General features: G+C 42.1%; 3 protein-coding genes across 3 annotated transcripts in view; all 3 read left to right on the top strand.

Moving 5' to 3' along the window:
• LOC308292837 (semaphorin-6C-like) overlaps positions 1–7,569 on the top strand; it is a 45,043-nt gene extending 37,474 nt beyond the window's left edge. The window contains exons 19-22 of the mRNA XM_080735258.1: positions 982–1,110; positions 3,006–3,404; positions 4,543–4,818; positions 4,981–7,569. Coding sequence (XP_080591384.1) covers positions 982–1,110; positions 3,006–3,404; positions 4,543–4,818; positions 4,981–6,165 — 1,989 coding nt within the window. The 3' untranslated portion in view covers positions 6,166–7,569. The remainder of the gene's footprint in view (positions 1–981; positions 1,111–3,005; positions 3,405–4,542; positions 4,819–4,980) is intronic.
• Positions 7,570–19,705: 12,136 nt separating this feature from the next.
• On the top strand, positions 19,706–33,366 carry pdia8 (protein disulfide isomerase family A, member 8; the record flags this gene model as incomplete). The annotated part of the gene is made up of 13 exons (XM_080735259.1): positions 19,706–19,914; positions 20,377–20,455; positions 20,984–21,101; positions 21,930–22,037; positions 22,378–22,507; positions 26,615–26,710; positions 27,837–27,962; positions 28,543–28,722; positions 29,866–29,974; positions 30,670–30,798; positions 31,021–31,100; positions 31,838–31,895; positions 33,283–33,366. 13 exons carry the CDS (start codon positions 19,706–19,708, stop codon positions 33,364–33,366), a joined length of 1,506 nt encoding a protein of 501 aa, XP_080591385.1.
• Positions 33,367–42,090: 8,724 nt separating this feature from the next.
• On the top strand, positions 42,091–57,573 carry glmp (glycosylated lysosomal membrane protein; the record flags this gene model as incomplete). The annotated part of the gene is made up of 7 exons (XM_080735260.1): positions 42,091–42,180; positions 44,665–44,841; positions 46,668–46,766; positions 47,322–47,522; positions 50,453–50,671; positions 54,247–54,509; positions 56,118–57,573. The coding sequence occupies 7 exons, from the start codon at positions 42,091–42,093 to the stop codon at positions 56,284–56,286; spliced, it is 1,218 nt and encodes a 405-aa protein (XP_080591386.1). The 3' UTR covers positions 56,287–57,573.
• Between the last annotated feature and the right edge of the window lie 14,516 nt (positions 57,574–72,089).

Here is a 72,089-nt window from a genome sequence, read left to right on the forward strand (position 1 = left end):
TTGTGCATGAGGTCGTAGAGAATCGTTGTTTTCTTCTTTTTTCTGTGCGAAAAAACGTGTCTGTGTGCAAAGCCCTTTAGTCTCTCAGACCCAGGACTTTAAATATTTTGTTATCATTGGATAAGATTTCATCTACAATTCCACGCTGTATTGATGTTGTTGCCGTAGGAGATATAGCAGGTCAATCAAAATAACACTTCTTCTACATTCTCTTATTGTGTAGACTTATAGTAAATTGAGTACTACAGATGTTTGACAACCATTTATCTCTTCCATTTGGTTTCATTTTACGCTCTCAAGAGATAAATGAGTGATCAGGTGTAGTGGTCTGGTGATCCGAGATAAATGAGTCATCGGGTGTAGTGGTCTGGTAATCAGAGATAAATGAGTCATCAGGTGTAGTGGTCTGGTGATCAGAGATAAATGAGTGATCAGGTGTAGTGGTCTGGTGATCAGAGTCATCAGACTTCCAGATGTGGAACTATAGCAACCACACTAACTAAAGCTGTCAAATAATTGTAAGAACATATCGTCACTGTCTGGCCAAAACCTTAAGGTTTTTGTTTTTTGGCATAAATCAGGGCTATTGAACACCCTTTACGTCTGTGTGTTGGTTAGAATAATATTAAACCAATGAAAAGTAGTAAAAAGCCCTTCGGTCAAAACCTCCTAACTCCACTTGAGCTCATTTCCCCGAAAATGAACATTTTGGAGTTAGGAGGTTTCGGCCCGACAGCAGAGATATGGGACAATATTTGCCTCTGAGATAAGGTCGTATTGAAACAAAAAAGTAGACGTAACTCGAATAAAGTAAAAGTAGCCTCCCTGCCTAAAAGAAAAAAAAGAAAGTTTGAGTATGGAGGCCAAGGTGAGCCGATCGATCACACGGCTCAGTGATTCCATCCATCCACAGTGTGAATTATTCAGGGCAGAATGTCAGCAGGACAGTAACTCTGAGTTCTCCTTCCTCTGCTCCGTCAGGAGGAGAAGCTGGACGCTTCCTCCTCCCAGATGTACTCCTCCTTCATCCCCAACCTGCACAACCCCACCCCCAGCACCCCCACCCCCCACCACAGCCTGCCGCTGCACGGAGACCCCGACCTCAGCCAGGTACCGCATCAGTACACGCACTGGAACTGTGGTTCTCAACCCTTTTCAGGCCACGAGCCCCAAAATAAGGATATCTTATCTGGGGACACCCCTCCCTCCCACCCTGACCAGCACTAAGAGTTGAGGCATTACATTTTGTATGTAACACGGTTCTATTGTGAAAATAATAACACATAGGATGCCATCATAGGGTTAATGGAACTCACCGGGGCGCGTGTGCGCGCGACATACGTGCATACATCGGCTCGGGTGATGGTCCCGCATCATAACGTTAACGTGGTCTTGTATAATCCAATTCAATGTGTGACCGCGTCGCTCCATCGAGATAGGCCCCGTTCACATAACATGGAGCTAGAATGAAGCTCTGTTTACCAGCGCTCTGCGTGCGTGATGTGCATCACCAGCGCGCGTCATCAGCGAGCGCCGCTGAGGCTTATGGGTAATGTAGTGTTTTTGCTAATCTGGCGATAAAATAGTAATATTGATTATTGGTAATATTAAAAAAATGTTTTTTTAGCAGCCAATGTGTTAACTCTTTTACTGCTACATTGAGGATTTAACAATTTTGCTGCCATTTTAAACATAGCTGTAGTAAGCAGCTGCCAAATTGTCCTTACTTTTTAACGTGGGCACGCGCACGCATCGTGCACAATCTGTGCGCGACTCATCTAGTAGACTTGTAGACTCGGTGACAGCTTTCGAATAAAAAACCCCCCATTGAAATAGACATATCTGTTGCCACGCTGTATCCCTGCTTATCCGCCAGTGTTTACATGAAAAAACATTGAAAAAAGCCAACTGTGTGCTATGGTAACACGTGGACATGTTCGCGCACAAAACGCACGATATGTGCGGGGATCATAATCCAGGCGTGTAGAGACTGGATCAAAGTTTCCAAACGCAAAAATCGGATTGAAAAACGAGCTTTCCATCACCGAGTAGCTTCGCGGCCAGTTACAATGTAAACCAATGGAGGCGGGACTATGGCCCAGGCTCAGACCGGATACGGAAAGCTAGATCCGGTCCAAACGGGAAATACGACCGGATACAGTTAGGGGGCGGGCCTAAAGTCTCCGAAATGGATATATACAGCGATCATACTTTTAATCGTTTCATAATGATTAAAGCTAATTAAATTTCCGGGAACGATCGCAGAGAGGTACAGCGGGAAATCCCCGGTTTCGACGGGGATCGCAGAGTATGAGTTAAGGATGTCTTAAACTGCCATTAAAGTAGCGTAAAAGTAGCTTACCTTTGCGATGTTATAGAAAGATATCTATCCATTATTTCCGAACGCAATCTTTTGTAAAATACAGTCGTATTTGTCATCTGTCAAAACAGACGGCTGGGCGCAGCCATTTGCAATGAACAAGGCTCGCAAATGTCCCTCGCTTGCACCGGTAGTTTAGAGCAAAGAAATAGAGAAACTGGCCAGGAAAGTGATTCATTGTTGTTAATGTGTGGTCGAGATTTTAGACCAGCGTTACGGGAGCTGCTGCTACTGTACACACCCGCGACCACCCCTCATCTGCTCACGGTGCTCAGACAGGGTAAAGAACAAACGAACGGTCGCTCGTTCATGGCAATGAACGACTACTTGAAGAATCGGGCGAGCGCGCTCTTCCATAGCGGTAAAAGAGTTCTATTTGACAATTTGGCCAACATTTAATTTGTCATTTTAGAGGTATTAAAAAGTCCTCAAATTGTCACTTTTGAAATGTGCAGATACCCTTAAAAGTTTATGCTGGTTTCTTTGTTTACTGTTGAGTGAGAAAACAATGTTGCACATTAAGTTAATCATCTGGGAACCCCCCCAAAATAATTTAGGGATCTATTAAAAATCACAATCTCTCTCTCTCTCTCTCTCTCTCTCTCTCTCTCTCTGTGTGTTTCAGGGCGAGGGAGACGTCTCAGGTCTCCCCACGCCAGACTCCACCCCCGAGCTGCCCATCAAGAACGTGCGTCCGTTCCGCTCCTCCCAGCAGTGGGAGCGCAACCGCAACGGAAACAACGCCGCCACGGAAGCCGAGTCCGGCTTATTCGGTGGACCGGGATCCGGATCCGGATCCGGATCCGGGCTGGGATCCAGTCCGGGTTTCATGGCCATCGTGGGGAACTCGGTGGCTCAGCAGAACGTGTTCCCGTTCTCCTCCTCCTCCTCCTCGCAGCATCATCGTCTCCACGGCAACCTGGCGGGAGGAGTCTCCTCGTCCTCGCTGCACCTCCCCGAGGAGAGGACCACCAATCAGGAGGAGCTGAGAGGATCGGGCCCCGCCCACCACCATCTGTCCCAGGTGTTTTGTAGTTCTACGTTTTTTTTTTAATAGTTTTTATTCTTATTTCGTTTTGACTTTTTGTTTCTCAGTTTTTTTTGAACGGTGGTCACACCGTCTCCTAAGAGGTACTTTGTCCGTTCCTATGTTACTATGTTACTATGTTACTATGTCTGTAGCATGAGCTAAAATACCGCTGGTGACCAAGTGGCACTGTTGCGTCCCAAACACACACACACACACACACACACACACACACATGTGTTTGTGGCTCGGCCGGGAATGGTGTGATATTACTTTATTTGCAGATACAAAACAACGCCCCTAACCCCATTGACTTTCAATGGGGGAAAAAACTTAAACTTTGCCGCTACATTACTCTGGCATACTTTAGCCTAGCAACACGCTAACACGACATTGGATTTTTCCTGGCCAATAGGGACGAGCTGTAATTGTTGAAGCCCCGCCCCCTCTGTCTTCCTATTGGCTGGCCTATCAAACAACCATAACTCCACCGCCTCGAAAGTTGGTGTCTGGACTTAGACGGCCAAGTGAAGCCCTGCCACCTCTGTCTTCCTATTGGCTGGGCTTTAAACATCCATAACTCCAGTTCGCAGCATAGTACCGCCTCGAAACTTGGTGTTTTTTGTTTTTGTTTATTAAAGGATCCCCATTAGAGACTCACGAATGAGCCTCTAGTCTTCCTGGGGTCCTGAATCAGGCAAATACAATACAAATATACAATTTAAAAATAAAAAATAAAATAAAAATATATATAAATGAATACAATGTGTATTCATGTGTATGGACTTAGGCGGCAAATAGGGACGAGCTGTAGTTGCTGAAGCCCCGCCCCCTCCTTCTTCCTATTGGCTGGGCTTTAAACAACTATAACTCCAGTTCGCAGCATGGTACTGTCTCGAAACTTGGTGTCTGGACTTAGACGGCCAATAGGGACGAGCTGTAGTTGCTGAAGCCCCACCCCCTCTGTCTTCCTATTGGCTGGGCTTTAAACAGCCGTAACTCCAGTTTGCAGCATAGTACCGTCTCGAAACTTGGTGTCTTTACTTATATTTATTATTATTATTTTATCATATTTTTCGTCAATTTGTTATCAGCTACCCGTATCATCCTTGCATGTGTTTTTTTGTTTTCCCAGCAGTCCTTGCCGCAGGCGGTGGTGGACGTGTCAGCGCTGGACGAGCTCCTGCAGCACATCCAGGAGGTGAGCGCCACCGGGACGGGAGGCATCAGGGTCCTGACGTCCACCTCCTCCGTAAACTACCCCCACAACTCCTCTTCCTCCTACTCTTCCTCTGGAGGGGGAGGGGCTTACCACCAGCGCACCCACCACTACAACACTGGCGGCAGCCACCACCACCACCACCAACACCACCAGCCCCGCCTCCTCCAGAAGCCCCACCCACTCCCGCAGGTCAGTTGTGTACATTTACTTAAGTAAATACCTTACCTGGCCAGGATGAACTTACCTTAATACCTTGAGTACAATTTTGAGGTGTTTGTGCTTTACTCGAGTGTTTCCCATTTTTACTGCTCATTATCAATAAAGATTAACAAGCTCCTTCCCTACCCACAGGCGGAGTCCACCAGCCCGTACTTCACCTCCTCACGGACGCTCCCCGCGGACGCCGCCGGCACCTCCTCCTTCTCCAGCACCTCCTCCTCCTCCTCCTCTAACCCCGCCTCCTCGTCCAGCAACCCCACCTCCTCCACCTCGGTGCCCGCCTCCTCCTCCTCGCCCTGCTCCTCCACTCCGCTCCAGCGCCAGGTTATTCCCGAGTTTCCCGGCGTCGGCGGTGGCGACGACTCGGCGGCGGGGCGCGTGATGGCCTCTCGGGCCGTGGCTCGTCACCACTCGCAGCGCCACTCGCTCATCAAGATGGGCAGCGGTGGGGGAGGGGGCGGAGGAGGAGGGGGCGCTAGCGCGGCTGTGTCGCGCCACCACAGCTTCAACCAGCATCCCCGCGCCGCTCCTCCCCCCGCCGCTAACTCCGCCTCCTACTTCCTGGCTAGGATGAACACCAACAACAGCAGCAGCAACACCATGGCGGCTTGTGCTGCGGCTAGCGCGACAGCTAATACGACGGATAGCACGACAGCTGGAATGACGGCTAATGCTACAGCTAGCGTGACAGCTAACACAACAGTTAGAATGACAGCTAACACGACAGCTAGCTTGACCGCTAATACGACAGAAAACACAACAGCTAATATGACAGCAAACACGACAGCTAATACGACAGCAAACACGACAGCTAGCTTCACAGCTAATACGACAGCAAACACGACAGCTAGCACGACAGCTAACCTGACAGCTAATGCGTTAGCCGGCGAGAATCGGGAGGCTAACGGGCTAGCGGCTGGCGGCGTGCTCCCGCCTCACTTCCTGGCCAGGATGAACACTAACAGCAGCAGCAACGGCCCCAAAACGCCGCTGGCGGCGAGCGCGGCAGCCAACAACGCGCCTGGCGTGACGGGCAGCGCCGTCAGCTTAGCCGCTAGTAGGCTAACCGCCGCCGCTACTAACGGCGGTAATTCGTGTCAGAGGCCAGTAGTGGCCGCCAGCTCCTGTTTGACCAGACAGCACAGCTACAGCGAGCCGCACGCTCAGCAGCGCTCGGCCATCGTGCGACGGACTGCCTCGCTCAAGCCGCAGCTCCCGCCAAAACCTTTGCTCCTCCCACCCAGACCGAGGCTCCTCCCCTCCAGACCAGAGCCCCTCCCACCCTGCTCCGCCACATCGTCAACGCCCGATCAGTGACATACGTAGCGTAATGTAACGTCGGAGAGGACGAGCTCTCGCCTGGCAGGCAAGGGTGGGGGGTGCTCGTAATAAACGCTGGGGAGGTTCTGGTTGCTGTCGGAGTGTTTAAATCAGCTTGGGCCCACAACCTCCGGGAAGAAAGTTAATGGCTCGACCAATGGGGTCGAGTCACAGGCTCGCTGATGGACATAGTTTGTGACTTTGACACTAATGCACATGCTATAAGGCCCCCCCACCCCTCTCCACCCAAGGGAAAGGGTTTATTTCCGTGAGGGAGTATGAGCCGGGTGAGCAGCTTTCATTGAAATGAGTGGGAGAGGGATTATCTACAACTAGACACATTCTTACACTGTATAGCTCTATGGTTTGAATCCTACATAACCTTGAGCAACGCACTATCCCACTCCCCTCCGTGAATGAGAGCAGAGCGATGCAGAGACAAACACAGATGGACCTAAGCCTCTCGTGTGATTGGCCGCCGTCGTTGTGAGTCTGAGTGCGATGTTCCTCCCAACGGGTCGACCAGTTGAATGCAACCTCCTCGTGCAGCTCAGCAAAGATCTGATGGTCCCATCGAGTCTTATCGGTTCAAATCCAACGCAAAGACCGCCAAAGACTCCCACGAGAGATTCAATATTTTTCTGCACACCACGGTTACGAACAAAGTCAATGCAAAGACGCGACTAGACACGAGCATTGCATTGCATCGAGCGCGAATACTAGCCAAACTGGGCGGCGCTAACAAAACCATCCGTTCCGTCGGTTTCGCCGCTCCAGACGGAGAATCCCAAATGAAGCGCCGTTCGTTCACCTTAGTGGAACTAGCATAGTATATACGATGCTGACCGGCGTGACCAAACTGAGACGATGCAAGCGTCTAGAAAGATGCTTGTATCTTTCGGCGGGAACACACCTCAAATCTGCTGCTCACGAGTCGTCACAACTCGCCCCCAGCGCAGCTCGATGAAGATCCGCCCGTCAGAGACAACAACACGAATCCGATCTGAAGACAACCGTCGTCTTTGTGAGTGCAAAAGTACCCCAAGGCCGACCCTAGAGGACCATCAAACAGATGACATTTGACGAGAGGCGCTCCTCTCCAAGAGTTGAACTAATGTCAGCTTCAAAAGCCGAGGGCGCTATACGCCAAAGAAAAAGAAAAAATAAATACGCCGGACAGCCGAGAGTTTCGGAGGCACAGCGCTCCGAACGCCGGCGGGGGAAGAGAGGAGCTGGTCCCCAGCGCGTGTTTTTCACCATAGAAATAACCGTGACAGACATGACAGGCCGCTTGGCAGCTCATGAAACACTTCTCGGCGGACACGGTCCGTTAATGAGTCACGACCCAGCCGGCCGAGTGTCATCTCTTTGTTTCGGTGACAAAGCAAAGGATTGACAGAGACGGGCAGACAGACCATCAGGGTTTTTTTGGGGGGGTTGGGGGGGGTGGCGTCTCGGGGGAAGTTTTCCCTCACATCAGATCGGATCAATGATTCTTTGTGAGAATGACACACACCCCCTGACACACACACACACACACACACACACACACACACACACACACACACACACACACACACACACACACATTCCCTAAGCTAAGTTCTAAAGATTGAAAGGAACCCGAAAGTTTCATCATGGCCAGAGGAAGTGAAAGGAAACAGTTGATGATTGTTTTTTAGATCAGCGGTTCTCAACCTGTGGGTCGTGGGCCGCGAGGGTATTGCAAAGTGAGGCAAAACACTACACCACTTGTAGCATCCTTATTGTGGGGAAGGCTTTCGCAAAAAAGACGGGTCTTCGCGAGGCTGTTTTCTGCTAAAGCTTTCCCCGCAGTAACAGAAAACTGAAAAGACACTAGTATAGAGCCCTGTGGGACTCCGGTCAACCACAACATAGGGTTTAAGTGGTGACGATTTCAATATAATCTCATCTGTTATAATAATATAACATGAATATTTAAAGTGTTCGTCGTGATACCGCTAAACGGGAACTTAAAGTCTGCCACGTTGGTTCTGTTGATCAAAGCCGGAACGCGATCGATTCGATTGATCATTAAAAAATAAACGTTATGCTCTGAGAATGCACACGGCCCACCCGTCTGATCGCATGGGTGGGCCCCAGTGGACCCCTGATCCAGAAAAGGTTGAGAAAAAACAAAGACACTGTTTTAGATCTGTTCTCTCGTGCGGTCGCTTTTTCATCAGTGATTCACACACCAGCGGCTCTGTCCAATCACGCGGCAGATAACATCACCGCCTCATCCAATCACACGGCAGATAACATCACAGCCTCATCCAGTCACACTGCAGATAACATCATTGTCTCCCTCACACACACACACACACACACACACTAGCTCACAACGCCTTGTAGATCAGCTATTTTCACGATATTTATCGGTGTAACCGAGTCAAACTAAATGTAATGCCTACAATTCCGAGTGCTTGTCAGGGACAGGGTGGGGGGTCCCCAGTTCATATATGGTGATGTTGCCCAGGTCTTCTGTTCAAATTCAGATATTTTGAGGGGTCACGGTCTGAAAAGGTTGAGAACCACTACACAATAGGGCATAGCACAGATAGAAACCCCATTCATCTTTTACCATAGAGATTTTCCAAAAATACTACATTCATTATTTTAAGCGTGGAACCAAGTCACCCAGGCAAATCATAAAACCTTTGATTCTGTGTCAAAATATTTGAATAAATTAATTAGGACTAATAGGCCTATATTATTTAATAAATACTTTTTTTTTTTTTTTGCTGTTTTCAAATATTGTTTTATGGTCATGATTCTTGGTTCGGGGCTTAAAATAATATAATAATATATAATAATATAATAATTCGGGGCATATCAATATTTTCTGAAATCTCTATTGGAAAATAATTGGGCTTTCTACCTGCGGCACCATAAAATGTCTGCTATGCCCTATACTTATTGTTTTTGTATTGCTATATTTGTGAGAACTTTTTGGATGGCAATTTTGCAATTGTAATTTATGTCATTCTTTTGCCATTTCTAACCCTGAAGCCTGAGATATAGGCTACTTGGACGTGTTGTCACGGGCTGAAAATAGCTGTTCTACAAGCAATGCGTCACAATGTGTCATAAATGCATCGCAATTTGTAGATCAGCCCTATTTTGGCTGAACAGGGACGCTATTGTTCCAACACATTGGATTTGATTTCCCCCTATACACATGCGTGCACTGTGCGCACGCAGGCTTGCACACAGAGAAGGGCCATTCATCAATGTTTATCACGTTTATCAATATGGTTATTATCATTATCAATCATAATCAAAACTATTGTGTTTGTCATTAGAGCTTTGTCATTAGAGCTTTGAAATGCAAGAGCTTTGAAATATAAGATGGAACGAGATGATTTCTGACCAAAGTCTCTGTCGGACAGAAACCTTGTATCTCCATAGTTCTACTTTTGATGTGTTTATTTGTTTATTCTTTCATCACTTAAAGGAATTCATCACCATATTTGACTTTTTCCACTATTAATTACGCCTCTCACCCAATGACGCCACGGACATTGTTTTGTTTTTGTTGCATTCCTGAGTTTCAAACATAGTCTACACCTGCCACGTTGGGGACCACCACGGGTGTTTTCAATGTGTTTGATTGGCGTAGAACTAATTAATGTGTTTGCAACACCTTGTTGGTCCCCAGCATGGCAGGCGTAGGAGGACTGCATTTGAAACTCGTGGATAATCCAATAATATTTCGTATTTATAGTTAATTGGAGACCAATCTTAACAAGAGCAAAACCACCATTTCCAAACATGCTCTTTGAACCTGCGTCATTCCTGGTTACACCATGAGAGTTGTTTTGGAGTTCATGATATTCTTTTATATACTCTTGCATTGGTCTCCTAGACCTATATACACCACAGCAGACACCTGTCACATGTTAGTATTGGCTCAGGGATGCAACAAAAACGAACAAAAGAAATGTCCATGAATGCAAGGCTTCACAGGGCGAAGTCTTCCTTTAAAACCCATTCAGGCCTAGAATTATTTTATGCTTTAACTATAATGACAAATAGCAGATAATACTGTACATGCTCACAGCTCACTTTGAAAAATCTTTGAACATATCTTTTTAAAAGCGAACATTTGTAACTCAAATATTTGTGTCTGGGTGGTCCTCTGGAACAAAAAATGTTGAGATCGAGGGTCCGCAGCCAAATACATGTGATTTTGGGGGTCCTTGACGTGAAAAAGTTTGAGAAGCACTGATTTAGAAGAAGGATTTAGAAGACATTTATAGAATCGGGTCAAAAATATTCAAAGACTTGCACAATTTTTTTCAAAAATAGCAGATCTACAAGCTCGCTTGTAAATCTGCTATTTTTGGAGCGGTGAAAGCGCTCCCAATGAACAGGTATGTCCGTGGGTATGTGGGTGGGTGGCTGGGTGGCTGGCCCTGTCCGTAGCCTGGCAATACCTTGAGTGGCCACACACAACACACTAGTTAAAGGAGGGGCGCTGTTTTGTGCAGGCCAGGCACACTCACCACTCACTCACAGGCACAGTTTATACTCACTCACTCACTCACATAGGGTACAGCTGCTCAAATTCACCGCTCCACTTCGAACCGAGGTTTGATTTTTTAATAGTTAAAGTATAATATAATTGTTTAAAATCTAAAGTGACACAGATTTGCGTTCCGGCCTAAATGGGCTTTATAATTCATCATACAAGAGTGTCAGGCTAAAGTAGTGAAGATAGTAGATCTACCCGCTCACAACACAGCGCATGGCGACGCGTTGTGAGCTTGTACATCTGCTGTTTTCACTCTTTCCGAACGTTTTCGTTTCCGTTTCCCCCCCGAAAGAATCGAGGGATTTGGACATACGATGTTTCCTAGCACGCCGGCGACGTTACTTAGCCTAATGAATGAGATCCACATATTTAATTAATTGAGTTGACAGGTTTGGCAAGAGTTGAAGCAATAAGGAGATTATGTGCACTGTAAAAGAAACTCCTCGCTGTTTGTTTATCCTAAGTGTACAGAATGTTACGTAACCAAATGGACCCGTGAAGTTGGTTGAATCGACACTGAGGATTTCTGTGTGTGTGTGTGTGTGTGTGTGTGTGTGTGTGTGTGTGTGTGTGTGTGTGTGTGTGTGTGTGTGTGTGTGTGTGTGTGAGTGTGAGAGAGAGGGAGAGAAAGATTGAGGCAACAGTACTGCAGCAAAAGTGATGCAACCGTACCTGTGTGTGTGTGTGTGTGTGTGTGTGTGTGTGTGTGTGTGTGTGTGTGTGTGTGTGTGTGTGTGTGTGTGTGTGCGCGTGTGCGTGCACGTTGAAATGTTATTTCACCAATGCTCATTAATTATCCCTGGTGTTACTGTTAATTAGGCAGAATGGGTGGACAGCTGGTCATTGGCGTTAACGAGCATTTGTCAACCTTCTTTGATCATCCACTTTTCAGCAACACAACATGTACAATATAAATAATAATGGTAATGCTATTATTATTATTATTATTATCATGTAATATTTATGTGAAATCAAAGCATTTATTCAACTGATGTTCTAATTTACGCCTCCACGTAATTAAATAATGTAGCCTCTCTCAGATCTCGCGTGTGTGTGTGTGTGTGTGTGTGTGTGTGTGTGTGTGTGTGTGTGTGTGCCTGCGAGTGTGCGTGAGTGCATGTTTTGTCTGTGTAATTCTGACTTTCCACTGAAAATGAATTATAATTGTGCCCCACCCCCACAATTCCTAGACATTCTAGGAAAGAGAAAAATGTAAGCCCACATCATAAAGTATTAATCTATAGACGAGGTGTTCGTTTTGATGTTTTGAGACAACAGAACAAAGACGAGATGTTTTTCCAGCCCCTTGGTGCTACAGTGACAGAGACTTCAATGGACTGAAACTCAAGGCAATGACTCATATATAATTTTTTTTTGTTTTCATGGTTTAAAAAGGACATTTTCTACTTAGCTGCGGGCCGGTGTCGCGCACCGAAACTAGCAGATCTACAAGCTCACAACTCGTCGCAGCGCGAGGCGTTGTGAGCTTGTAGATCTGCTAGGTTTAGCATCAAAGGATGCAGTCGGTTGGACATGGGCCTTCTCTGTAACACATGATGGGAGGATGTTATGGAGAGCCGAACATGGACAAATGGCGCCCCCCACTGGGACTTGATGATATTTAAAACCAATGTAACCAATGTCTAAGCTGTTATGTTTATAACCATGATGCAGTTATAATGAACTATGTGGATTCTGGTGTAAATAAAGAAATACTGTGGAATATTACCAAACTTAAGCCTTGCTGTTCTCATTCGTGGCCGGCTCCTGTTTCAATTCACGTGTGGGAAGGAAGGAAAGAAATAGACATGGATTCCTAAAGCACTCTACTGTGAAAACAACAGGTGCTCAACTGAGATGTAGGCTACAATAAAGTACACTGTCCCCACAGACATGAAATTCCTGGAAATATTTTGAAATTAGAAGGAAAAAAAAATGCACATGCTACTTATTTATTTTTGTATTATTTTCCTGTATAGTAAAGTCAAAGGGACAGTGAATATACAAATGACCATAACTTTCTTTCGCAATGTTTCCGGCAGAGCAGGCCTCTCATTCTGTGTACCTCAAAGACCAAATTAATAGAAAAAACTAAAATAAAAAGTATGTCATGACATCACAGTTTCAAACCCTGTTCTTTGAGCTTTTGGGCCTGTGGCTCCCTGACATTGTTTTTGGCCAAGGACAATGCCACTGTTTATGTTGACATTCATCCCTTGGACGGACCTTTTGTGTATATGATATTTTCACAAATTGTTACCACCTAAAGTGACTGTAAAATGTTTGTATGTTTATCTTCCTTACATTATATTTTGGTATGATAACCCTGTCAATCTCGTACAGTTTACAGTTTAGGCATTTAGCAGACGCTTTTAATCCAAAGCGACTTACAATAAAGCAGGTAATACATATCACTATAATAAGCACAGTAGCTAGTAGCTTAATGGCAGTTATCACTCTCTAAACAAACCTAACCCCATATGAAACTGTGATGTGTGAGTCTGTGAGAATCATCGGCGACTTCTAGACCAAACCAATGGTCTGGTAAACCTGAAGTGATTTTACCAGAAGAATCAATCCATTTCTGCTGAGGAAATGTTGATATTGTGCATATTTTAACTGATTTGCATATTGGAACATTTGTGAAAATAATTACAGGATAAACAACAATTTACAGTTAGATATTTCAAAAAGTGTGAAACATAATGTAGGGAGGGGGAAACACTAGTGGAGGTTTGTGACCTATACTGGCAATGTGCACAAGCAGTTTGGTGCTGATCGGCCCAATGGTTTGTGAGATTAGCTTGGACAAACAGCTTCAAGATGTAGTTGTTAAAGCTGGGTAGGGAAGACAGTATGGAAAAACTGGCTGGCCCACTAGTGGCTGGCTGGTATGCTTGTGTGTGTGTGTGTGTGTGTGTGTGTGTGTGTGTGCGCGTGTGTGTGCGTGTGTGTGTGTGTGTTACTATTAATAATTGCGACCATAGGTCGCAGATTAGTATGTGAACGGTCACAGCTTGTCAGTATGTATCTCTGTCTGTCTGTCTGTCTGTCACAACTGACACTGGTTCTATGGGTTTGTCGCTCTGACATCATGCTCTGACATCACTGTGATGTCAGGGGAACTACTCTTAACAGAATGGGTTTGCTGCTCTGACATCACGCTCTGGCTTCACTGTGATGTCACACTAACAGAATCCCTTTTATGCCCATATGCCCATGAAGTTCCCTGAAGTCATCAATATTAAGCCCATATCTTAGCAGGACTTCATATGGGAATGCTCTTATGGAGGACACATCGGCCACATACCACACTAACGGCTGGTTCTACAGACAGGGATCTCCATGTATGGCCATAAATATGGGTAACTGGTCCGAAATACATCACTGGCCAGATGGCCAGATGGCCAAGAATAGGCACAACCTCACCCTAGATGTCGCCCTGAGGCGTCTTACTAGTAATAATATTTGTTGTAGGGCTATTTGTCGCATTCCTGTGACAAAAGATTTATTACAGTAAATGTACCCCAATTGTTTCCGGATGGGAACCCAAATGCATTTGTATCCAAACCAAAAACACATTAGGCCTATTGAACTCAAGTCTCCAAGGTGTGAGTAATCAATAGAAAAAAAGTCACTTTGGGGTTACTAGGGGTTATCATACCAAAACACAAACTAGAGACATGAGACAAAAATGTATGGTCACCTTAGGTTAGTTATTTCCCAACCAGTGTGCCACAGACTTTTGGTGTACCCTTTGAGATGCTTTGGTGTTCCCTTAGAAATTTGACAGTGAAGTGGCAATTTAAGAACTATTACAGTAAAGCCTTTTGATACCTCAAGAAATAAAAGAAAAAATACCATTACTGCATCAAAAGTAATCAACAAACTATATAAAAACTGGTAAAACATTGGGCAAATTGTAAAATAAATGATATAAGAAACAGGCAAACATTTTGGAAATAGCCACACGCACACCGTATATCTAGGTGTGTCCTGGGATCTTTTGGCTATGAAAAGTGTGCACTGGCAGAAACACAGGTTGGTTCTCAACCTGTGGGTCGGGACCCCCAGGAGGGTCATCAAATTGTTTTGGTGGGTCCCCAGATGATTAACTTAATGTGCAACACTGTTTTCTCACTCAACAGTAAACAAACCAACATAAAGTTTAAGTTTATATCCACCTGTTTCCGCGGGAGTTTACTGGAGATTATTTGGACCTGTTTGCACTACACTTCCGGTTTAACAGCAGACATACAAGCTCACGTCGCGTCGCAGATGCAACCGTTGTGAGCTTGTAAATCACTCGGCTGCGGCGCCGGAAGCTCGGTACAGCGTCTGCGCAAAGCACTATGGGGCGTTGGAAACTCGTGGATAGAGGGTATCTGCACATGTCTAAAGTGACAATTTAAAGGGGAAGACCACCCATTTTCAATATTGAAATATGTCATTAATATACCTTAAAGGAGTTGTGTGGAAATAGAAAAAAAGTTCCCCCCCTTCTGTGTTGCCTAGAACTGGAGGATTGATTTTGGGGTTTGTATTGTAAAGTACAATGTGTGATGTCATCAAGTTGTAATTTACAATACAAACCCCAAAATCAATCCTCCAGTTCTAGGCAACACAGAAGAGGGGGAACTTTTTTCCTATTTCCACACAACTCCTCTAAGGTATATTAATGACATAGTTCAATATTGAAAATGGGTGGTCTTCCCCTTTAAGGACTTTTTAATAGCTCTAAAATGACAAATTAAACATTGGCCAAATTGTCAGAAATTAATAGAAACATAGTATACAAAATGCAATGGCTCAACTCTTAATGCTCGTCTGGGTGGGGGGTACGTCCCCAGTTAAAATATGATTATTTTGGGGGTCGCAGCCTGAAAAGGTTGAGAACCACTGCCTTAGGCACCAATTTGTGAAAATATCAGTCTTTGCACCTGGACTATAATGCTCATGATAAAATGGCACCATTCTTTTTCTCCATCTGTGTCTCATAGCCAGAGGAGAGCTGTGGACTGTTCAGATGTTGCCTACCAGTTACATAACATAACATCATTGACAATTATTGTTCAACAAGATTTTTAAACCAAAACAAGTGCTGAAATTGTTACTATGTATTGAGCTAATAGAACCTGCCTGCTTGCATAGGGGATAAATGCAATCTTGATCAGGTCAAAATTCGGGTCAGATCCTGTGTCAGGGTGATAAATTATATTACGTGACAATACCGCCACCCTGTGGTTATCTGTGTTCTGGTGAGAGGAAGCGGGCAGCAGAGTTTTGCATACTGTCCCACTTTGGATGTGGTACCGTAGAAGAGGCTATATTGCATTTGCAGTAGTCAACTCGTCTCAGACAGTTTGGGATAGTAGAGGGTTTGTTCATTAACAGCATTAACAGTAGAACAAACACTCTATGAGCAATGATTAGACCTTCAAATTTCAAAGTTTGAGAACCACTGCCCTAATCTAGGCTACCCTAATAATTATGATTACTTTTAATTACTCCAAGACAGTAGAGGGCACCAATGCAATAATTATGAATGCAAACCCCCAACAGTAACCTCGCCTCACGCAGTGTGATCCGGTCTAGAACCCGCCTAATGTATCCGGTTATTTACACGCACACATACATGAAACGTTTCCGCATCCGGCATTGACCCAGACCGGATCAGCAACTTGCAAAGCCAACTGTCTTGATCCCAGTCTAGAAGGCGTGTGCGGGTTTCCCAACTGGTCTGAGCAGCGTGTATCTATTCTGCATCTAGCTTAAGGCAAGACCCACATTTAGAGTGAACATTGTTAACTAAAATCCTTGCTTCTGGGGGTCCCTGAAACAAAATATTTTGAGATGGGGGTCCGCGGCCAAAAACATATAATTTTTTGGGGTCATTGATATATGACAACGTTTGAGAACCACTGATAAAGGCCGAAAATGTCAGTCTTGAGTCTCATAAATCCAAACAGTTTTCTGAAAAAAAGAAGGAAAAAGGACCCCAAAATGATATGTATTTGGCCACGGACCCCCATCTCAAAATATTCTTTCCAGGGACCCCCAGAAACAAAGATTTGAGTTAAAGGAGTAGTTCACCCCCAAAATGACTGGTTCTCAACCTTTTCAGGCCGCGACCCCAAAATAATCATATTTTAACTGGGGACCCCCCACCCTGACGAGCACTAAGAGTTGAGGCATTACATTTTGTATAACATGGTTCTATTGTGAAAATAGCAGATCTACATGCTCACAACGCCTCTCGTTGCGAGGCGTTGAGTAGGGCTGTCACAATTATTACATAATCGTCTAATCGCGATTATTTGACATAAACGTGAATATTTTTCATTATCGTCATAATCGTTTCCATGTTGAAAAATGTTCATAGATTTTTTTAAAGTAAAAAATAGTGGAAATAGCCGATCTACAATCTCACAACGCGTCACATCGCGACGCGTTGTGAGCGTCGCGATGCGATCAATGTTATTTTTTAAGTAGAAAGTTGTATGTGTGTCAGTAATTTCTTTGTATATTTAGGTTATGTGTCATCTCTGCCATGTGCAACTTCAAAGCCTAAAAGCCAAACAGAAATGTAATTATCAACAACAAAAACACAATTAAATCGTTAATCACAATTATTTGAGAGACAATTAATCATCATGTAAAATGTCATATCGTGACAGCCCTAGCGTTGAGAGCATGTAGGTCGGCTATTTTCACAATTTCTGCCTCTAATATTTGACAATTTGGTCAACTTAATTTGTCATTTTAGAGGTATTAAAAAGTCCTCAAATTGTCACTTTAGAAATGTGCAGATACCCTCTATACACTTAAACTTTGTGTTGGTTTGTTTACTGTTGAGAGAGAAAACAATGTTTCACATTAAGCTAATCATCTGGGGACCCCCCAAAATAATTTGGGGATCCCCCCGGGAGTCCCGACCCACAGGTTGAGAACCACTGGTCTAAGGAATGCGACAAAAAAACAAAACAAAGAATATATATATATATATATATATATATATATATATATATATATATATTAGAGATGGACATCGGTATCGGCCGGTATCGAAAATCGGCCGGTATTATATAAAATCGGCCTCAATCGGTGACCGGCCGGTCCTAACGTAATTTCCGGTTTTCCGCCGATCAAAAATGACACGCATTCGCAGTACGCAACATGTGGCTCAACGCGCGCTGACCAAAACAAAGCAGCAGCGAAGCTAACGCTAACAGACTCATGAAGAAAACATGTCGCAGATTTGGACTTACTTAACTCCATCTCATTACAGTACATCTGAACAAAAGCAACGATGCGAGCTGAACGGGGCTATAGTGTTCCGTCTCGTCTATCTCTCTCGCTCTCTCTCCCCGTCCCTCCCTCCCTCCACACACACTCTGACTCTCACACCCACAACGAACAGCAGCAGCTTGTGGTGGCTGGCTGCGTGAGTTTAGTCGAAAACAGCTGATCTACAAGGCATACAAACTCACATCATGCTAAAGAATGCCAGATTAATGCACACGCTTTATGTGCTGAAGCACAGGGCACCATGCTATTCCAGATGAAATCTATAGCAAAGGCTGCTGAAGAAGCGCTAAAAATGTCCGTGAAGTGTCTATTTTATTTCCCGTGCGAATCGTCTATTTTACGTGCTATTAACAGTGATTTTCCGATGTTTCCTCCCTGTTGGTAGCCAGCCACACATATCCCAAATATTGCGCTACATAAATGCATGTAATCATGAGCAGCATGAGTGTCCACTGTAGCCTGCTTGTTTAGCGTCCTGTGCTAAGATAAACACTTCTCTGAGTCTGATGATCTGATCACCCAATGTTGCCAGGTTTTGTTTTTGAGAGAGAAACAAGCAACCAGGGGGGTTGCTTGTTGATACTAATGACAGTATAAAAACAGAAAGGATTGCCAAGCCAATTTCACCAGCATATTAATAACAATGATAATAATAATAGTTAAATAGCACCAGCTTTCATTTTTCAAGTACAAACATTGCACTAGATTGAGTTCAAGTTTTATTTTCTTAAGTTAACTCAGTGCTGCTTAAAAAAATTGTTGATTGTGACATTGAAAGTCAACTATTCCAGTGTTTAACTGGGGTACTACGAGTACCCCTGGTGATACCCAGAGGTACTGCATGGGATACTGAAGAAATTACATGGTAGAATACCAGCCAACTGAGATGTGTTTTTGAATTTTGTTGATCAGTTGATGATTGGTTGTTGATTACTAGTTATTGACATGAAAACTGACTGAATCTTATTGTCAGTGTTGAAAATAAATCTGCTCAGGATGCACTGTTTGAAACTCACTCCATTTCTTATTTGTGATGTTATATTGTTGAACAGGGGTGTTATGCATATAGCCTACCATAGTTGTGGTTTTAATTGCAGTTATATAAGCAAAATGTTGTCTGGGAAAGGGAGTACTTGGATAAAAAAATCATGGAAAGGGTACTCAAGCCAAAAAATATATGGTGTATTGTATAATTATTGTTCTTTCTTAGATAGAAAATCGGTATCGGAAAAATCGGTATCGGCAGATCAGAATTTAATAAAACCGGAAATCGGAATCGGCCAAGAATTTTGCAATCGGTCCATCTCTAATATATATATATATATACATACATACATACATACATACATACATACATATAGACCTATATATATATATATATATATATATATATATATATATATATATATATATATATATGGCATGAGTAATCAATACAAAAAACAAGTAATTTTGTCCTTGGGTGTGAACACTCCTTGCACCAGGATATCTATTCTGCATCTAGCTTAGGGCCTCAGACCCGTTGGGAAAAACAGGCAGGCGACTAGCAGTGCAGGAGGAGGAGGCGGGGCTTCTCCATGGCTACACACACACACACACACACACACACACACACACACACATACACAGCATTTTGAATGAAGCACATTCACATTCACAACGCTAGTGATCATGGATGCTAACGGAGCCTTGCTGAAGCCTCCGAGCCTTTTAAAGCTTCTAACGGGACTCATTTTCTTCTACTTGTCGTCGCTGTCGCCGCTCACGCGCGCCGCGCACGGCAGCAGAGGCAGAGGAGACGTGCTGGAGCTCGGGGACGCGGATTTCCACTACCTGGCCAGCGAGCACGAAACCATGCTGCTGATGTTCTATGCACCGTGGTAAGAATCTGATTCTGATGACCACTGCAGTCTGTCTGTGTGTGTGTGTGTGTGTGTGTGTGTGTGTGTGTGTGTGTGTGTGTGTGTGTGTGTGTGTGTGTGTGTGTGTGTGTGTGTGTGTGTGTGTGTGTGTGTCTTAATGCACTAGTGCAGGGGTCTTCAGGCCAGGGACCCCCAAACTGATGGGGAGATATGGAGCATATACCTCGTAGGGTGGGGGTGGGGGTACAACATACAGGCTCTATTGTATATTTATGTATAAAATTGTGTTTCATGTGTATAAACACACCATATCGATTAAGCTATTTAAATAATAGATTAATATGTTCATGCTTTTTTTTATTTTTCATGGCACGGACAAATGCAGTAATTACCAGTTTGGTGGTCCTTGACATGAAAAGAGAATGATCTACACAGTACATATTATATATTATAGGTGTTACATTTCACGTTGCATTGCAGGTGTGGTCATTGTAAGAAGTTGACTCCAGACTTTGAAAAGGCAGCGACCAAACTGAAGGGGACCGTTCAACTGGCAAAGGTATATCTATCTATCTATCTATCTATCTATCTATCTATCTGACATCTGTCTATCACAGCTGGTGTCCTGTTCATTCTATGTGCTCCCCCAGGGGAGGGGGGATGGTATTAATTAGTCCTGGGGGGCTGGGGGAGTCGGGGGGGGAGTCGGGGGGGGGGGGGGGGGTCTGTCTATATCATCTTGTGCACAAATGTAATTCTTCTACAACAAGCCTTACTTTCCTCATTCACAAAGACAGCAGGAGAAGTACATTTAAATACATGAATAGAGGCACTAGTATGAGGGCCGAGGGAGTCGCTATGCACCCCAACAAACTCCATCACTGTCTCTTCAGTTCACTTTTATTATGATTGAATGAATGTCTTTGTCCTTTTGTACCTTTGACAGAGAAGTTACCCTGATTTTTGTCCACCCAAAACCCAAAATGTAACGCTCTTTGACTCTCTTTTTATTCTCTATCCCTCTGTACACACACACACACACACACACACACACACACACACACACACACACACACACACACCCCAGGTTGACTGTACAGAGAGCACAGAGGTGTGCACACGTTTCAGCGCAACAGTTTACCCCACGCTGAAAATCTTCAGGAACGGAGAAGACTCTGGATCATACGACGGACCGAGAACTGCTGGTACGTGTGTGTGTGTGTGTGCGCGCGCGCATATCTCTCGTTGAGATTTTTTGTTTGTTTGTAATGGACAACTTTGTTTTTTTACACAAGGGTTCATATTTTATTTTAGTGTTAAAATGTTTTCATTTACTGCCTTCTATTGTTTTAGCCATTTTAGTATTTTTATTTCAGTGGGTTGGGGCATGCGTTTAGACAGTATAAGACAGCAATTTCTTTGTTACTATTAAAACCAGCCCCCATAAGACATATTTGAACTGTGGATACCCCAAAACAATTATACTTTAAGTTTTTATAGTAAAGTTTCTTGACTACTTTTTGAGTAATGATCTTTTCTTTTTTCTTTTTTAGGTATTAAAAAGGTCTTAAAAGTCCTTAAGTTGTCATCTAGGGACTCCCCCAAAATCGAAAGTTTTTGCGTAAACACCTCCAAACGACCAAGTTGATAGATCATGTCAGCTGGTCAGCGAGCAGCTAAAAACTCCACATTCTGGTGTAGTCCGTTTGTGAACAAGCGAGTGCAAAATGAATGCTCGGCATCGGCTGGGGTTCCCAAAAATGCACCGTTCCCACTGTAAACAATTCAAAACATAGATTAGATTAGATAGAGGCTAGTGTTAGCCCCTTGTTCATAACATATGCTGCACTCAGCACAAAAAAAAGAGAAAGAAACAGCCTGCTCTTTATCGCTTCCTTCGTCCGGTAAAGGCTGGGTTTGTGATAAAGCCTCTGTCTCTTTTTAATGCGTGTGTGTGTGTGTGTGTGTGTGTGTGTGTGTGTGTGTGTGTGTGTGGTGTGTGTGTGTGTGCGTGTGCGTGTGTGTGTGTGTAGACGGTATTGTGCACTACATGAAGAAGCAGGCGGGTCCTAACTCGCTCTATCTGACCACGGAGGCGGATCTGCAAAACTTTATCAACAACTTTGATGCCAGTATAGTAGGTAAGAACCTGTAGTACTGAACTGTAATTTGTAGTATTGGTACACATGGACAGTCCTCTCCCATGCTGAATTGTCCATTTTATGTGTAGGCCAGGGGTCCTCAACAGGGGGTCCGGGACACAAACCTTTGTGTGAAAAAAAAGAAGAAAAAAAAAACATTAGACACTTGAACCCTCGCAATTATCCCTATTCTGGGGGCGAACATTAGACAAAAAAGCAGATCTACAAGCTCACAGCGCAGCACTCGGTGCCGCGCTGTGAGCTTGTATATGTGCTATTTTTCAATAGCTGAAGTATAAAATAATTCCTGTCTTAATGGTGTGTGTGTGTGTGCGTGCAGGCTTCCTCTCGGCTGCAGACAGTGCTCAGGCGACAGACTTCCTAAAAGCAGCCAGCATCATGAGAGAGCAGTTCCGATTCGCTCACACCTTGGACTACAGCGTGGGCCAACGCTATGGAGTCGATACTGAGTACGTACACATAATACTTTGATTGATTTGACAGAGATGTAAACGGCAGGAGGTACAGGCAGACATTTAGGGCCCTATCGTGCGTGCCACCTTAGCCCTTCCCAGAAAGCCCGGTCAGGACCTGGACCAATCAGTGACGTCTCGATTGGGGCCAGTTCACAGCCCATATGGGGATGATCTTGACGTCATTACCAGGACGTCACATGGACTTTTTTGTTTGACAGGATTTATGTTGGTTGAAATCAGGCGATATTCTTGGCAAGATACATATAGCTAGTCAGATATGTCGCAGAATATAACCTTATATGCTCATATTTCAACTAACATTACAAACAATAACAATAATCCTTTCAAACAAAAAAGTCCATATGACGTCCTGGTAATGACGTCAAGATCATCCCCATATGGGCTGTGATCTGGCCCCAATCGAGACGTCACTGATTGGTCCAGGTCCTGACGTGCTTGCTGGGTTATGCCCAAACATATTAGCTATATTTTACTGTTTTGAAAAACATTGTGAAAATATTTCAACTAGCCGATCTACATCGACACATTGTGAGCTTGTAGATATTAGGCTGTCTGAACAATTTAAAAATGTTTTTCAAAATCGTAAAAGAAATGCAAAAGAAAGTTTTGAGGTGAGGGGTAAGGCAAGATAGGGCCCTAAGGTGAATAAAAGAACAACACAGAAAAGTCCTGGGGGCTTTTTCCCCATTGTGGTCAATTCATCAACATTGCATAAAAAAGAAACGCATACTAATATTTTTAGCAAAATGGGTCAAATGGATTTTGGCTTTCATGCAACACCTCTTGTCAACCAGTAGGTGTCCAACCAGACCACAGGATAAGAGCAGGTAGACCAACCACAAGTTACATTAGTTGTATGAACATACTCATGCAACTTTATTTTTATGAATACAAGGTAAATTATTCCAATCTGTATGGTAGAGTATGTTAATACAATATATCTTGACAGCCTCTTTTAGCTCAATGGTAAAACTTATCAGGATTTGCGCAGGAAACCTGGGTTCAAATCCATGGTAGAAGAGGAATGTTACATGTGCAGTTTTAAAGTAGCATTTTATTCTCAACAGAAGTAATAGATTTCAGCTTTAAATCATTTTTGATAAATCAACAACAGATGTCTTTGCGCATAGTGGACCAAAATGCACCACTGTTAAATAATACTGTATCTGCTTTATTTGAATATTATATTGAGCATAATATGCAAATGTTTTTTTATATATTGTCAATCTTTTTCTTTGATGAAATCTGGCCTTACAGTGCGAGGGAAATGTAAAAAATATGTGTAATTATTATTCAGTGTAATTTTCGTTGTTAGAACGCATGTCATTCAACTCTGTTGTGAGCTTGTAGATCAGCTATTTTCACTATCATTTGAAATAGGTCTCAAGTGGTTAATTCATAATGTACTTTTTAGTCAAAAGTACAATATATGTAGTGGAGTGAAAGTCATATCCAAAAATACCAAATGCTAGAGTCATGAGCATCCAAAAATACTAAATACTCGAGTGAAGTACTGATAACATTGAACTATGTCATTAATATACCTTATTGATTTATTGTGTGAAATAAAATAAAAGTCCCCCACTTTTGTGTTGCCTAGAACTGGAGGATTGATTTAGGGTTTTGTTTTGCAAATCACACCGGTTTAATTGTTCTCCTTTAATTACAGTACTCAAGTGTGTTCCTGTCCACCATTGACTGTATTGTGTTTGTATTGCATTGTATTGTTAATGTGTGAACCGTTGGTCACCTCAGGACCAGCTGTCACTGATACAGTAGCCCCTCCTCTCCATCTGCTGCGACCTTATATGGTCTTCCTGTCTCATTCAGGACCACCTGGTGTGTGCGTGGGGGGGTCTAGGAGTGAAGCATTAACGGCAGCATTTCACACACGTTCAACCTTATCTTCATATACACTAATTGGCTCTAATGCTAATGCTCATTATAGTATGTTATCATTTGTGTCCACTCACTCTGTGTCTCTATAGCCATGTTTCCATATAATAAACGTATTCGAATTAGGGAAGCGAATTATCAGAAATGCGTATTAAGACAAAGCGAATTTAGCCTGTTTCCATTAAACTGATGAAATGCGATTCTTGGGAGATCCTGCCTGGGTCCGTCTGACCAACGTGCTGTAAATACTTCCCGCGAGCTTGCACACAGTGCACAGAGCTGGGATGGGGCAGATTTCTTTCAGACCGAGAGACGTGCAGATGTGAGCTGCTGTGAGCTTGTAGATCGGGCACTTTTGGCACGTGCAACACGGTGTGATGACGAACAACCGGTTTGTTTTGTGGGCTAACGCTATTAATGGACGTTAATTAAGCGGCGGGGGAAAGTGTTATAGGAGGACGATATGGACCAGAACATCATAATCTATTCGCATTTATTGTCTGACCCGTTTCCATTCACAAATGCGCATTTAGTTTATTCGATAAAGCCTCAAAATCCACCTCCTCCAAGCGGATATTTTTTTTTGCGGATAATGAAAGTTTATTCGCATTTTGAAGTGTTTCCATAAAAAGATTTTGCGAATAAGCCTTAAATGCGCATTGAGAGGCTTTATGGAAACACCACTATTGGTGGGCTGGGGACAGTTCAGAAACCAGTGATGTCATCGATGGGGAATCCAAGCTAATTGAAACTGCAGGCTTTTTCACCCTTCTTTAACTGGAACTTAGTGACGGCCAGAGTCATAATTGACCCTAATTGACAATTATTGACCAATTAACAGGCCATCACTTGGGGAACGATTGACAACGATGATTGACACCTGGCAATCAGCCACTCAGGTCTGATGGCTACAGGTGTGTGATTCAGGGTGTGGGGAAGCTCCGTTTGTTTGCTGGCAGCAGCACTGAAAGACAGTTTGTCCAGAATTGTTCATGCTTTGCCATTTTCTTTTCATTTATCCATTTTGGCCCGAGTTGGGGCAAGTTTAAAAACGGTTCTACAAAGCAGGCCTGCTAAAAGATTCTAACTCCACTGCGTGGCAATCCAGGGAGAAGTATAATTTGCCTTCAGCCTTTCCCTGCTTTGAGTTGAACTTATTGGAAGCCTACACACAGGTAACCCAGAACAATGACTATTATCAGCAAGAGGATTTCTACAGTTTGGAAAAAGCTGCAAAATGTTCACAGATAAATTAATAATACTCGCCGATTTGCGCCGATTCTCACACGTTTCCACGGTCTCCTAGTGCAGTTCTGGGTATCTTTAAAGAATCTCAACAACATCTGAGTGACGCTGTATTCGTCCGAGACCAGACAGTGGTAGCGTTGCGTATCAGAGAGACCCAACGGACAAGCATGTGACTGTATTTACCAAAATATAAATCAAAATATAAAAAAAGGCAAATACAGGAACGGAAGGGGCTAGAGGATTTCAGACTGTTAACTAAACAAAGCAAAATGATCTTTTCTTTCATATGCGAACAGACTTTTGATTTGTGAACAGACAATTCCTTTGGTTCTGAACAGACAATTCCTTTGGTTCTTTATACAAGTGGTTTGACTTTGAATTAGTAACCCAGTAACCCCAGTTCTTTAAATTTCATACTTTGGTTATTTTGTTTTGCGTTTTGAACGACATTTATGTTGGGGTTTATGTTCATTTGATGTATGTGTTGATTGCAACCCACCCTGGTGAATTTGAATTCAATACAGAGCTGTTCCACAGATTTAAGGGTTCATTATTTATTATTGAGTCCTTTGTGACGTTTTACATCAACAACTGGCTACACAAAAAGGAGAAGATTGAGTCCTCTCTGGTAGGTAGTCGGGGGGACAAAGATTTTATTTTTTATTTTTTTACTTGGACAGCGCTGAGTCGGCTCAAGTGGACTTCGAAACACTTGAGCCGAAGGTGTCTCTCGTGGCTCAAGTCCGCCTCTGTCGTCTCCACCAAAACAACTAAAATGTTCTTGTACAGTATATACAGTAGATCCATGTGTTTATAATGATTTTGTGTGTGTGTGTGTGTGTGTGTGTGCGTGTGTGCGTGTGTGCGTGTGTGTGTGTGTGTGTGTGTGCGTGCGCACGCGTGCGTGTGCTCTCCCAGGCGTGTGGTGGTGTTCAGACCACCCAGGCTGTCCAGTAAGTTTGAGGACAGTGCGGTCCATTCACCGTCCACTCTGAGCGTCTCTGGGATCCGACGCTTCATCAGAGACCACATGTAAGTTGTGTGTGTGTGTGGGGCTGTGTGATTTGAACCGCAGTCTTTAGAGTTTAAGGTCACATTTACACATTTTCGGTGACAAAAAAGACAGTACATACACTAAACTTGCAATCGATAGATGGATCCATTTCATGTTTTAACAGGGATGGTACAGTAGCTGCTAGACTTAGAGTTGAGCATGCATACTATAAATTAACTAACAATCTGTAAGGTTTCAATGACATCTGGGCTGTTTGGGGGGGGTGTTGTGCCTACCACAGGAAGGAGGAGAGCGGATTCTTTGTTTTTAATAGAAAGACATACAGTACATGAATTTATACAGTACATGAATTTTATGATTGGGGTTTGTGTAGCCGCAAATTGCAACACTAGATTTTTTTAAATCGGATGAATCTAGGGTTGCAATACCTCCCATAGGCAGCCAATGCATCAAAACGTTATTTTGCTATCTGATTGTATTAAACGGCGTCAAACTCACCAATATTGCGGCTCTATGGAAAGCTTGGAATTTTCTCTTGCTATCTGCAAAGTGTTTGTTTCTGAAAAATACACCGTATAATTGTTGATTTATTTTCTGTCAAGAAATCCGAGCAGACATGGTTTATTTTCTAAGTGTTGAACTTCGGAAGCGCTTGTCTTCCATAACGCCATGTCCCGCTGCCTCCTGCATAATGTGACATTTAGAACCAGGTGGTCACAGGACCGTTGAGGGATTTTCCACGAGCGCTTCCAAACTCCAGGACTTAGAAAAAATTATCACCTGAACCAAATTTCTTGGATAGAAAGTAACTCATAACATGTCTACTGTGGATTTTTCTGAAACAAACACTTTGCAGATAGAAAGAGTAAATTCCAAGCTTTCCATAGAGCCACAATATTGGTGAGTTTGAAGTCGTTTAATACAATCAGATAGCAAAAAACTGTTTTGATGCATTGGCTGCCTATGGGAGGTATTGCAACCCTAGATTCATCCGATTATAAAAAATCTAGTGTTGCAATTTGCGGCTAGGGTTTGTGTATCTTTGGTTGAGATGATTTGATTGTTGCAGTAACATGAGCTGAATTGGAAAGATATGGTTTCAATAAAGAGCTTTTAAATCTGAATCTCTCTCTATCTCTCTAGTCATGGCTTGTGTCCTCATATGACCTTGGATAACAAGGACAAGCTGAGAGGTCGTGACCTTTTGATCGCCTACTACGACCTCGACTACCATCGGAACCCCAAAGGCTCCAACTACTGGAGGAACAGGTACACACACACACACACACACACACACACACACACACACACACACACACACACACACACACACACACACACAGCTGTCTGAGTCACGTATGACAAGCAGGTCTTTAAGAAAGCGTCTTCTATTAGAGCGGACAGCTCTATTCTATTCTTGCCTTCTGGCCAACGGTTGGAGGCCCCTGTAACTAAAGACAATAGGTAAGAATTCTCATTCATAACTACTTCTATTTGTGCCATCAATAATGGAATCAGGAGGAGGTAGCTGTTGTTTTGTCTCATGGATGGTTGTTACACGTATACCTGTTGTTATCTGGATCTGGAAAAAAATCTACCTATAAAATACGTACTTGATACAGTCTTTATTTCACTCTCTACCAAATCTCTTTGCCAAAGAAATAGCCGATCTACGAGCACGACCCGTTGTGAGCTTGTAGATCGGCAATTTTTTGGCAAATGTTCCACCCCAGCATAATGGATGTTGGGGATATTTTGATTGTCGCGATAATATCGTAAATCATGATTTCTTTGGTCACAATAATCGTGATATGAAATCTTCATATCGTCTTGTGTCTGTGGTCTCCAGGGTGATGAAGGTGATGTCACAGTATTCAGGGCGGGGCCTGAGTTGCGCGGTGGCCAATAAGAAGGACTTCCTGTCGGACCTGGAGGAGGAGTTTGGTTTTGGATTGACAGACGGAGACACGCCGTTTGTTACCATCAAAACACGACTGGGACACAAATACACCATGAGAGAAGAATTCAGGTTAGTAGCATTGTTATTATTCGTCGTCCAAAACCGTCCTTTTTTTGTTTTTATATTAACTCATACCCTGCCAAACCCGAGGAACCCGAGAATTTTGCGATGTCCCTCCCTGCAACGCCCGAGGAATCCGAGAATTTCCGCCATTTTGAAAAAAAAAAAAAAAAAAATTCAAAAAAATTTTTTTTTCAAAAAATGTTTTGGGACCCCAAAAACGTTAGTAGGCATGATAGCGATCGCGAAATTGCTTGTTTAACCCCCATACAACCCCCATACAACTCAGGTAGCAGACCTCCAAGCTCACAACAGTGTAAAACATAATGGCTGCTATCTCATGAATGCCTGAACGGATTTCCATTCGGATTTTTTTGTTTGAAAGCTGTGAGCAATGTGGACACACGTGGTGCATTATCTAGGCATGGGTGTGCATGATCCGTGCACTATGAATTACATGGAAGTCTATGGAGACGAATGGCAGTTAAAGAGTACGAAGGTATTGTTAAATGGCAGCATATGAGTTAAAAAACATTTTCAAAATGGTGAAAATAGCCGAACAAGGCGTTGTGTGCTTGTAGATCTGTTATTTTCACTACTTTTGTGCGATACTTTTTTTATGATGAAGTAGGGCTTTAATTTACAAAAACATATTATTAGTAGTCCTGTGCCTGGGAGTATGCACAGTGCACATTATGGCCGCAAAAATTTGTTCGTGGTGGTGAAAAGAAGTGATACAAGCGGGACGCGAACCCGGGACCCGTGGATCGAAAACACTATGCGTTAACCACTCGGCCACGAAACCACAACACTGAAGAGGGTATTCAGTATCTATTTGTAGGAGAGAAAAAGCCTAACATGCATTGTTGCTTTTTGCGGTTCTGCCGTTCACTCGGTGACGCGAGGGGAGAGAGGAGTCAGCTTTTCCACCAAAATCTGCGGATCCAGATCGTTCCGTTTTTAACCCCCGAAAATGCCGTTGTCGTCTGAACGGAAGGCCTATCTGACTTTTTCTTTTGCGTTATTCTCGTTGCCAAAACGCAGTGTGAACGGCGCCTCAGAAGTAATGGAGAAACCAGACCGGTGCCCAGGAAGAACTTCTGCCTCAAATTAAATCAAATGTGCGTTTTGTGTTTGCGTTTGTGTGTGCAGTAGAGACGGTGGGTCTCTAGAAAGGTTCCTGGAGGATTACTTCGATGGTCGACTCAAGCGTTACATCAAATCTCAACCCATCCCTGAGAAGAACTACCTACCGGTTAAGGTACTCTCTCTGTGTGTGTGTGTGTGTGTGTGTGTGTGTGTGTGTGTGTGTGTGTGTGTGTGTGTGTGTGTGTGTGTGTGTGTGTGTGTGTGTGTGTGTGTGTGTGTGTGTGTGTGTGTGTGTGTGTGTGTGTGTGTGTGTGTGTGTGTGTGTGTGTGTGTGTGTGTGTGTGTGTGTGTGTGTGTGTGTGTGTGTGTGTGTGTGTGTCAATTTGACTGATGTTTGTTTGCTTGTTAACTTCCACGATTCCTGAATGTATGGAAATGACAAATGATTGCTACGTCCAAAATGGAGACGCCAAGCTGAGAGTCGCTAAGATACATAGTTTAACTTATCGTCGTTGTCGGGTGAAAACCTTGTATGTCCAAAACCGTTTGTTTTGCCTTTCTCATTTTAAAAATTGTTGTTTTGCGTTGTGTGCTTGTAGATCTGCTGTTTTCACTACTTTTGTGCGACAATTTGAAACTTGGAGATACAAGGTTTCCACCCGATGACGACGTTATATATTTGTTTGGGTGTTTTGAATTCACACAAATAAGGAAACAATTTCCGTACTGTTGAGTGCCCCCCACCTCCCCAACATTTAGGCCACAAATGTATTTTTTTCATCTCTAAAAATAGACAGTCATTAATATTCATATTTGACTGCATCTCATACTGCACCGTTGATGACTCCATAATGTGTGTGTGTGTAGGTGGTCGTAGCGGACACGTTTGAAGACATCGTAAACGCTCCCGACAAAGACGTCCTGATCCAGTTCTACTCTCCTCACTGTCAGCACTGCAAGAGACTGCAACCTATCTACGAGGAGCTGGCTGAGACGGTACACACACACACACACACACACACACACACACACACACACACACACACACACACACACACACACACACACTTAACCCATTAAGACGGGAATTATTTTATACTTCAGCTATTGAAAAATAGCAGATCTACAAGCTCACAGCACTGAGTGCCATGCTGGCCCCACACACACACGCTCGCGCACATACTCACTGTCTGTCTGTGTGTCTCTGTCTGTCCACAGCTGCTTTCTGATCCTAACGTCGTCATCGCCAAGATGGACGCCACTGCCAATGACGTGCCGGTGCATTACGATGTCCAGGGGTGAGAGACACGCACACACACGCGCACGCTCGCGCACACACTCCGAGATGAAGCCGTCTTTATGCTGTGCAATGCATTGAAGCCATTCGGTAGTGGCATAAAAAGTGTTAACACAATGGATGCCACTTTTACCTTAAAGGCCCAGTTCACCTCTGGGACAACCAGATCTAATGTCATTGTTGTTTGGGAGTTATCTTTTGTGTTCAATCTGTGTTTTGAGATATTTTAGTATTTCAACATGACTAGTGATGCATTTTGCATCATGATGCAAAATGCATCCCAAACAACAATAGAATTAGATCTGGTTGTCCCAGAGGTGAAGTGGGCCTTTAAGACGTCCACATGCGTCTTGGGGTCAAAGGTTAATGGTCGCCGACTCCCTGTTAAGGCGTCTGGGGACGTCTTACCTGGTTGCCATGGTTACCAGGTAAACAGAACCTGCGGTAGCGGCTGCTGAGCAAAAACACTACATATCCCATCATGCAACTCGGCCGCCAAGCATCATGGAGCGTCTATTCTCCATAGACTCCGGTTCTATGCTGATGCAAAGAAACGTCTTTTATCTCGGAATCTAATTTAAGAACGCCAAGAAGGCAGGGAGCCACTCTTTTTCACGGCCGCGGTTATGATTTTAGTTCCGCGACCGAATGCAAACAGACACTGTATCACAGGTTACAGACGTGTGTAGTAGTGAGTATTTTTCTGTATTAAATTTCTTCCCGTTTGTCCTCTTTCAGTTTCCCAACCATTTACTACGCTGCAGCGAACAAGAAAGATGAACCTAAAAAATACACGGTAATGCATACACACACACACACACACACACACACACACACACACACACACACACACACACACACACTATAAGTTATAGTAACAACAATAATAATAATAGTTTTAGTTTTTCTTGCACTTTTTTAGTTTGGCTCTGACCTATTAGGTTGTGTTAGTAGTATTGCTTGTGGCGCTGAGATACTTTTAGCACTGACTAGCATTGACTATTATGGACACTTTTTGTTTGGCACTGTATCGATAGTTGTGCTTAAATATTGCTATTTGCTTTTTTATGTATGGCTGTTACACTTATGAGCGTTGACTGTTTTTGACGATTTATGTGTATATTCTTTGTTCCCTTTCTTTGGTGTACCTTGCTCTTTACTGTACACCAGGGATACTCAAACTTCTGAACCGGTGGGCCACATTACAAAAATGACAAGGGGTCGCGGGCCGGTAAAATCTCGCTCTTTCGAACGACCATCATTTCGACCGGAGGATTAGTGACTCATCCCACGGAGGTTACGGTTAGGATAAGGGTTAGAGTTGGGTGTCGAAAAGATGACACGTAGAAACAGCGAAGCTATCCCCTGCAGTTGATAAAATGACATTTTTGCTTTATTTCCACATAATACAAGGCAATTGCAATGTGCATTCATTTATGGCTTGGAATTCCATTTATATTCTGTCAATGACAACATTTGTAATCAAAGTAATTTGCTGCATTTTCTCTCTTTTTAATAATTCTGTGAAATTAGCATATTCCACAAACACCAAAACAAACTAATGTACGTTTGTCTGGGTTGATATCTGTCTTCCTGCTATCGAGCATTAAATATAGCTGAGCACAACTCTCATTCAATTGCTTCACAATGCTATTTATGACATTCAACACAAATGGCTTTTTACAGAAAATAAACTTTAAGGAAAATAAAATAAAATAAAACAATCTACTTAAAATAGATTACCCAGACTGTTTAGCTACCAAATGGCTAATGATGCAGTTGTTAAGTAGAGCTACAGTACAGGTACGTCTCTTCATTTGCATTAGTTGGGCAGAGGCAGAGCCACTGGTAAAAAAAAGAGAAAAAAAATCGGCGATTTCTATGGCCGTTTTCAAGATGTTTTGGCCATTATCTCTGGAACGCAATGTCCAATCTGCTCAGTTTAAAGCTTGTTGGATGCGCAACTTTGAGGACATTAAGCTGGTGGGCCAGTCAACATTGGGCCGGAGTTTGAGTATCACTGCTGTACACTGTTCAATTTTTTCTTTTCATACTTCTCTGTAACTTTGTAAATACTGTATCCTTAAACTGCTGTGCTGCCTCCGGGCGACTGATGTTCCCCCTTGTGATAATAAAGGTATCTATCTATCTAATAATAATAATAATAATAATATGTGTTCTAGGATGCTCGAGAGCTGAAGGATTTCCTGAAGTTCATGAAGAGAGAAGCTTCTCACAGGCTGGCACTCAGTCGACAAGACCTCTGATCATCTACTGGTCTGGTCTGATCATCTACTGGTCGGGTCTGATCATCAGCCTCTCTACTAGTCAGGTCTGGACCGGATATTGGCATCATTGTGCACTCAGTTCATTTACTTTATTTTTGTATACATTTTCATTTATTTATTTATTTGTTTTTATTTTCATTGTATTTTATTTATTGTTCTTTTTTAAGCTGCTATGAAGACTGAAAATGTGGAGCTACCACTAAAGGCCTGGTCCATACTTTGTCCGAAACCAAACTTTTCGTCGGAAAGGTCCGGTTCGACTACAAAATGACGTCACTCGTGACTTCTGAAAAGTATTATCCCCGAATTAGAGTTCGGAAAACCTGCACGTCGATAAGTCGTAACTCACCGAACAAAAGGTTTTGGAGATAACTATTGACAGGCCTTTAAGGGAAATGTAGTTTTAATTAGTCATTTACAACAGAACCAGAATCATCTTTGTCACGTGACACGTCACAGGTGTTTACACAGTCATTAAAACTACAGCTGAGGGAAATGTAGTTTGAAACAGCCGTTAGAACTACAACCGAGCGAAACTTGGTCGAGTAAAAAATAGAAAGGGGGGGGAGGCATTTGGGACTTGAAGAGACCAGTCCAACGTGTGTGGTCTCTGAGGGCTAGCCTGGCAAGCCAGCCCTGATACTGTGCTCACTCATTCCTTCTCCTGTATCAGGTCTGGACTTCGGCCTATAGGCACAGAGTATGAGAAATCAGAAACTTATCGGGGCCAATCAGTGACTGCGTTTCAAATGCTGTCCGCACAACAAGTGAAAAGCTTCCCCTGATTGGTCCATGTTTAGATGGTGACAGAATACGTGCGGCGGCATTTTCTCAAAACAACAACGGCTGCTCTGATGCAACAAGGGTAACAGTTAACACTGAAACGATAAAACAAGCAATAAGTGAAGTTATTTCAGAGTTGGAATCAATTACAACAATTAAAAAGATGTGTTTGCCGTTCTTCCGACTGGCTGCACTATGATGGTGTCAGATGTTTTGCTACGCTGATTGGTTAGAGGAGTCTGTCTGTCAAGGCAAGTACTCCCGCCCACTTTTCAAGCTGCCTACAGCCCAAAGTCCAGACTCCTATTGTGGGAAGGAAGGAGTGAGTGAATGCACAGTCTGAGGCTGGCTGGCCTGGCTATCTGAGGGCAGGACCATCGTTGATCACGTGACTATGTGACATGGTAATTACTGTTAAAGAGACCAGGTGTGTTTTTACTCAGGTAGAGGTCAGAGGTCACACGTACGTGTCGCTGCAACCACGACATGACGACAACAAATGCGAAATATTCATGTTTAACACGACTGTACATCACAACCCATTCTGATGTATACAGCGATAAATATTGATGTTTAACACTGTATCACAACCCATTCTGATGTATACAGTGATAAATATTGATGTTTAACACTGTATCACAACCCATTCTGATGAGCAAGACTAAGTCATTAATAAGAGGATTTGACATGCTATTGACATCCAAGAGCTAGATTTTTTGTTTGTTTTTGTTTTTTTACAGCAAGACTATTTTGGGGTGGGGTGTTCCAAATGGCCCCTTACCGTTGTGTACTGTAACTGAGAATGTACAAATGGGCTTTGCACACACTCAGAGTGACGTGGGGTCCTTGAAATAAAACGGTTTGAGAGCCATTGTGCTGCACTAAATGGAACAGAGCCTTAATTAATATAAATTACCGGTAACCTAGGAAGGAAGGAAGGAAGAAAGGAAGAGGCACACTTTCCATCAGGTTGCAGAGGGAGTTCAGACGTGTCCTCATACAAACTGTAGTCCAAAAGTGTCTTTTGCGTTCATAAACAATATTTACTGTATTATCTGTAGACTAAGTCCTATACTTACACATACAAATACAATAAATTAAATTTAAACAGTCAAATGCTCTAACAGACCAAAGCTCTGGTGAACAAAGTCAAAAAACAGTTTGCCTCTGCCACTGGCAACACCTGTGCCTGATAAGGGACCTTTTAAAGTTTGTATCCCACAATTGTGTAACCCATTTTTCACCCAGTGCCAATTGCCTAATCTGTAATCCTGGGCTCTGCTCTCCCTCTGCCAACCTGGGGAGGGCCCCGAACTGAGCTCATGCTTCCTTCAGTGCGCGAGGAGTGTGAAGGCCGCTTCTTATCACCTGTCAGGGGGAAGCTTCCCCGGTTGGACGTAGCGTTTTTGAAGGAACTTCCAACCAGTTCCTTTCCCCTCCATCAGGCGCCCTCCATATAGACCAGGGTTACTGCATGTTTTTGTAAGGGTACCTAGCCTAGGGGACATGGGGAGAACATGCAAACTCTGCACAGAAAGGCCCTTTCGCCAACCCCACCTAGGGTATGGGCGCTGATGACGCGGAGGAGAGAACACGCCCACAGCGTCCCCCAGCGGGAATCGAACCCAGGACCTTCTAGCTGTGAGGCGACAGCGCTACCATGCCCCCTCCTAATTAGGGACCTGATTAAATACCTAGGCAACCTGGCCTTGACCACGCCCTGTAATCATCAGATGAGAATTAACATGGCTTACAGATGTTTTTCAACTATAACAGTATAAACTGTATTAATTGTAATAAACAATACAAACATTATCAAACAAACTGTACAACTGAACTTCAACAACTTTAATAAGCAACAAACTAAATGAAATAAATGTACAACAATTTCTCCTCTCAGAGGCCCAGTAGACTCAGGCCATCACTGGGTTTTACAGACTTCTATAATAATATTAATACTACTAATAATACCTCAAACCTATATAGCGCTTTTCACTGTACCCAAAGTCGTTTTGCAAAACAGAAATGAAAAAATAGTAGTGAACAACTTTATTAAAGGAGTGATGACACCGGCCGAAATGTAACATTATGGTACAGTAGGTCACGTGGTCTTTGTTGAAACGGTTTGGAAAGGGGGTGGAGCCGGCTGTTGCTGCCGACAGGCCCATCAACAGTAGCTGTATGGGCCTGTCGGCAGCAACACAGAGCCCCCAGTGATAGGCTGTTGATTGTACTGCATCATTTGATTGGATAATTTAACATGGGGGTACATGACATCATTAAAAAAAATTGCTAATTTGATAGCCATAATTAGCTGTTTTGGCCGTGTCACGCCCCCTTTAAGATAATTTTAAAGGGCTAAAAAGAAAATTGGCAGGGACGCAACAAATTAAAATGGCAGAGAAGGAGAGTAGAGTTGTGGGGAAATCAAGTCTAAAAAGGAGGGTTTTGAGGGAGGCTTTGAACACGGCAAGGGTGGGGGGGGGGGGCTTTTATGTGAGGCGGGAGTGGGTTCCAGAGGGTGGGGGCTGCAACTGAGAAGGCCCTGTCACCCCAGGTGCGTTTTTTTTTTGTTTGTTTTATGGGTAAATTCCAGGAGGTTGGCATTGCCAGACCTGAGGGAACGGGAGGGAACATGGGGTTTGACGAGGTCAGAGAGATAGCAGGGAGCCTGGTTGTTGAGGGCCTTGTAGGTGGTGATCAGTATTTTGAAATCAATTCTGTATTTTACTGGGAGCCAGTGGAGGTCATGGAGAACTGGGGTGATGTGGTCAACTTCTGACTGTTTTGGTGTCTAGATTCTGAGAATCCACACCTGTAGAGTTGGGATCCCCCCGGCCGTTGCTGCAGCTGATCCGAGGCTAGAGTTATCAAAGAACTGGAGAGGCTGGTTCTTCTTTGACCTCTGCTCGGACGCTGAGTCAAAGCAGCTCTTGGGCTTGGTGCCGCCATGTGCAGTGGTATTCGGAGAGTCCAGGATCTTCCTGGGAGAACCCGACATCTTGGGTGAATCCTCTAGTCCAGGGGTGCCCACACTTTTTTGACTTGAGAGCTACTTTTAAAATGACCAGCTCAACATGATCTACCCACCCCAAAAAATGTACCCGAACGGGCTTTGGAATAGTGGCACTGGCATAACATATAATACAAGCTCACTTTGTCTTGAAATGGGAAATAGTAGGGGAAAAAGTCTTAATCCCATTCTGTATGGAAGTGGTACATTTTCTGGTTCTTTGTAATGCTACTGACTCTTGAACAAAGCATTGCATTGCATTGCATTGCATTGGAGGGGATGCCTAGAAGCCATGAAGGACAGGCCCTTCTTGATGTCAATCAATCAAGTCACCTCTTTATATTTTAATTATATATTTTTAAGGGCATGTCATGTGATCTACCTGCACACCCTTGGTGATCTACTGGTAGATCACGATCTACCTTTTGGGCACCCCTGCTCTAGTCTAACCTTGTTTTATGGGTGAGTTGAGGAGCTGGGAGCAGCGTACAGTCACAGGAAGTCTCCTCTTTGAGTGCAGGGCTCACAGCCTGTGCTGCCGCTACCATGATGCGCACCACGCACTGACTTCCACTTGGTGATCTCCTTTTGCTGACTCGAAACCTGGCCTTTCCAGTCCTGTGATTTTACTCTGAAGCCGTTTGACTTCCTCCTCCAGTCTGTTGACTTCGAGGCCAACTCTAACTGGATCTTGATCCCTCGAGCCCTCAGACTTTTCAACCCCAGGTGGTTGCTTATCTCCAAGAGATATCTCCATCTCTTCTTCCGACAGCTCTCTGTCAGTCGGTTCTCTCCAGAATTTCAGTTTCTCCAAAACACTGGGTATTTTCAGGAGGTAGAAGAAGGTAGTGCCTCGTATCCAGCAGCTCCTCGGACAGCCGCTGTTGCCACAGATCCTGGAGGTTTCCCCCTCTGTCATAGAGAACGAGGTGGCCTGGACCTTACACATGAGAACATCCTGCAGCCTTAAATGCCTGACTGAAGTCCCGGTAATATGATTTTAGCAGCACCCGCTTCTTGTGCATGTACTGCATGTCACAATAACATTCTGAGTTAGAATAGCGGAGGCCTCCTTTGTGGGCTTGTGAAGAGATACGAATTTGTTCAACAGGAAAAGCTATCGTCGTTGGCCTCCTGAGGTGACTGGATAGGGTAACTTGAAAAAATGTCCATGAACATGTGGAATAGAGGTGTGTGTGTGCGTGCCCACTGCAGTGTGAGGAAGCAATTTCTGTCCTCGCAAGGGTTACTCGCAAGTAAAAGATAGTCGGTTATAGTCAAAGTAAATAAATGTTATAGTCAATTATAATGATAATAAAATAATACAAATATAATAATAATTATTATAAGGGGAATAATATAAACAATAATAATAAAACTTTATTTGTATAGCACCTTTCATGACATGAAATGCAGCTCAAAGTGCTTTACAGAGCAGGAAATGAAGCACAAGAGCTTAACAGAAAAAAAAGAAAAACACATGATTACAATAAAGCAGAAACAATAAAAAACATAAAACATTGAAGAACATTTAAAACATCAGTAAGTCATAAGAAATATTTTCAGAACAGTGCAGACTTCAATAGCAGCACAGGGATTTAAAAGTTCAGCTAAAAGCAAGAGTAAAGAAATGGGTCTTGAGCTGTGCTTTAAAGCTATCCACAGAGGCTGCCTGTCTTGGGTGTAGTGGGAGTTTGGTGGGGGGTCCCAGTTCAAATATTATGATTATTGTGGGGGGGTCGTGGCTTGAAAAGGTAGAGAACCACTGGTTCAGAAGCTGTGTTCACGTTCACTCTCCCATTGGAATGAATAGACTACAACCTGCTTCCGGTCTCCTTAAAAAGGCGGCCACTTAATACGCCGCACATACGGGAAGTAAACTGGAGATGGCGGGTCTTACTTTCCTGTTTGTCTTGGCTGATAGTTAGGATGAGGTGTCAGAACCTCTTGTTTGTGTGCATCGAATGCACGGAAAGTGCATTCGATAATAATCGATCATGTTTTCTACACAAATATGTTAGAGCTACTGTTATTTATTGATTTCACATGTACAGTATGGATTTATTTATCATGCTTACTGCTATTTATTGATTTCAGATGTACAGTATGGATTTATTTATCATGCTTAGTTATTATTTATTGATTTCACATGTACAGTATGGATTTATTTATCATGCTTATTTTGTTTGTTTATTGACTGGCTGATGTTTTCTTTTTTTATAAACTGATAATTCACTGGTTTTGCTTTGACAACAAAAACAAAAAAGTAAACGGTTCTGATCTGATTCTGCTGTGGCTGTGTTTTCATTTCTTACATGTTGGACTTATTCAAACTGGGATGAAACTATTCTATTATATGTACTCTGTTTATAACACGCATTTCCTTGTCAAGGACCCCTACATTAGTGTTTATTTGGCCACAGAGCTCAATCTAAAGATGTTTTCTGCCAGGGACCCCAACCAATCTTGTGGTGGTAAAACGTTTCAGAAATATTCAAAATGTTTTCAAGATTGCTTCTTTCTTAAGCTATCGAATAGCTATCACTGAACAGACGATCTACTAGCTCACAACGAGTTGCATTGTGCATGAGATTGTAGATCTATATTCATAAAGCCAATGTATGTCTACGGTTAAAGTGGCAAATTGATACATTTATATTGTGCTTTTCAATGTATTTCACATTCACCCATTCACACGCTGATGGCGGAGGAAACCAAGGCACCAACCTGCTCATGGGGAGCAAAAAACATTCCTCGGGCTAAAAATGGACCCACAAACTATGGTTTAGTGATGAGTCATCACTTTTCTGGGGTCAGCTCAGTTTTTTGGGCCCCGTTTATTGCCCGAGGAATGTTTTTCGTGCAAAACAAATGCTTGCAATGGATTCAGAATCATGAAAAAACCCTAGTTAGACCCCTCACATGCTAGAGAAGATTTTTTGGGGGGTCTTTTTTCCTGTATAGTAAGTGAAGGGACCCAAACTTGAACCCCTTGAATTCACCTTGATCCACTAAGAATATAATGGAAAACTTTTAACATGTTTTTTTGGATGACCCTAAGGATCATAAAAAACCTTGAACCATTGCAATATATTGCAATTTCTTTTGGGTCAAACCTCTATTAGGGGTTCAGAGTCTTGCTCAAGGACACTTCGACTCGTAGCCAGGAGGCGCTAGGGATCCACTTGGAACCTTCACTGCTGCCCAAGTGTTCAAATGCCACAAACAAATCTTTGCTGGGGTCCCCGACCCCTACTTTTAAGAACCAATTATTTATGAGACTTCTCTCTGACACTTGTTGTTCAGTCAGTACAATATTTCGCACTGCGGCACTTCATGTGCTCCGTAATACCAAACCGAAACGCTTGTTTAACTCAGTTACTGCCAATTAAATATGCCCTCGAGTGGCATTATTGCCAGAAAATCTCCATAGACTCCCATGTAATTTATAGTGCACAGATCATGCACGCCCATGCACAGATCATGCACCATGTTTGTGCAGGCTGTTCACAGCTTTCAAACAAAAAAATCAGATTGGAAATCCGTTCAGGCATTCTTGAGAAAATAGCCATTATGTTTTCTTCAGATGTAAACAAACATGGCTGCCATGTTTGAAAGATGGGGTTGTATGGGGGGTGGAACATGCAAAATCGCGATTGAAATCATGTTTACTAGATTTAATGGGGTCCAAAAAAAAAAATCAAAAAAAAAAATCAAAAAAAAATATATATATTTTTTTGTTTATTTTCTAAGTAAAAGTCGCCCAAAGTCGCTTGGCAGGGAAGTCCATAGTGAGAAAGTTGATCTAAAAGTCGTTTGGCACTGAGGAATTTTAACCTTTCATCTTCAAAAGTTCCATTTAGTCAAAGTCGGTACATTGTAGTCCTCTGTTTCCCAAACAGTGGGTCACAGACAAATTGTTATGGGGCACGACTCGGGGTTCTTTTCCTACATTTTAATAACACTAACCTAAGATATTCCATAAATAAATAAATATATACTGATGAAGTAGTGAAAATTACCCATCTACAAGCTTGCAACGCTGCATGAAGTGACCCCTTGTGAGCTTGTAGATCTGCTATTTTCACTAGTTTGGGTCCTGGGCAATCGTCTATCTCTCTAGTTGGGTCTCCACCTGAAAAGTTTGGGAAACACTGTCTGTTGTAGACCAAAGTTTCTCAAAGTGGGTCCAGGGACACCCACTGGTCCGAGGGGGTGGCCAGGGGCTGGGTCCCCAGCAAAATGATTGACAAAATGAATTTAATTTTGTTAAAGCCTAATTTCAGGAGTTATTAACCCAATGAGAGAATGTAGCTATATTATAAGAATGAAATAGATAATGAACGAGATTAAGACCACCATTAAACCATCTTTCTGATATTAATACATTTTGTTCCAATTAAGTGCCTTTGTTAATATGCACGCCAGCGATTGAACAGGTTTACCATATGTGGCCACTAGATGTCACTCATGTACAGCTAATACATTCATAATACTACCAAGTCCAGTTGTAAACCTTCTTTATGAAATCAAGCCATTATTTGTATCTATATCAATTATAAAAATATAACATCAATAATATATCTAAACTCAGAATAATATATCTAAACTCAGAATAATATAACTATAATTTGCGTAACAATAATATAATAAACTGAATAATGCAATTACAATATTTGGAGAAGAAAATCTAAATCTATGTTGGGTCGTCAGACAAATGTTTGAAATTCAGTAATTTTTTACAAGAATTAAAACAATTTCCTTCGTCTTTTGTATCCCTCTATCGTTTGCCAAAAAGAACAGATCTACAAGCTCACTGTGAGCTTGTAGATCTGTTCTTTTCGGTGCACGTCAGTCAGTCAGCTCAGCTGACTGAAGAGTCACGTGACACTCACAGCACAACAAAGATGGCCGCCAGCTTAAAACAGCTCCTGATTTTACTCTGCATTTTTAACGTTTCTTCTGCTTTTATCGGCGGCGACACTTATAAAAGAACCGTGAGTAAATCATACAATTATTAATAATACAAGCGACCTGGTTTTGTGTTAGAAATGTTCGTTTTTGTGTTAGTTTTTCAAGGATGATTAAATGTGATTCTATTCAGACTAGCTAATCATAAATTACATAGTCTATTTTTGTAATAAAGACATTGTTCCTGGATACATTTGGCTTGATGCGTTTGTGTTAAACATAAAACATTAAACTGCTTTCAATGCTCTAATCAATGCATCTTTTATTTTTATCATATTTAACCATTGGTGTTGATGTAAGTTTCACTTCCTAGTTCCTGGTGACATCATCAGTCATCAAACTGTTGTTTGTCTCTGTGGGAAGACAGACAGACTAATATCTCTTGTTTTTTTTATTTTTTATTCATCAAATCTTAAGTATTAAAGGTGATACACCATGCATTTAAAAAGTAGTTATGTCATATTGTTTATGTCCCAAAAACGTTTTTCAAAAGGTTTGAGGCTAAATCAGCACTCCTAAATAGAGAGCCTCTCTCATTTTGACTGGCTCTCAGAGCATTTTCAGCTGCAGTACCACCTTTGGCCTGAACTGCGCCACCCCCCAAATCTTTTTGAAAAAAATTTTTTTTTTTTAAAAAAAAAATGTTTTTGATTTTTTTCTTTTTTTGTGTGATGACGTCACAATCGGCAGATGACGTCACAATCGGCAGCAAATCTGGACAGCCTGTTTTGAGAACCCGTGGGATACTTTTAACCTTCGCCTTCTCAAAACCAGAGAAAGACAACGGTCAGAAATGGGACTTTGTGAGGATAGAAGGTGCTAGTGGGACCCCAAAAAAAGGTTTTAAAATAGGAAAAGTGAAATTTCATGGTGTATCACCTTTAATGAGTAGTTCACCCCCAAAATGATTTTTTCTATTGATTTGTCACACCATGGAGACTTGAGTTCAATAATATATTTTTGTATTTGTTGCATTCCCAAGACATGACATGATTATAGTAAATTTACCCCCATTGATTCTGAATGGGGACCCAAATGCATTGGTCTGGATGGGGACCCAAATAAGGCCCTGAATGCGGACCCCAAATTTATTTGGGTCAGAATCAATGGGGGTAAATTTAGGGTCAAGTAAATTTACCCCCATTGATTTTCACACATGCATTTGGGTGAGAAGGATTGCTTTGATATAATAAGTGTGAATATAGTTGATCAGTAAAAATGAAATAACAATGAAATAAATTAAACAGAAGTGTGATGAAAACAGCTAATAAACAGCTTGGATTTGGGCAAAATGTAAGTTGGACTTCCTCACTATCTGTATTATGCTAATGGTCAATGCCATGATGCAGGGGTTGACACTAAGGTCTCAGAGGCACTTGCCCATTGGGCAAGTACAGGTCATCTTCTACTTGCCCAAAGGTCATGCCCACTTGCCAAAAGGTAAATCGTCATTATAAAATGATTGTAAAGATGTTAATTACCGCTCAATTTAAAAATGTCTTTACTTTCTGTGCTGTGCGAAAATGTCATACCTCAATAACTCCAAATCCAAATACCAAATACCTACATAGCTATGATTGAATATGTCTATGGTTTCACACTTGTTATGTTATATGTTTACGTGTAGCAAGTTAGCAACAGTAAAAACAGTACACAGTGCTCTTATTTTACATTCCACAGACCAGAAAACAGAGCGCCCTGGCCATGGTCAGGTGTTTAGACAGATATCGGGTGTTGTGTTCACTGTTCATAGACGGTCGCATCCCCTCTCAAATGAGCAACCGGTTGCTTTCAGGTCGGGCAACCTGAAAGCAAACTTCACCTGCCCAAAAGTTTTATTTACCTGCCGGGGGCAGGTGGGCAAGCCTTAGACCCGGCTTAGAGTCAATGCCTGCCATGTGAAAGTTGGGATCAGTTGCTGAAGCGAGTGAATAGAAAAACGTGGAAATGCATTGAGTGTGACTGAGAGCGTGACTGGCTGACGACTCTCTAGAATGAATAGTTGGTTAACATAATACCATGGCATAACCTATAACAGGGGTCCTCAAAGTTTTCAGGCCAAGGACCCCTTAACTGAGCGAGAGATGAAGCAGGGACCCCCTCTACATGTATAAATTTGTTATGCAGATTTTCATCGACTTGTTTGACAGCACTGTCATCAGTCTATGTCGGATTTGTGTTAAATGTTGTTTCAGACATTTAGCCACTTCAGTCGTCGATACGTAGTAAACCTGACCTTTCACTCTGTACTTGGTCTGCTCTTTTTGACCTCTACACCAATCCTCTTTGCTGAAAATAGCCGATCTACAAGCTCTCAACGCCTCACAGTCACAGCGCGAGGCATTGAGAGCTTGTAGATCTGCTCTTTTTGGCTAAAGTTCTCCTGAGAATAGGGATGAGGGGGTTCAACGATAATGATCCTATTGATCCAATAATGGACCTCCTAGGGGTCCCGGACCCCCTGTTGAAGACCCCTGTTCTATAATAACATGTGACATTTCCCCCTCCAGCTCTCAGTAGAGTTGAACCCAGGTTGGAACACGTCCGTCTCCCCGGCGCCCCCCGGTGTCAGTCTACTGCACGTGCGCGCACAAGGAGACAACGACACGCTGCACTTCCTGTTGTGTAGCCTGAGAGCGCCAACTCTCCTGCTGGTACACACCAACACTGCTGCCTCTAGTGTCCAGGTCAGGAACTAAAGCCCATTTGCTCTATGTTGCATGCTACAGAAATGATGTGTTTTAATTTCAAGTCAAACTTTGGGTGCGTACGGAAATGCGCACCGGGTGTGTGCTCAGTGTAGTGAGTGCAGTGGGCGTGACGTTGTAGAGTGCGTTCAGTGTGGCTTATTTACAAACGACCAGTTAAGAGGCAGCTGTGTGCTTTTTCACTCTGAACTCTGAAGGTAAACTTTCTGAAAAGCAGCAGTTGCTAAGTATGCTAACGTAACATTGATATTGAAAGGATATCATATGTAATTCATAACATTGGCATACCTGCTGTTAGTTTACACGTTGATGCGTGTGAAACTATCAAGCCAAAACGACCAATTAAGCTGCAAATGCTGCATTTTGCGGTAATTTCCTCCATTGTTCACAGCTGAGAAGCACTCGAGACATGGCCGTGAAAACCAACCAATCAAAACACCGCACTGACCACTGCCAAACCCCATCTTCTGAGTAGGGTCGGTGAGTGCGTGCACTAACACACCGGTGCACCGTGCACTGGATTTCTGGACGACAACGTGGCACACCAGTGCGTTGAGTGCGCATTTCCGAACGCACCCTTTATTTCACACTCAAGATCCATATCAAATGAAAAACATACGTACAAAAAAGACAAGCAATTCAAAAATATGATTTTATTTAGTTGTATTTCCCTACTTACGTATTGATCCCAAAGGACTGTCCATTTGGTCCAATTTCCCCAGCAGAATCCAGCGTCTCTCATAGCTTCGAGTGGAGTCTATAAGCCTATCGCTTTTACACTATTTGTTGTGGTCAAAAGTGTAGAGGTCAATATGTTACTAGTTGTCATTACTAACACATCCATGCCTTGGTTGTAACTTGTCCAACACAAGCCGCCACAGTCTCGTAAATCATAGTGTAAAAGCGATAGGCTTACAGTATGGGCTCCACTCTAAGCAATGAGAGCTGCTGGGTTCTGATGGGGAAACTGGACAACAGGAGCATTTCTGCCTAATAGACCCCATGGACAGTCTTTTGGGATCAATATAAGTAGGAAAATAAGCCTAGATGTTATTTAGGAATAAGATAGCTGTTAAATGATGATTGACCTATCAATATGTTACCACTTCCACTTTCGTCGATTAAAACTATGCGCGCAGACCTCCAAGCTCAGAACGGTTGCATCGGCGACGCGATGTGAGCTTGTATATCAGCTACTTTCGACGCACAATACCGTTGCGCAATGAAGTATATATGTCTTGATAAGGGCGCACAAGAGGAGGTTGAATGAACTGAAACCAGCGCTCCACAAAAAAAAAAGGTTTGGGGATCTGTTGGGAATTGATTACATGATACAGTCACCTGTGCATTCAGTCTCAATGTTTGTAAACAAATAATTGGTCTATAGAACCAAGACGAGTCGCTCTGGTGTGTTGTGAGCTTGTAGATCGGCTATTTTCTCACACAGCTAACTATGCATTAATGATGCTAGCATGGCCTGCCAACATAAACTTTAGTTGAATAAATCAACTGTAGATTTAGTCAACTAAAATCTTATGATATTTAGGCAACTAAAACTAGACTAAAACTAAAACATTTCTGACTAAAATATGACTAAAACTGAATGGAATTCAATTGTATAAAAAAAGAAAACTGACTAAATCTAAATTATCTGTCAAAATGAACAGTGCTGTATGCTCTTATGCCATGTATATGTCTAGATATCGTGCATTTTCAATGTTCTCTTTGACATGCTTATTTAATGTTTGATTAGTGTTTTTCCTGCTCAACCTCTCGCTGCATGTGTTGTTCTGTAAATGTTTTAGGTGGACTGGGCATCTTTCCTGGCACAAAATACCAGTGGCAGCCTGCGGGTGGAGCCAAAGAGCAGCATTCTCCACAGCAATGCTTTAGTTTTCACCACAGTAAGAATGAAGTTAATAAGTGTGTGTGTGCATGCGTGCGTGTGTGCGTGCGTGCGCGCATGTGTATGTGGCTGCGTTCACAGATTATGTCCCATCCATGTGATCTTTATCACAAGGATTCTTTATTTAGTTAAACATTTGATGTAGTTTTAGTAAATTTTGATGTTAATACTGGGAATGCACCGATATGGAAATTCTTGTCCGATAGCGATGTTTAACGTTACAATTTAGCCGATAGCATATACTCATACTGATATTTGTTTATTTCGGTTTTGGTGTTATTATTTCCCCTTTTTGGCCAGGGTCATCAACATTATAATTAAGAAATAACTGTTCAGAATCTACTCTCTTGGTATGCTATAAATAACCAAAACACATAGCCAGCTCAAAATATATGCTTATCAACAACAGATAAATATATATAATGTCAGCTTTATTTGCAGATACCGATATTGACCGATAGTGATGACAAACCTCTCCTCTCCTCTCCTCTCCTCTCCTCTCCTCTCCTCTCCTCTCCTCTCCTCTCCTCTCCTCTCCTCCTGTCCTCTCCAGCTATGGGAGTATGATGATGTTAATGACACAGTGAGCCCAGACCAGCTCCCTCCCTCCAGTTTCGAGGCTCCGTACCGCCTCCAGGACTTCAGCTGGACCCTCCAGGAGAACGGCAGCAGCCTGGACCCCCAGGCCCCCACCCTGCGTCTCTGCGGAGGGACCCCCAGCCCCAGCTTTGACAACGGGTCCGTGTGTCTGCAGGTGAGAGTCCAGTTGGAATTTTGACAGCACATGTTAACCCATTTAGGGCCTAGAATTATTGAATGCTTTAACCAGTGAAAAATAGCAGATATACGAGCTTGTAGATCTGCTATTTTTGAAAAAGTCGAATATATGTATTTTCAAAGCGAACGTTTGTAACTCAGATTTTGCTTCTGTGTGGTCCCTGGAACTAGATATTTTGAGATGGGGGTCTGTGGCCAAATACTTATCATGTTGGGGGTCCTTCACATGAAAAGGTTTGAGAACCACTGACAGAGTAGTCTCTCAAGAACAGACTAAAGTACCATGCATAGTAGTACTTAAGGACCACAGGAATACACAAGAAACGGAAGGGAGAGTGATTTAATCCGGTTCCTCCGGCCGTCCGGACGTAATTGATTGTCTCCGTAACCTTACGGACAACACTCAACCCGACGGATAAAAACCGATAAGAACGTACGTACACATGAACTACCCGTGGCGAACTTGTGTCAACCGTGGGGGCAGTAGAGGGAGAAATGTTTCGTCTTTTTTTCTTGTATCCATTTTGTAGGAGGAAGTAAAAAAAACAAACAAAAAAATCACAAGTACACGCTGAACAGTGAACAGGCCAGGACGCAGACCCGCATGTCAGCCTAATCAGCGCTCTCTACCAGCTGAGCTCTCTCGAATGCGTCTCTCTCCACTCCCGTGCACGCGATTTTTGCGGTTTTGGGTCGGTTTGGGTGGCTACCGTGGCTCATTAACTGTCGGCGGCGCCCCCCCTTGAGATTGCGCTCTAGGCGTTCGCAACGGCATGTGTCCAAGCTCATCCATTCTCCAGTCCTTTTTATATTATACCCGGACAGCACAGTGACTAGCGCCGATGGTTAGTGTCGTTCAATCCGAGTGTATCCTCCAAGGGTGTCTATAAACCTCTCTGTCAACAATGTAGGCGCTATGTATGTAGCATGTAGCATTTGCTCATTGGGAAGATGCATTTGGGTGCCATCTAGTGGATATAGCATGTACATATAGGCTTTATTGAACCCTGTTACACAGAGAACGTACAGTAGTATGAATGTCAACGCAATTACCGTACGTACTGTCTCGCCCCCAAACGTACACAAAATCAACCATACGTAACTATAAATGGCCCTTAACTGAGCTCCAGTTAAGTGAAAAGGACCTTTTCTTTGACGATGGCTGGCCAGATTGCTGAGATAGAAACATAGTTTTTAAAAAAAGTCTTAATTTTCACGATTTTTCAAAAATAGCAGATCTACAAGCTTGCATCGCGGCACTCGGTGCCGCGCTGTGAGCTTGTATATCTGCTATTTTTCAATAGTTAAAGCATAAAATAATGATACACAATAATGTGTACCCGTTCTAAAGGACAACTCTGCCCTAAATAACACCTAGACTCCTACTTATATTGATCCCAAAAGACCGTCCATGGGGTCTAGTAGGCAGAAATGCCCCTGTTAGTCCATGGGCCATACGAGATGTCGGTATCCGAAAGGTGGCAAAGGTTACCATGCATTTTTGAAAAGCTCTATATCTGTAGATTATTTGGTATGATAACCCTTTCTTAGACACAGCTAAATTGGTGTTATCAGCCGCTTGAGTTGGTGTCCCATTAACTTAATATATCTATCTATATATATATATAATATATCTGATCTATAATAATCTGCTTTAAGTAGCCTATGAGTATATACTGTATATTGCCCGCGACATCGCGGGATTGGCACTCTAGATACCTTTTAATATTTTGCGAGTATTCGCGGGAATGGCACTATATGAGTTAAGTTAATGGGACACCAACTCAAGCAGCTGATAACACCAATTTAGCTGTGTCTCAGAAAGTGTTATCATACCAAAATATAATCTACAGATATAGAGCTTTTCAAAAATGCATGGTAACCTTTGCCACCTTTCGGATCCCGACATCTCGTATGGCCCATGGACTAGTTTTCCCAGCAGAAACCAGCAGCCCTCATTGCTTAGAGTGGAGCCTATAAGCCTATCACTTTAACACTATTTGTTGTGGTCAAAAGTGTGTTTTTTCTTTTATCAATCTCTTATTAGTTGTCATTAAGCAATGATTGTCCTTTAATTTTGACAGCACACGTTAATGTGGTTTTAGTCATAGTCTTTTGAATAAGATTCCATTCATTTTTAGTGATGTTTTAGTAATTTTCTTTTTTGTAAAGTCTAGTTTTGGTTGACTAATTATCATAAGATTTTAGCCAATTTGTTCTCTCTCTTGATGGGATGAAATTGGCCACCCCCCTGAAAACGGGTACACATTATAGTGTATTATTATTATTTTTATGCTTTAACTATTGAAAAATAGCAGATATACAAGCTCACAGTGCGGACCGAGTGCCGCGCTGCGAGCTTGTAGATCTGCTATTTTTGAAAAAATCATGAAAATTTGAATTTTGACCCGATTCTACAAGTGTCTTTTGAATCCTTCTAAGGTTTTTTGAAAAACCTATGTTTTTATGTCAGCAATCTGGCAAGCCATTGTCAAAGAAAGGGTCCTTTTCTCTTAAATGGAGCTCAGTTAGTCTGTTCTTGAGAGACTACTATGTCAGCCGTTCTCAAACCTTTTCATTTGAAGGACCCCCAAAATGATATTTATTTGGCCACGGACCCCCATCTCAAAATATTTAGTTCCAGGAACCCCCCAGAAGCAAAATTTGAGTTACAAACGTTTGCTCTAAAAATACATAATTATATTCAAAGATTTGCACACATTTTCACGACTTTTTTCAAAAATAGCAGATCTACAAGCTTGCAGCGCGGCATTCGGTGCCGGACTGTGAGCTTGTATATCTGCTATTTTTCACTGGTTAAAGCAGTCAATAATTCTAGGTCTAAATGGGTTTTTAATACAGTTAAGTTAAATTCACCCATCATCATCATCTCTCTGTTCTCTCCAGTTCTCTGCGTTTAACTCGGGTGGGCGGGACCAGGCCTGGCCCGGCCTCCTCCACAGCGCCAACTCCTCCCAGGTGAAGGTGTGGCTGGAGGGCGTGGCCAACAGGACCAATCACAGCCGCTTCTCCCTGGAGCTGCAGGCGGTGGGCGACGCCCATCCTCTGGACACGGTGGCCATCCTGAAGTCCATCGACGACGAGTACACGCCCTCTGTGTTCAAGGTGGGCCTGTCTGCTCTCTGTTCACCGTCTCCAAAGATATTTAATTAATGAAGATAGCTCATCCTCATTGGATCCACTAGAGAGCGACATGGTACACAAAGCCTACAAATAGACTCCTAAGTGGGCGCCGGCTCTGACGGCAAATCTCGCGCACGTCCTGTTTACTGGTGCTATAGATCCCGTGAGAGAGTGTTGCTGGGACACTGTGGGACAGCTAAAGAGCAATAATAAAGCTGGTTTTCTCAGTTGTTGTGTCGCTGAAAAAAGCCACTTTAGTATGACAATTTTGTTAATATTATGTGGCTTGTGATGATCTGGTCCAATATTTAGTTCAGTGACCATAGCTTCTGAACTATTATTTTGCTCTGTGTTCACGTTAGCTCTCTCATTGTAAATGAATAGACTCCAAACATGCTTCCGCCTCCTAAAAAGGTATCTACCTACGTCACACAGAAACGGGAAGTACGGGTCTTTTGCACCCTCTTGCTATCGCCCTCTTGGCCGTCTCTTAACCGAATACAGGAAAGGTCGACCTAAAACAAAGTGGACCTAAACTCGTTTCCCAACGGGTCTGTGGCCTTGAGCTAGATGCAGAATAGACCGAAATCTAATCTTTGCTTCTGGGGGTCCCTGGAACAAAATATTTTGCGATAGGGGTCCATCCGTGGAACAAAATATTTTGAGATGGGGGTCCGGGGCCAAAAACACATTTTGGGGGTCCTTAACGACTGATAGGCACATTCTAAAAATGTCTTCTAAATCCTAACAGTTTTCCTGAAAAAACTTATGTTGCTATCAGTGTTTCTCAAACTTTGTCATGTCAAGGACCCCCAGAATGATAATGTATTTGGCCACGGACCCTCATCGCAAAATATTTTGTTCCAGGGACCCCCAGATGCAAAGATTTGATTTTGGTCTATTCTGCATCTAGCTCAAGGCCACAGACCCGTTGGGAAACGAGTTTAGGTCGACTTTGTTTTAGGTCGACCTTTCCTGCTACCCACTTAACCCAGTGGTTCTCAACCTTTTCAGGCCAGGACCCCCAAAATAATAATCATATTTTAACTGGGGACCCCCCACCCTGATGAGCACCAAGAGTTGAGCCATTACATTTTGTATAGCACAGTTCTATTGTGAAAATAGCAGATCTACATGCTCACAACGCATGCTCACAAAAGTAGACATTTACATCTGCTATTTTCACAATTTCTGCCTCTAATATTTGGCCGGTGGTTAATTTGTCATTTGAAAAGTCTTTAAATTGTCACTTTAGAAATGTGCTATATCTTAAACTTTATAGTGGCTTGTTTACTGTTGAAAAACAGTGTTAGTGTACACATTAAGTTAATCATCTGGGGACCCCCCAAAATATTTTGGTTACCCCCCCTGTATAGTAAGTGAAGGGACCCAAACCTGAACCCCATGAATTCACCTTGATCCACTAAGAATAAAATGGAACATTTTTAACATGTTTTTTGGATGACCCAAAGGATCATAAAAAAACCTTGAACCGTTACTATTGCAATTTCTTTTGGGTCAAACCTCAGATTGACTAGCCTAAAAGCACGGTGGATGTGGGCGACGTGTAAATAAAATAATAAACACTTCTTTGGTATCTTATGAAAATGTTGCTACACTCAATGTTCACTGCCGTGAAGCTTGAGCGTAGCCAAAAGCTCCCCAAGCCGCGAGTGGGCGTCAACCTTGTCCAAAACCTCAGCCGATTGACAGGGTTCCCACGGTCATGAAATTCCTGGAAATATTTTGAAATTAGAAAAATATTTTTCCAGTAGTGGAAAAGTTTTGGAATTTATCAAGGGTCCCGGAAGGCCCTGGAAAAAATAGCTATGCATTGTTTTTGGTTATTGATTTTTGCGACCGTCAGGTCGCACTTACTATCAAAACCTCCACCGGCTGTCCGTCTGTCTGTCCGTCCCTCCATCACACGTCACACTTTTGCACTGCTCATATCTCCGCAACCGTTGCCAAATTTTGCACACACACTCCTTGCCTGCCAAACCACAACCCATCAGTTCTCACATGGCCCTCTTCTAGCGCCACCATGAGGCCGATTCTTGCAAAACACATTTTTGGACACTGCTCCTACATTTTTTGCCCTAAAATCACACAAATCGGTACACAGTATGTCTACACTCATCTCATCAACATGGATATGTCCCATTTAGCGCCACCTTCAGGCCGGTTTTTTAAAACACATTTTTGGACACTACTCCTACAGATTTTGCCCTAAAATCACGCAAATCGCTACACAGTATGTCTACTCATGTCATCAAAATGGATCTGTCCCATATAGCGCCACCATCAGGCCGATTTTTTCAAACACATTTTAGACACTGCTCCTACAGATTTTGCCCTAAAATCACGCAAATCGGTACACTGTATGTCTACACTCATCTCATCAACATGGATCTGTCCCATATAGCGCCACCATCAGGCTGATTTTTAGGAACACATTTTTGGACACTTCTCCACATTTGGACCTAAAATCACGCTGCGACCTAACGGTCGCTTATCTCCCGATTAGGGAGTCTTACTGGTGTTAACTCATTGAGTGCCTATCCCGAATTAGTTCGGGATATATGATCGTATCACAGGGTGCCTATCCCGAACAAGTTCGGGATATAAAAAAAAATAATAATAATAATTTTTTTTTTTTTTTTTTTTTGAAAAAAATTTTTTTGAATTTTTTTTTTTTTTTTTGGACCCCATCAAATCTGGTGAACATGATTTCAATCGCGATTTTGCATGTTCCACCCCCATACAACCCCATCTAACATACAGGGCAGCCATTTTTGTTTACATTACATCTCAAGAATGCCTGAACGGATTTCCAATCGGATTTTTTTGTTTGAAAGCTGTGAACAAACTGCACAAATCCACTCCAATGCAATCCAGGATTGCATTGGATTTTTCAGAGCTCATTCTTCTCTGTTTTTTTCCCATGCATGAGGTGTGCAAGGTTTAATCATGGCTAAGTTGACGAAAATAAGGCTTCTAAAATGCTTGGTAGCCAATAGCTAACTTCAAGCTAACTTCATCCTCTTCCTGTACATGCAGTCATGCACAAAGGAAAGTGTTCAGGCAAGTCATGGCTGCAGGGCTTCTGCATATACCAGCATATCTCTATGGGATTTTCTCTGGCCACTGGGCGCCCTCTAGTGGTGAAAGGGGTGGCACTAAATGAGTTAATACCTCTGAAATGACAAATTAAACATGGGCCAAATCACAACGCCTCGCAACGCGAGGCGTTGTGAGCATGTAGATCTGCTATTTTCACAATAGAACCGTGTTATATAAAATTCCTCAATTCTTAGTGCTCGTCAGGGTGCCAGGTCCCCAGTTAAAACATGATTATTTCGAGGGTCACGGCCTGAAAAGGTTGAGAACCACTGGCATACACTACCTGTCTTTGGGCATTGCGCATAGGAGTAAGCGACTCGTTATTGAGCTGAATTATTGTTATATAGTCCTGGAAATTGGGTTAAATATTCTTAATTGGTAGAAATGTGTGGCAACCTTGAACATTGATTGCCAACTCCTCCCATGCTCCTCAGGTGTCTCAGTGGGTGGAGTCTAACTCTTCCTCTCCAGAGGGTTTCGTCCAATGGAAGCCGGTGGCTTATCGTAAGCCCCGCCCTGCGAGCTACGAGGACGCCACGCCGTGTAGCCACAGCGCGCCCGTACCCGTGACCCAGGCAGCCACGCCCTCGGGGCTGGTGCTGGCCTTCTACAGAGCCACACCCTCAACCACCGCACTCAACATCAGCTTCGGCATCCAAGGAGACCCGCTTTACGCCGCCACCAAATACCTGAGCTGGTAAACACCACTATTAATGATTTCGGCCTCTTGCATTCGTTCTTGACCCACACCAACAACTTTATATAAACTAAACTTTTACTCTGCAACCTGCTACTGTACCTGTGCTAGTAAACACCACTATTAACTAGGGATGTCCCGATACCACTTTCTTGCTGACCAAGTACGAGTACTTCATTTGAGTACTTGCCAATACCGAATACCGATACTGTAAGTTAAGTTAAGTGCTTAAATAGTGTGTGGCGCTCCAAATAAAAATGCTTTAAATAATTATGCTGTCGTGGCTAGAGTGAGAGAAGGTGAAAACACTGTTCATTAGTTGAACTAACACACACAAAACTGTGTCTTAGGACTTTTGATATGTTGTTACCAACATAGATTATGAAACAAAATGGTATCTGGCGCTGCCGTGAGCAATATCGGACGAGTACGAGTACAGCAAAATAGGGCCGGTATCGCGTATCGGGGCGAGTACCGATACTGCGAGTACCGATACCGCATCCCTACTATTAACCCTAACTGGCAGTGCAACGTAGCTGTGAGTGCCGTGCAGCTGCCCAAACCTCTAGTTTATCCTACCTGTCCTACACACACATAACCACTTTCCCAAAATGTTTTAGTTTTAAAAAGTAGCTCAAATACTTTAGCTACTTTTGTGAGACACTACTGTAGTATGACGAAAAAAGTATTACAAAAACAAAGTATGGGAGGAAATAGATACACAAGGTCACTCACTCCCTGACAGCAACATTTTACAGTATAAACTACTGTTACTCTGCAAACCAACTACCTCTGCTGGTAAACACAGTTAAAACCTTAACATCAACACAAACCACTTTATAAACTATGTTTTGTAACATCAACTAGCCGCTTCAAGGTTCAAGGTTGTACTTTATTGTTACGTCTTTTGTACAGGTATATAAGAGTAAAAGTTATTTTTGTTCGGCATCCTTACAGACAATGCAGTGATGCAGAGCAAAGAGAACGAGAAAAGCATCTCAGCTGTACATGTCCATAAAGTTGGTGTATTTTATACACCAATGAGCTGGTAACTAACCAGTAACCACTTTATATAAAAATAAAAACTTTAAACTTTATAAACACAAAGTATCTAAATATCCAGCATATAAAAAAGGCCCACAGTTCCATTCTTGCTTTCACTGGCATATTTTCCACAATAACCATACATCTTTATCTTAATTTTTTTGACATGGAAATCTTCATGTTTCTACAGCAGGGGTGGGCAACTTTGATGATGGTGAGGGCCACTATATTTCCACCTTCACTCCAGAGGGCCACATTGCATATTGCTATGTCCTACTTTGTCATTCTAGTATCTCATACAAAAGAAGCAAAGATTTAATTGGAATCCTGAAATGTAACATTTTTATTTCATTTCAAACACATTTAGTTATGTACTCATGTTAACTTTATGAACCTAAATACAAATCTCTCTATATCTCTCTCTCTAGGACTGTGCTAGTGGGTGTCGGTCGCCCTCTGGTAGAGTCTTTCTAATGACATCTCTCTCTCTCTCTAGGACTGTGCTAGTGGGTGTCGGTCGCCCTCTGGTAGAGTCTTTCTAATGACATCTCTCTCTCTCTCTAGGACTGTACTAGTGGGTGTCGGTCGCCCTCCGGTAGAGTCTTTCTCTCCCCTCATCCTGGCCATCATGGCGGTGGGACTGGGCACGCCCATGTTGATCATCCTGGTGGGCGGAGTCTATGTCTGCTTCAGGAAGAAACCCCTCCCACCGGCGTACCAGCCAATCAACTGAGGACACATCAGTGTCCGTCCCGCCTGCTACTACTACTACTGTGCCTCAGCCAATGAGGTGGCAGTGCACTTATCAGCCGGTTGCCAATCGAAAGACTTTCATATCATTGGTGGATTTGTTTTTATTTTTTTATAATTTTTGTATTTGATAGGGTCAATGATCCTGAGCTCAACCAATCGTGTGGCATACAAAACGTGTTTGAATCTTGTGTTCTGATTGGATGATACTGTTTAAAGCAGTGGTTCCAAAACTCTTTTCCCAAAAGAGAAATTAGACGTTTGTCCGGGACCCAAACTAGTGAAAACAGCAGATGTACAAGCTCACGACGTGTCGCTATGTGCCGCGTTGAGAGCTTGTAGATAGGCTATTGTCACTACTTCATAATGATGTATATTTTTTATGGAATTTCTTATAGATGTGTTCATTTGCTTGTTTTAAAATATATAAAACATTGTTTTCCCCCTTTGGGGGAGGGTAAAATCATTTTATATGTATATATTAATTTAGGAAAAGAAAAAAAGTCATGACCCTTACAAATTGGTCCGTGATCCACAAAGGGGTCACCCACTGTTTGGGAAACAGTGGTTTAAAGGAGTAGTTCACCAAAAGAATTACATATTTTTCTATCTAATTCCTGGAGATTGTTTCGTTTTTGTCACAACACTGAGACAAGACTGAGACAGACTTCATTTATGAGTTTGTAGATCGGCTACTTTTTGCAGAAAGTTCTCACACCCCAGAATAGGGATGCTAGGGATCATGTGGTTAAACAGGTTTTTATCTGAATCTTATTATTTTATATCAGATGGCTTATCAGGGCCCCGCGCACTAAATGCAAGGCTTATTCATTATCATTCCTTTCACAAAATGTAATCTTATTTTTGAAGGCCTAAACGTGCTCAAAGAAGTTGGGCAACCTTGAACACGCATCAGTGTATTTAGAAATTACATATTTTACGGGTCAAATATATTTTCTAAGTTCTAGACACACACACACCGTGTATAACTGCTCAAATGCACTGCTCCACTTAGAACTATTGGTTTGATTTTTCTGGTAGTTTGAAGAGCGGGTTCTATACACAGGAGCCATTATTGGAAAGACACTGAGCCTTCTCCTTACTTTGTGTTACCAATAACACTAATGAAATCTCTGTTCCATTCTGCTCAAACAGAGTCAGGGTGCTGATATTGTGCATGTTGGCTCACTGGAAACACTCTGCTACACCAGTGGGTCTCAAAGTGTGAACAGGGACCCTCATGGTTCCTTGAGGGGGTTCCAAATGGACCCTTACAGGTGAGTGACTCTGAGAGTGTACAAATGGAACCAAATGCGGGTCCATTTGGTTCCATTTGTACACTCTCAGTCTCAGAGTTATGGGGGTCCTTGAAATTAAGAACTGTGCTACACTAAATGGAACAGAGCCTTCATTAGTATCATTGGTAACACTAAAGCCCAATTTATTTCCAATATGGCTGCTGGGCATAGAGCCTGTTGAATGATACTACTTTAGTTAAAATCATTGAACTTCTTAAAGATACAATTCATACGATGTATGTCTTACCTGCAATTCGATCCCGGTGTTCGTGCGAAAGTCTGGAGTGTATTGTCGGAAAGTGTGCTTAGTTTGGGCACGGTTCATGCAAATTCTGGTGCGGATGCAACAAACAAATTAAAATCCTCAAAAAAAAAGTGGTCTCTGCCTTACAAGCGTTCCAGAGTTTGGTTTACTGTCGGTGTGAATACAATCCACATCAAATGCAGGAAAAGAACCAAAACATGTGGCATTTGGATTGAAGAATGTGTAAATGCAGGGTCTCCCCTTGTGTTTACAAATTCTTCAACTTGCAGTTTTCATTACAGCTTTAAATGATGAATGATCTCATGTGCATCATTTCGTTTCATTTGCTGAAATGGTTTTCCTTTGTTCTTAAAAGTCATCATGATGTTTCTATGCTGAGTGATGACATTCTGCGTTGGTATTTATAAATACTGGATCACGAGAATCATTTAGAATAGATCGTTTAAAAAATGAGTATTTATTTTGTATGATTTGACAGATGAATTGCTAAATCATATTTCTATAATTTTGTATTACAACAGACTTGTCACTAAATTGTTACAGGAATGTAATTGTTCACCACATTTGTTTTATTTGAGAATGACAAACTGGATTGTACTTCTCTGATATATCAAAAAAGATAAACATTTTAATGACTAAGTTTTGTGTTGTTGTATATTGCATATGGTTATGAAAATAATTTTATTCAAAAGACAGAGTAAAACTACATCTAAATTTGCTGTAAAAATCAACACTAGTTGTCAGTCACCATTATGACATATCACAAATAATTGTGATTAACTCATACCCTGGCAAACCCGAGGAACCCGAGAATTTCGCGATGTCCCTCCCTGCCACGCCCGAGGAACCCGAGAATTTCCGCCATCTTGAAAAAAAAAAAAAAAGAAAAAATTTCAAAAACATTTTTTTTTCAAAAAATGTTTTGGGACCCCAAAAACGTTAGTAGGCATGATAGCGATCGCGAAATTGCTTGTTTAACCCCCATACAACCCCCATACAACTCAGGTAGCAGACCTCCAAGCTCACAACAGTGTAAAACATAATGGCTGCTATCTCATGAATGCCTGAACGGATTTCCATTCGGATTTTTTTGTTTGAAAGCTGTGAGCAATGTGGACACACGTGGTGCATTATCTAGGCATGGGTGTGCATGATCCGTGCACTATGAATTACATGGAAGTCTATGGAGACGAATGGCAGTTAAAGAGTACGAAGGTATTGTTAAATGGCAGCATATGAGTTAAGAAATTAATTGTGTTTTTTGGCATTGGACATTGTGACATACAGTATGAATCAAATTTGCATTTATGGCTTTGTAAACCAAAACCCTTATCAAACATAAAACGGGGCACATTTAATACATTTAGGCCTACTGTATACTTTTTGCGAATGTAGGTCGCATCTTGTAGGAAAACCTGCACATCATGTCTGTCCGTGTGTCACATCTCTTGTCACGCTACAAATATGGCCAAGATCCCTAATGTCATCAATATTAAGCCCATATCTGGGAATGCCCATATATGGACATATTTTGTCCGTCTGTTGTTTCAGCGCGACCTCGCCCTTAGGGCCTCTTACCTTTATGCATTTCGTTTTTACCAGCGTAAATAGCTGCTCTTCCGAAGAAAGCGACAAGAGCAACCAGCAGAGCAGAGCGCGCAAGTAGGGTGATGATCGCTGTCTGTGGTCATGTGAGTATTGCATTACTTTTTCCTCATTGGCTGAGCCCATAGCCAAATAACTTCACATGTCCTGCCATTGGCAAGATTTCCAGTGGATTGGCAGAACTTTGAGCGTGTAGATCAGCTATTTTTCGTGCCACACACTTGGGCCATATGTCAAATCGACCAGCTGCATCGGGAATCGATTCCTTGCATTTTGCTAAGAGATACGTTATATAGTTTCATTCATATAAATGTATTTGTGAATACATTTTCTCCAATGACTTTAATTTTAAAAAATAACTTTTCATTTTAGGGACAAGGATGGTATGGTTAGCACCGCTGACTTTAATTAAAAATTAAACTTTTTCAAAATTAAAGCGATGACTGACATACTAGATGTCTGACACCATAGACCACATGAGACTGACACAGTATGTCCATATATGGGCATTCCAAGATATGGGCTTAATATGGATGACATCATGGATCTCCATATATGGGCATAAAAGAGACAAAGACGGAATGGTTATCACAGCACTGCTCAAATAGGGACATAGGACTGACAGATACAGACATATTTGCTGGTGTGACTCACCTCAAGGCAACCACACTGGCAATTTCCAATTGCATCTTTCTAGTTCAGTTTAGTTTATTAATTTAGATCCTCATCAACATCATCACAAAACATTCCACACTGCAGTCCAACAATGTCTGGCTGATCGAAAAGGCATGAGCCAAAGCTCAAAGCTTATTTATCCCTATACTTGCTACATGACATATCAATTACCATTTTCATTTAAGATAAAAGGTTATGAAGCCATAGTCCATGAACTCTCAAGCAGCTCAAGTTCCCAGACCACATGACAACAACAGTGAGTAGGCCTACCTGAGATGAAAAACAGTCTTAAGTCAATATTCCGGAGAAATCAGGAACAACATCACTGAAGATGTGTTTTTATCCAGGCGACAACACTACTAGTACTGACTGTGCCACCGTTCCCCCTAGGATGTGTCTTTCATTAATGATTTGGACAGTTCATAATCTATGTATATCTATATAGGCTACATGTTGTGTACCCAAACCCTAAAGAAAATCTAACAAAAAACATAACTAGAAAATAAAAATTCTAAGAAATTTTAAGTGTGCCTGCAGCTCGCTAAGTGTGTGCATCCAAACAGTCCAAAGTCGTGTGAGCGTTTTAAAGTTGAAATCACGTTGCTAGGCAAAAGTAAATGCCAGAGTAATGTGGTGCCAAAGTATTAGAGGAGGAAAAAACCCTAAAAAAGAGCCTTAGTTTTTGAGGTACCCCTACCCGGGGTAGAACAAAACGCGACATAGTTTTTTCATATCTTTAGGATGTCCCCTTCATGAAATGGATTGTCCCAAGTTTTACTTTGACTGCAAAAGTCATGAAATTGATCCATGAAGGGACTCATCACATAGGCAAAAAAACGCCTATCCTGAAAGATGGAGTTCCAAGTCAATCCTTTGTCATTTTCTACCTGCAGGTTGTTTTTACCTCATACTTGCACAGATGGTCTACAGGTAGTGTCCTTACATCCCAGAACAATCAGAAGGCCAAAATATGGTTCTGTTTTGAATCTGCAGCCTTTTATATAAGGACTTTCTATAGGCGGAAATTACATTTCTAAGGAATGTTCCCCTGTAAGTCTGGTGATAATCTTCTATAAGGGGTAGAACAAAACGCGACATAGTTCTTTCAAATCTTTAGGATGTCCCCTTCATGAAATGCACTGTCCCGAGTTTTACTTTTACTGCCAAAGTCATGAAATTGATCCATGAATGGACTCACCACATACGCAAAAAACGCCTACCCTGAAAGATGGGGTTCCAATTCAATCCTTTGTCATGTTCTACCTGCAGGTTGCTTTTACCTCATACTTGCACAGATGGTCTACAGGTAGTGTCCTTACATCCCAGAACAATCAGAATGCAAAAATATGGTTCTGTTTTGAATCTGCAGCCTTTAATATAAGGACTTTCTATAGGCGGAAATGACATTCCTAAGGAAGAATCCCCTGTGATCCTGGAGATAATCTTCTATAAGGGGTAGTACAAACCCTGACAGTGTTTTTACTTGTCCTCTTCATGAAATGGATGGTCAGTAGTTTTACTTTTACTGCAGAAGTCATGAAATTGATCCATAAAGGTACTCACCATAAAAAAGCCTATCCTGAAAGATGGAGTTCCAAGTCAATCCTTTGTCATTTTCTACCTGCTGGTTGTTTTTATCTCATATTGCACAGATGGTTTACATGTAGTGTCCCTACATCCCAAGGCCTAATTCTCTTCACCTCAAAAGCAGCAAACATATTGTTCTATAAGCAGTCTATGGTATTCAGACTTAAATGCAGTACAGTATGTATGTAAGCCTATATTCAGTAGAATACACTACACTTTGTGTGCCATTCTTAATGCCAAATAATCAGCAGCCTTTTCTCATTTTCATTTATTTCTTTTTCAATCAACAACTATTTTGAGCAGTGTAAGGGAGACTGACCAATGTTTGATTATTTGGCATGCAGTAAGCCAAAGATTCTCAGATCCTGAAGTTCATGAATGAAAAAAAAAACAAGCTGGCAGCTTGTTGAAAGCTGTATTATTGCTTATTCTGAACAGGCTGCTCGTTGCATTGCATCCAGTCAATGCGTGCCATGCTGGAAGACTCTCACACAAAGCCACTCCCAATGTATTTGTAATATCAGACATTGGGATGTATCGTTGTCTATCCAATGATCAGCATGCATGAAAATGGCAGCTATTCCAAGGAGTTGTGGACTGACATAGTAGACGAGCAACACAAGTATATCCATAGTACTGTACATATAAATTAGGTCAGGGTCTGAGAACCTTTGGCTTGACAGATAGTCTACCAGAGGCTTCAGGATGTTCAAGACAATATGCCCTCACTCTCTATGGCCTAAAAAAGAAGGCAAAAGGCCAGGTGTGTTCTAGTCTTGATGAGCCCCGTTGTATTCTTGCATCGACAACGACAGACATGCCAGTCTCACATCTGCCTCCCACTGAGGATATTTTTGAATGCTCAACAGGCTATGTACCAAACTGGTACAGTATATGGTGCCACAATCATGTCCCCAAACCCCTTCTGTGGAATCCAGTTGGGAAGGGTTGGATGCTAAAGGATACATCACTAAAGCCTGTCCTGTTCAAAAAATAGCCTGCACCAAGCAGTAAGAGACTTCACCCAACTCTACTGCTATGATAAGGATTGTTGCAGTCAAAGTAGTACGTGCCTCAATGTCTCTCTGTGGGATTGTGTTGTACATAATATTGCTCCTGTATTTACAGTACATTGCCTGTAAACTAAAATAAACAAGAAATGACACAATCCTTTTATACCAGCTTGTGCCTTGTGGACCAGCCTTGACTGTAGAGCATTGTAGTGGCCCTTGGTTGTAATCCACTGGGAACTGAATTCCTTCTTACCGTTTATATTATAATAATATATACCATCATACCATATTTATTACTATAACATAAATAGTAAGACGGAATTCAATGAATCCATTGACCAGCCATTGACCAATAGATACACAGCCGATTACGTCACGAAATCTCCTGACAAAATTATGTCAGAATTTGGGAGATCACAGCTTTGTATCCATTGGCCAGCTTTGCAAATTGGTCAGTCCCCCTCACACTCAAATTAGTTGTTGATATGAAAATATTGAAAAAGAAATAAACAAAATAAATTAAAATGAGAAAAAGCTGCTGTTTGATTATTTGGCATGCAGTAAGAATGGCACACATACAGTAGGTCTATATAGAAAAACTCCTGATTCACAATACAAGCATATTATGACATATTCTTCTGGTTTCTTCTGGTTGTTGGTGTATTCCCTATTGACAATCTGAATGGAGTTCGTTAATTTGTATTGATAATGAGCACCTTATCCTGCTTATTGACCCATGGGCTTTTATCGAGCCCACTGTTGAGCGCTTTATAATATTTTGTGGGAAGATGTGAGATGTGAGATTCTGAACAGAACTGGTATCTTTTTGTATTGGCCAGTTGTTGTGAGTCTGAGTTTGTCTATGAGGATGAGAATTGACAAAAGTAAAAAATATTGTCATTTAATATCTTTAGAAAATCATTCATTAGTGTGCAGTAAGTGTTAAATTGCTATATATTATGATTAGTACTGTAACAATGTATTGATCGCCTCTTGTCTTGATTATTTAAACATGATGTCATGGGCCGCTATGCTTAATAACAAGCTTGATAAGCCCAAAGCTTATTGATACCGGGATATCAAGTTTGTAGTAGGCCCTTGTTTCCAGCTCCTTCCCTACCAGTAAGTGGAAATGGTGTATGATTAACTTGTGGGGATATTTCTGCCCTTTCTTGGTAAATCACTTTTTTGCATTCTGATTATTTTGGGATTTAAGGACGCTACCTGTAGACCATCTGTGCAAGAATGAGGTAAAAACAACCAGCAATAGAAAATTACAAAGGATTGACTTGGAACTCCAGCTTTCAGGGTAGGCGTATTTTTTGCCTATATGGTGAGTCCCTTCATGGATCAATTTCATGACTTTTGCAGTAAAAGCAAAACTACTGACCATCCATTTCATGAAGAGGACAAGTAAAAGTTATGAAAAAACTTTGTCATAGTTTGTACTACCCCTTATAGAAGGATTACAGGGGAATTTTCCTTAGGAATGTCATTTCCGCCTATAGAAGGTCCTTATATAAAAGGCAGCAGATTCAAAACAGAACCATATTTTTGCATTCTGATTGTTCTGGGATGTAAGGACACTACCTGTAGACCTTCTGTGCAAGTATGAGGTGAAAACTACCTGCAGGTAGAAAATGACAAAGGTTTGACTTGGAACTCCATCTTTCAGGATAGGCGTTTTTTTGCTTATGTGGTGAGTCCCTTCATGGATCAATTTCATGACTTTTGCAGTAAAAGCAAAACTCGGGACAATCCATTTCATGAAAGGGACATCCTAAAGATATGAAAAAACTATGTCGCGTTTTGTTCTACCCCGGGTAGGGGTATGGTCAACTTCTGGCCTATTTTTTCCTCTACTAGAGGAGGAAAAAACCCTAAAAAAGAGCCTTAGTTTTTGAGGTACCCCTACCCGGGGTAGAACAAAACGCGACATAGTTTTTTCATATCTTTAGGATGTCCCCTTCATGAAATGGATTGTCCCAAGTTTTACTTTGACTGCAAAAGTCATGAAATTGATCCATGAAGGGACTCATCACATAGGCAAAAAAACGCCTATCCTGAAAGATGGAGTTCCAAGTCAATCCTTTGTCATTTTCTACCTGCAGGTTGTTTTTACCTCATACTTGCACAGATGGTCTACAGGTAGTGTCCTTACATCCCAGAACAATCAGAAGGCCAAAATATGGTTCTGTTTTGAATCTGCAGCCTTTTATATAAGGACTTTCTATAGGCGGAAATTACATTTCTAAGGAATGTTCCCCTGTAAGTCTGGTGATAATCTTCTATAAGGGGTAGAACAAAACGCGACATAGTTCTTTCAAATCTTTAGGATGTCCCCTTCATGAAATGCACTGTCCCGAGTTTTACTTTTACTGCCAAAGTCATGAAATTGATCCATGAATGGACTCACCACATACGCAAAAAACGCCTACCCTGAAAGATGGGGTTCCAATTCAATCCTTTGTCATGTTCTACCTGCAGGTTGCTTTTACCTCATACTTGCACAGATGGTCTACAGGTAGTGTCCTTACATCCCAGAACAATCAGAATGCAAAAATATGGTTCTGTTTTGAATCTGCAGCCTTTAATATAAGGACTTTCTATAGGCGGAAATGACATTCCTAAGGAAGAATCCCCTGTGATCCTGGAGATAATCTTCTATAAGGGGTAGTACAAACCCTGACAGTGTTTTTACTTGTCCTCTTCATGAAATGGATGGTCAGTAGTTTTACTTTTACTGCAGAAGTCATGAAATTGATCCATAAAGGTACTCACCATAAAAAAGCCTATCCTGAAAGATGGAGTTCCAAGTCAATCCTTTGTCATTTTCTACCTGCTGGTTGTTTTTATCTCATATTGCACAGATGGTTTACATGTAGTGTCCCTACATCCCAAGGCCTAATTCTCTTCACCTCAAAAGCAGCAAACATATTGTTCTATAAGCAGTCTATGGTATTCAGACTTAAATGCAGTACAGTATGTATGTAAGCCTATATTCAGTAGAATACACTACACTTTGTGTGCCATTCTTAATGCCAAATAATCAGCAGCCTTTTCTCATTTTCATTTATTTCTTTTTCAATCAACAACTATTTTGAGCAGTGTAAGGGAGACTGACCAATGTTTGATTATTTGGCATGCAGTAAGCCAAAGATTCTCAGATCCTGAAGTTCATGAATGAAAAAAAAAACAAGCTGGCAGCTTGTTGAAAGCTGTATTATTGCTTATTCTGAACAGGCTGCTCGTTGCATTGCATCCAGTCAATGCGTGCCATGCTGGAAGACTCTCACACAAAGCCACTCCCAATGTATTTGTAATATCAGACATTGGGATGTATCGTTGTCTATCCAATGATCAGCATGCATGAAAATGGCAGCTATTCCAAGGAGTTGTGGACTGACATAGTAGACGAGCAACACAAGTATATCCATAGTACTGTACATATAAATTAGGTCAGGGTCTGAGAACCTTTGGCTTGACAGATAGTCTACCAGAGGCTTCAGGATGTTCAAGACAATATGCCCTCACTCTCTATGGCCTAAAAAAGAAGGCAAAAGGCCAGGTGTGTTCTAGTCTTGATGAGCCCCGTTGTATTCTTGCATCGACAACGACAGACATGCCAGTCTCACATCTGCCTCCCACTGAGGATATTTTTGAATGCTCAACAGGCTATGTACCAAACTGGTACAGTATATGGTGCCACAATCATGTCCCCAAACCCCTTCTGTGGAATCCAGTTGGGAAGGGTTGGATGCTAAAGGATACATCACTAAAGCCTGTCCTGTTCAAAAAATAGCCTGCACCAAGCAGTAAGAGACTTCACCCAACTCTACTGCTATGATAAGGATTGTTGCAGTCAAAGTAGTACGTGCCTCAATGTCTCTCTGTGGGATTGTGTTGTACATAATATTGCTCCTGTATTTACAGTACATTGCCTGTAAACTAAAATAAACAAGAAATGACACAATCCTTTTATACCAGCTTGTGCCTTGTGGACCAGCCTTGACTGTAGAGCATTGTAGTGGCCCTTGGTTGTAATCCACTGGGAACTGAATTCCTTCTTACCGTTTATATTATAATAATATATACCATCATACCATATTTATTACTATAACATAAATAGTAAGACGGAATTCAATGAATCCATTGACCAGCCATTGACCAATAGATACACAGCCGATTACGTCACGAAATCTCCTGACAAAATTATGTCAGAATTTGGGAGATCACAGCTTTGTATCCATTGGCCAGCTTTGCAAATTGGTCAGTCCCCCTCACACTCAAATTAGTTGTTGATATGAAAATATTGAAAAAGAAATAAACAAAATAAATTAAAATGAGAAAAAGCTGCTGTTTGATTATTTGGCATGCAGTAAGAATGGCACACATACAGTAGGTCTATATAGAAAAACTCCTGATTCACAATACAAGCATATTATGACATATTCTTCTGGTTTCTTCTGGTTGTTGGTGTATTCCCTATTGACAATCTGAATGGAGTTCGTTAATTTGTATTGATAATGAGCACCTTATCCTGCTTATTGACCCATGGGCTTTTATCGAGCCCACTGTTGAGCGCTTTATAATATTTTGTGGGAAGATGTGAGATGTGAGATTCTGAACAGAACTGGTATCTTTTTGTATTGGCCAGTTGTTGTGAGTCTGAGTTTGTCTATGAGGATGAGAATTGACAAAAGTAAAAAATATTGTCATTTAATATCTTTAGAAAATCATTCATTAGTGTGCAGTAAGTGTTAAATTGCTATATATTATGATTAGTACTGTAACAATGTATTGATCGCCTCTTGTCTTGATTATTTAAACATGATGTCATGGGCCGCTATGCTTAATAACAAGCTTGATAAGCCCAAAGCTTATTGATACCGGGATATCAAGTTTGTAGTAGGCCCTTGTTTCCAGCTCCTTCCCTACCAGTAAGTGGAAATGGTGTATGATTAACTTGTGGGGATATTTCTGCCCTTTCTTGGTAAATCACTTTTTTGCATTCTGATTATTTTGGGATTTAAGGACGCTACCTGTAGACCATCTGTGCAAGAATGAGGTAAAAACAACCAGCAATAGAAAATTACAAAGGATTGACTTGGAACTCCAGCTTTCAGGGTAGGCGTATTTTTTGCCTATATGGTGAGTCCCTTCATGGATCAATTTCATGACTTTTGCAGTAAAAGCAAAACTACTGACCATCCATTTCATGAAGAGGACAAGTAAAAGTTATGAAAAAACTTTGTCATAGTTTGTACTACCCCTTATAGAAGGATTACAGGGGAATTTTCCTTAGGAATGTCATTTCCGCCTATAGAAGGTCCTTATATAAAAGGCAGCAGATTCAAAACAGAACCATATTTTTGCATTCTGATTGTTCTGGGATGTAAGGACACTACCTGTAGACCTTCTGTGCAAGTATGAGGTGAAAACTACCTGCAGGTAGAAAATGACAAAGGTTTGACTTGGAACTCCATCTTTCAGGATAGGCGTTTTTTTGCTTATGTGGTGAGTCCCTTCATGGATCAATTTCATGACTTTTGCAGTAAAAGCAAAACTCGGGACAATCCATTTCATGAAAGGGACATCCTAAAGATATGAAAAAACTATGTCGCGTTTTGTTCTACCCCGGGTAGGGGTATGGTCAACTTCTGGCCTATTTTTTCCTCTACTATATCTGTTTTGTTCTGCTTTCCCCCATTCAAAGTCAATGGGGTTTTTGCGCTTAGTTTTTTACAAATTACGTTGCCATGCTAACGCGGATCGGTAAGAAAAGTAATGGCACACCATTCCCGGCTGAGCCGCACATTTTGATGTATATATTGCGGGGGTGGCGTGAATCGTGCGGCAAAACGTGCCAAAATTTGTGGCGACATTACTTATATAACTAAGTATGGCGGATTACAATAAGTGTTTTGCCATTGCATGGCAGGCACACTTAATTATGTCGCTAAAACAGGGCATGTTTACTGTATTACTGTGTGAATGTGCGTGTATGTGTTGCATCAGTAAAAGTGTGTCACTACATTGTCCAAATAGGTTAAGCTTACAGTGTGCTGTTGCTCAAGGTGACTTTACACTTTGCAGAGAAGCTTTACCCTCAACATCTGTCAGTGGTCAGTCTTCTCTCCATGAATTCTCTGGTGTCTTTTGAGACTGCTGCTCTGGCTGAACCCTTTACCACACTGCTCACAGTGGTATGGCTTAAACCCAGTATGAATTATCTGGTGTTGTTTGAGACTACTGCTCTGGCTGAACCTTGTCCCACACTGCTCACAATGGTATGGCTTTTCTCCTGTGTGAATTATCAGGTGACGTTTGAGATGACCGCTCTGACTAAACCCTTTACCACACTGGTCACAGTGGTAGGGTTTCAATCCAGTATGAATTCTTTTGTGTTTTTTGAGAGTACTGCTCAGGCTGAACCTGGTCCCACACTGGTCACAATTGTAGGGTTTCTCTCCTGTATGAATTCTCTGATGTTCTTTGAGATGATTGCTCCGGTTAAACTCTTCACCACAATGCTCACAATGGTAGGGCTTCAACCCAGTATGAATTATCTTGTGTTGTTTGAGATGACTGCTATGGCTGAACCTGGTCCCACACTGGTCACAGTGATAGGGCTTCAATCCAGTGTGAATTCTCTGGTGACTTTTGAGATTACTGCTCTGGCTGAACCTGGTCCCACACTGGTCACAGTGATAGGGTTTCTCTCCTGTGTGAATTCTCTGGCGTTGTTTGAGACTATTGCTATCCCTGAAGCTTATCCCACACTGGTCACAGTAATAGGGTTTCTCCCCTGTATGAATTCTCTGGTGACTTTTGAGACTACTGCTCCGGCTGAACCTGGTCCCACACTGGTCACAATGGTAGGGTTTCTCTCCTGTATGGATTCTCTGGTGATGTTTCAGGGGGATGTTTTTGCTGTGGACATGTTTCGTCAGTGGCAGTTGGGCAGGAAAGACATCTGAGATGGAGAATGAGGGGATAAAAAAGGATACAAAAGCATAATAAAAAGTTGTTAAATAACATGCAAACTGTGCTGATAATGTTCTTAATGTATTTATTTTTAAGAGTTTCTAGTCATAGAGTCTCTAACATGCACCATTTAATCAGTTAATGCAGCATATTTGTTAAAAGGGCAGCAACATCAACCAGACACAGACTGGCCATTGAACAGCATACAGTTATTATTATTTATTAATTATTATTATTATTATTTATTATTTATTTACATATTAATCTCACACAAAATAAGTTATCATTCAAGATAGCTTTAAAGAAACACTTATCACAGCTGACCACATGACTGAAATATTGATCTTGTGTTGTATCTAATTATAATGTTATGTTGTATATAATTTTTTGTATAATGTTTTTGTAATTATGTATTTTTCATGTTTTTATATTTGTATGTCTTTATATGGACCCCAGGAAGACTAGCTGTCGCTCAGGCATCAGCTAATGGGGATCCATTCAATAAACAATAAACAATAAACAATAAACAATTATTATTTATTTCATATTTACTATCATATATTTAAAAAATCACACTCGTGTGAACTGAGCGGTGGTGTGTGTGTGTGTGTGTGTGTGTGTGTGTGTGTGTGTGTGTGTGTGTGTGTGTGTGTGTGTGCAACAGCGCCCCTCCCTTAACATGTGTGGTCAGAAAAGGTTACTGCAGGCTACAGACAGACAGACAGACACGGAGACAGACAGACAGACCCACACACACGGCCACGTATAGGAGCGTTGTGACCACCGCTCAAAAAAACTTCTAGGAGAGGCGAGGTCTGGTACTCGTTTCTATATCTCAGTGGTTCTCAAACATTTCAGGCTGTGACCCCCCATAAATAATGATATTTGAACTGGGACCCCCAACCCTGACAAGTACTTGGGATTGTACTGTAGGTGTTGAGGTAAAATTAGTTTGACTCGGTTCAACAGACAAATATTGTGAACATATTTTCCCAATTCTCTTTCTTATGTAACATTTGACTTACTTAATTACTTAGTCTTGAAAAACAAAAGTGTCACGCCTGACACTGTGGTTCCCCTGACACATCACTGTTACATCAGAGGTGATATCACAGGTGACATCACCTATGTAAAAGTCCATATATGGGTATTCCCCAGAATCCCTTTTATGCCCATATATGAAGATCCCTGATGTCATCGATATACATCACTGGCCAGATGGCCAAGACATGGAGGGATCTCTGTAGGTTGTGATGTCATGGGAACCACTCTTTCAGAATCCCTTTTATGCCCATATATGGAGATCCCTGATGTCTTTAATATTACTAACAGGACTTCATATGGGAATACCCATATATGGAGGAAGACAGCCCATATCTGTGTGGCTGGTTCAGACATGGTCTCCATGTATGGGCATAAAAGGGATGTACCATATACAGTACATAGATCTCCATATATGGGCACCAGGGGTCTCCATATATGGGTAACTGGTCCGATATACATCACTTGCCAGATGGCCAAGAATGTCCCCCGAGGCGTCTTACTAGTAGCCTACTGTAAAGTATGTTAGTTTGGTTTAAATAATGTTGCACATTAAGCCAATCATCTCAGGAGGAGGGTGGAGTATTTAGTTGAAGGGGCATTCAGTGGTTCTTCAAGAAATGATGGCCTTACAGAAAACCTATTTAAACCTTTATGCGTACATTAATGCTTATAGATCTGCTATTTTTGCTATTTTGTGATATTTTGAATTGGAATCAATACAGAATGCAGTGTTGTATAGGTGTTGAGGTGAATTAATATATGATATTAATTCTTTTGCCTGTTGTGTGAATCAGTCTGGCTCTCTCGTGTTGTCACTCACCAATATATCAATAAGACAGGAGACGTAAGACCAGCTTTCCTTTGCAAACGTCCAAAGTCTGGTTTATTTAACAATGCATCAAAAGTAATTCCATGTACAACCAAGCGGGCCCAGTTCTTATGTAGTTCTGTGTGGTCAGACCGACATTTGGGAAAAGGGCAAGGCTCACCTCAAGAGCGTGAGTACTTATAGTCCACTATCGCTGTGCACCTCCGGGTGTGTGCGTGCACCTCTTGGTGTGTGCGTGTGTATGGAGCACGGTGGGGCTGCACATGTGTCGTGCATGTGTCGTGCGTGTATGTACCTATGCATATTATCTAGGGTCTTTTTCTTACCTAACACAAGTCGTAACTCACAGGTGTTGGTATGTGCTCTGTTCTCAGGCAAGGTACAACTTTTCCACAGTCCACAGTGTGTATTAAAGTGTGCATACTTGCTATGTGTCTATTGCACGAACAATTTTAGGCTGACCCTGAACATCAGTCAATGTCC

Source organism: Nannobrachium achirus (assembly GCF_963921795.1).
Source record: "Nannobrachium achirus genome assembly, chromosome: 10".
Taxonomy (NCBI): domain Eukaryota; kingdom Metazoa; phylum Chordata; class Actinopteri; order Myctophiformes; family Myctophidae; genus Nannobrachium; species Nannobrachium achirus.